This window comes from Xiphias gladius, chromosome 6 (genome assembly GCF_016859285.1).
Source record: "Xiphias gladius isolate SHS-SW01 ecotype Sanya breed wild chromosome 6, ASM1685928v1, whole genome shotgun sequence".
In the NCBI taxonomy this organism is placed as follows: domain Eukaryota; kingdom Metazoa; phylum Chordata; class Actinopteri; order Istiophoriformes; family Xiphiidae; genus Xiphias; species Xiphias gladius.
The window spans coordinates 29,810,396-29,882,484 of NC_053405.1; the positions used below are offsets into that span (position 1 = coordinate 29,810,396).

Genomic DNA, 72,089 nt, shown 5'->3' on the forward strand with positions numbered 1-72,089 from the left:
TTGTTTTTTCAGTCTACTGTTTCTAAGGTCGAGAGTGAACTGACTTCTCAATCCATTTTTATGTTTCTGATGAGAAACAATGCAAAGCTGGTTAATTAATGAAAGATTCTACATCTCTATAACTGAGATGTAGCATAACATCATTGTTATGATAAATACAATATGTAAAATTTTATGTAACTCATTATCATTTTATTTTCATTTCGATCCATAAAGTAAAGGAAAAACAATCTTACCTCTCTCTGGTGAGGTCTGAGCACCTTTCCTAAAACTGGATCCACAACAACATGGACTGGTAGTTTTTCTCTGGACAGGAAAAAGAAAGGTCTTGTCAAACATTTCTTTTTATCACAATAACTCCCAGCACTGATATAGCAATGCCAGTAGAGGCTACATTTGGGCACTCCTGGGCAAATGACATATTTTTTTCAATTTTGAATGAAAATGAAGTAAATACAACCCCTGCAGCAAACAGACATTAATGTTAATGCACTTTTTATTTAGTTGACTTAAAAATAGAAAAAGGAATATATAGCAGCAAGCAGCAATTTGCAGGTTGTAACCCTAAAGTCACTTTAGCAAGTTTAATTCTGTTTAAAGAAGCAGTGGGAGCAATCACACACTAGTTTCATCATTATAGTGTGTGCAGCATTTCAATAACTGCACACTCAAAAACCATTAGTCCCCCCTTCATAGGATGTGAAGAAAACTCAGTGTGCATGTTCAGGAGATAGCGCAGGTTGTCTCCAGTAAGCTTAATCGGGATTGCTCAAAGGCATCTTGAGTTATATGATAGGCCATGCCCTCTTGCACCAATCAATATGTCACTTCAGATTCTGGTTTATATTTGCCCCCAGAGCGTGCACACCAATTTTGGTGAAATTCTCTCCTCAGGGGTTTCAGATGCATGTTTGTGAGATGATTTAATGGAAGGAGGAACCCATGTGTTTTGAACCTACTTGTCGGCTTTAATCAGGTCATGAGCGCTCAGAGTCGGGGGCTCATAAAGAACCAAAGCATCTTCTGCAAAGGGATCATGAAGTGCTTTCCTTATTCCTGCACGCTTTAGACCAAGTGCCCTGATTCCCAGCAAGCCTGTGGGGAATCAGCAAGAGAACAGTTGAAGTAATCCTTTGTAATGTGATGTACTAGACATGAAAGAAAAGCCTAAGTGATGAGAAAATTGATACCTGTGTAATTTGGAATAGGAATTTTAAATGGCTTGGAGAGGATGCTTCGAATAAATGCCTCCTGTAGAAAAGAAGCGAGCCCAGTCATGGCATCTAATTGCAACCACTGTTGTATTCACATATATAGTTAGGTCCATAAGTATTTGGACAGTGTAATTTTGCCTCTGTACACCACCATAATGGATTTGAAATGAAGCCATCAAGATGTGATTGAAGTGTAGACTTTTAGCTTTAATTCAAAGGGTTTAACAAAAATATTGCATTAACTGTTTAGGAATTACAGCCATTTTAATACATAGCCCCTCATTTTCAGAATCTCAAAAGTAATTGGACGCTTAACTGACAGTCAGTTCCATGGCCAGGTGTGGCCTGTTCCCTTGTTTTTCCATGCCAAATTAAGCAGATAAATGAAGGGGGCCATTATAGGCTGAAAAAACAAAACTAACCTATCAGATAGATGGCAGAAACTTTAGGAGTGGCCACATCAACAATTGGGTACATTCTTAAAAAGAAGGAATGTACTGGTGAGCTCAGCGACACCAAAAGGCCTGGAAAACCACGGAAGACAACTAAAGTGGATGATTGCAGAATTCTTTCCTTGGTGAAGAAAAACCCCTACACAACATCTATCCAGGAGCTTAGGAACACTCTCTAGGAGGTAGGCATATCACTGTCAAAGTCTACAATCAAGAGAGGCCTTCATGCATGTAACCTCTGGAACAAGATTCTTTGGACAGATGAAACCAAGGTTAACTTGTACCAGAATGATGGGAAGAAAAGAGTATGGAGAAGGAAAGGAACGGCTCATGATCCAAAGCATACCACATCTGTCAAACATGGTGAAGGCAGTGTTATGGCACGGACATGTATGTCTCTCAAAGGAACTGGGTCACTGTTGTTTATTGATGATGTGCCTGCTGATAGAAGTAGCAGGATGAATTCCAAAGTGTATAGTTCTCTACTATCTGCTCAGATTCAGCTAAATGCTGCAACACGGATAGGATGGTGCTTCACAGTACAGATGGATAATGACCCAAATGACCGATATTCTTCAATGGCCAAGTCAGTCACCTGATGTCAACCAAACTGAGCCTGCTTTTCACTTGCTGAAGACAAAACTGAGGGAAGAAAGGCCCACAAACAAGCAGCAACTGAAGGCGGCTGCAGTAAAGGCTTGGCAAAGCATCTCAAGGGAGGAAACTCAGCATTTGGTGATGTCCATGGCTTCCAGACTTCTGGTAGTCATCGACTTCAAAGGATTTTAATCCAAGTATCAAAAATAATCGTTATATTTATAATTATTTTGGTTTGTCCAATTACTTTTGAGCCTCTGAAAATGAGGGACTATGTAAAAATGTCTGTAATTCTTAAACAGTTAATATGATATTTTTGTTAAACCCCTTGAATTAAAGCTGAAAGTCTACACTTCAATCACATCTTGATGGCTTCATTTCAAATCCACTGTGGTGGTGGACAGAGGACAAAATTACAAAAACTGTGTCACTGTCAATATACTTATGGATCTAATTGTAAAAAAGTATGCAAAGATTAAAGTTGATAGTACTCAACAATGCTTACATGTTTGTCACCATCCATACATGCAGGCCTGTTGTTGAACTGTGTCAGAGGCTTTCTGAAGGGAGAAATATGGTTCTCTCTTATCTCATTATCACTTTTTCTTCTTTTCTCCTGTGAAAAGGCATTACACACTTTTCAATTCTGACCACATCCATGCTCACAAACACTGATTCTCATTCATCATCGTTTTGTACTCACTAAATTGGACCATTTTCCTTATTTTCCAAAAAAGACACATGCTATACATGGTAGACCATTATGTAAGCTCTTTTACCTAATTGTATAAACTAATGGCATATATGTTTAGAATGATTCCACAATAATGTCCTTAAAATCTTCACTTTTATAAGAGGCTGTGGGGATTATAAATGCACCAGTTGTAAAAGGAACTCTATGCTAAAAAATAAACATTGCTTAGTGACTCAGATGATGCTGAATCGAAGAGTGGTTGTTGTAGACAGAGACTGTTTACAGACATGTTATACAAGGTCTGTGCATATGCCAACCGACAAGAAAATTTCTAACTGCAGTTATTATTATTATTATTAACAGAGTTTGACCTTCCGGTCTTTACCATCTCCACACAGCAGCGAAAACAATGAGGTCGTTTTGCAGTCAACTCTGACTGCGACAGCTTTGAATGTGTATCAGTCATGCTAACTGACTTACAGTTCTACGTGTCCAGTCTTCATCCTCGCAGGAGTTACCTGCTTGCTTCCGTTTAGCGACCTGACTGGGGGCAAGACTCCTTCTCTGGAATTATGATTTTACACGAAGAGCATTTAGCACTAGTTACTAGCTGCCACGCCAGTCTGTGGCATCATTGAAACAAATAAAAAGGATTTAGCTTGTTCACCATTTTCCTTGATTCCTCGAGGTGGCTGTTGAGACTGGTCACCTCCCAGTGTTGCTAGCTAGCGCTTACCCCTGGCTACCCAGAAACAGCCAGAGGCTCCGTGTGCTTCAGGTCTACAGCATAGGCGCTCATGTCTATGCTGCTGTGTAGCTGTGGCTTGATTAAAACACGAACTGTAGGCCACTGTCTTAGCAGCTAGGTGTTTCCAGCAAGAGTTACTAAAACCGACTAAGCTGATGCCAGTCCCTTGGAAGAGTTATTATGGCATTTATTTGTCACGCAACTGCGGTCTCCCCTCGGTTCATATTTATTCCGGTTGGTATAAAATTCGCGCTAAATGTTGCACAACACTACGGCAAGCCCGAAAAGTCAAACAGACTGCTGTGTGACTGCTGTGTGACTGCTGTAGGGTGCCGCCCTCTGGGATAGATGAGACATATCAAAGTGTGTCCATCGTATCCATTACTAGTATCGAGGTACAGTTTTTCATTTGTCCAGGTCAGGAGATTCACACTGGACGCGCAGAAAAATGATTTAAATGTATGTTATTCTGTGGCTTTGATATATGCTGTAGCTGTGCTGTGGAGTATTTCCATTTCATGTTCCTTCATACCTCTACTCCACCACATTTCAGATGGAATATTTACTTCACCACATAATCTGAGAGCTACTTTGAAGATGAACATTTACGTATGCCACAGTACATCATCTGTAAGATTACCCGAATTGCATATAAAATAGTTTAAACCAGCTTCACTTCGACTAACTACAGTATTGAAATGCTGCATATGTTTTGATGCAGGAGAAATATAATATACACTCTATAATATTTTTTTTTTTTGGAGAAGCCAAGTGAATTTAGAAGACCTATGCATTTGTTAGTTTGAACATAACAATCAAAGTCCGGTTAGAATGCTATAGTATATGAAATTGAATTTTGGTTTTTCCAGGATTATTTATTGTGTGAGAAACTTTTTCTACCAACAGGTGGCAGCTTCACCTTTCTTTACATCCAGGTGTCTTTGGATTCTGAGCTCAGACCGTTTGTATACTTTTTTGGTAGGGGAGAGTTTACACCCTCCTCCTGTATGTGGTTGGCATTAAGAAAAATCCACTGTGCTAAAGCTGCTGGTAGTTGTGTGATCCTTTGATGCCGGTGATGCTGGTGGTAGGGTTAATAGCCCTGCTGCTTCATGTGAAACTTCTGTGGGAACTCCTTTAACAGTGTCTGCAGCAGTGGCAGTCAGGAAACTGTAGTCTGAACCATTATAGATTGAAGATTGAATATTATCTTGTTAAAATAATCAGGGATATAATCTGCTGGGCTATTCATTCAGAAAGTTGAGTGAAAAGATATTTTGTTTTCAGTCTCAGAGAGAGTAGCTGTGAGAAAAAAATAGTTTTAAATATTGATCACTGTTCAGTGGAATGTGGATAGCCAGAATTAAAATGAATGTTCTTCCCAGAATAGTGTTTTACTGTCTCCTCCACCCAAGTACTGAATATATCTACACAAAATAATCAAAAATTTCAAAGAAACATTTGCAGAGAGGGAAGGATTATGGATGACAAAAGACCTTTCTTCATCTTTTTTCTTTCTTCTCTTCTAAGCTAGCTGCTGAAATTCCGTGTGACACTCAACTGTGCATCCTTTGACATGTTTGTCTAATAAATTGCAACAAAAACTGTTCACAACAACATATTTAGCTGTACATGCAGGTGATAAAGATCTTGCTCAATTATCCAAGTATACAATTTGGCAAAGAATATAGAAATACCACAATGTCAATGCACGATATGAATAATAAACTGTTTAAGTTTTTGCATTAACTTTACTGAAGCCCAAGAAAAAGGTTCTTGAGGTGTGGAAGAAGCTTGTATAAAAACCTCTATTTTGTATTCATATTTTAAACAGACCACAGTTTGTAAAGTTACTGCTTAGACTATGAGAGATTTTAAATGCCCAAATAAAAAGAAATCAAACACAGAAATAAAGTGAAATACAGTACACATTGCCATATGCATTTCCTTTTATGTAAGCAATGTATTGTATGTATGCAAAGTCATGTCAGCAATGACAAGGTCCACCCATGGCTCTGTCCCTAAGCTGTGATTGACAGTTGATATTTTTCATTTTGGCATGGATGATGAGTTTCCATTAAAAAAAAAAAAAAAGTTAGAACCTCGTAATGAAAACTAATGACAGTGCTTTGCATTCAGAATTGGCATGTCTGCACTGATCTCTACTGGAAATGCATACATGAAAAGGAAATGGACTGTATTTGCCTTTATTTCTTTGTTTGATTAGTTTTGATTTGGGCATTTTGAATCTTCCTCTTTGACAAGGATTTTTCTTTTATATTTTTTGGGAGCAGGCAAAATAATTCTAGTTATAAATGGCGAAATCTCTGTATGTCTTCTTTCTTTCTTTTCTCGACAACCACTCATCCAATCGTCTTCAAACTTCACGTGTGTATCGTTGAGGGCCCAAGGAAGTGCAGTGTCAACTGTGAAGGTTTTTGGATGAGTGGTTCTTGAGAAACATAAAAAGAAAATATTAGCTGTCCTTCATCAACATCATCAATTGCACAACGGCGCATCGCACAGATGGCTGCGCCCAGTCAAAGCATGAATTCCCCGGAAAACAAGCTGCAGCTACAAGACCTGCACAGGATCATCTAAAACATGGGACTATTTTTGACAGAGACCCAAGCTCTGCAGATTGGAAATGGTTTATCACAGCAGTGCTGCATAACTACTATACTCGGTCAGTTGAAGCCAAAGTGTCCCGGAGCGCTTTGATTAAGACACAGCCACAGCAAGAAAGCACCATTCTGTTTACTTTTTATCCCCACCCAAGCATGATGATATATTAGGATTATTTAACAGGAGGAACAAGTCATTTATGCACCGCTGCTGTTATGGTAACATTACGTTGCACCATGTGTCATCTAACGTTGTTATTCGGCCGTTGTATATTTTCTGTTTCCTTTAACGGCCTTGTATGCGTGGAAAAATCGCTGTGGGAGTTGTGTTGTAAGAATTGGAAGGAAAATGTGTGAGGTCCGGAGCAGTAGCTTCCATCTCCTGTATGTGCATTTAATTTGTCTGATTTGTCTGACACTGAACCTCTTTGAGCACAGAAAGTCATTTTTCTTGCTGCTTCAATAAAACTCATAAGGTCAAACACTGGCTGTATTACAGTACATTTTGATACTATCTGTAAATTCAACATAAAGTACTGTGCAACGGTTTAGGCACAAAAAATGCTGTAAAGTGAGAGGGCTTTCAAAAAATAAAAAAACTTATTTCAAAGAGCAACACAGAGAAAGAAACTAAACTAGATCAGTATTTGCTGTGACCCCCCCTTTGCCTTTAAAACAGTACCAGTTCTCCTCTGTACACTTGTGCACAGTGTCTCAAGGTACTTGGCAGGTAGGTTTTTCCAAGCATCTTGGAGAACTTGCCACCATTCATCTCTGGATTTAGGCTGTCTCAGTGTCCTCTGCCTCTTCATGTGACCCCAGTCTGACCCCATGATGTTGAGATCAGGGCTCTTTGGTGTGCCAGAACATCTGCTGCAGGACTCCTTGTTCTTCTTGTTGCTAACGATTGTTTGCTGTATGTTTAGGGTTGCTGTCATGCTGCAGAATGAATTTGGGACTTATCAGATCCCGGATTGTATTGTGTGATGGATAAAAATCTGCCTGTACTTCTCAGTATTGAGCTTGATGTGTCCATCTGCTGCACTCAGTTTCCTTATCCAACCACAATGTTTCTGGTCCTGAACACTGCCCTTTCTTTTTGCTTCCGTAGAGGAGCTTGGACAGCACATGTTGAAACAGCTGTCTGCTGTGAAATTTCTGCCTGAGAGAGCCCATGACAAGACCTTGTCTTGTCACTATGCTCACTTTCGCAATGGTGTGGGATTTTTAGATGAGACTGTCACTTCTTCAGGATCCCCTTCATTTTTAGTATGCCTTGGAGGGTTGGTGGGGTTTAATATTAACTGTAAGTGATATGGGAAGACTCCAGAATGGAAAATGGATAAATGCATATTTACAAAACCCAGACAAAAGACTTTTTAGAATGTTTTATTACCAATAATGTAGAAAACAGTGGTCAGAAGGCATTTTAGAATACATTATCAAAAATTATGATTATATTTAAGATAATACAGTACCATGACATATATGGAGACTTCGAACATTTCTTACATGAGGTTTATTAGAATTTCTAAAGTCATCAGCTGCAGACTGTTGGGTGGCTCACAGTAGAATGCTGTCTTATATACTGGGCTATGACATACAGTAGACATTAGAGTGCTAGTGTAAGCGCATTATAGTAGCCCTGATTCCAGAGTGCACCCCCACCCCGACCCCCATATTTCTTTGGGGGTTCTGAACATTGGCTTTTAGCAGCAGGGGCAGTAGACACAGGCTCTCGTCACTTTCCAGTGTTCCCTGGCAAAACAATGAGCGGGACAGGTCGGGTCATAGTTTAATCTAGTATTTCATACTCATCCAGATCCGGTTGTGGTCATGCCATATAGGTGAACCCCTTCTCAGTTTCACTTTAGTCAAAGTCTTGCTCATTAAGGGTTATAAGGCATTATAAGCATGTTTTGGGCATATACTAAATTGTGGTTATTGATGGAGTGGTAAATTTAAAAAAACCCTGTCTCCTAAACATTAAACTGAGACACTGGTAACCACAATGCAAACAAATGCATTAAAGGTTGGGCAGAAGACAAGGTCATTACTTGACAATGAGCAAACAAAAACCAGGAACACTAACACTAAGTAGAGAGCTGGAACGCTTGTCACAAGGAATTAAGACAAACTGGCACAGAGGGAAGGGAGAACAGAGACTAAATACACCAGGAGAAGTGAGACAATCGTACACAGGTGCAACACATTAGGCAGACAATCACAAAGGTGGGAAACACACAAGGGCAGGAGAGCAAACAAGAGCAAGAATTAGTGACACCAAAAGAAAACAGGAAATACTACAACAAATGACAAAGCTAAGAAAGGCATGACCTAAGGAGCAGAGCAGGACATGACATAAACTTCAACATCAAATATGTTTGTAGCAACTGTAATGCTGAATGGATTAAATTTTCGACTACCATAATGGGGATATGTTGTTAATTTACATATAGGTGCAAATACATTGTCATTGAACATAACAGTAAAATGTTCACAGACAACACGTTTGTTTTCCACGAAAATATCTGATCTTGCAGCTCAACATCCGCTCGTAGTGACTCCATTATTAAACTGGTTTATGGTTCTGTTTAGACTCTCACAGCACTTGGTTCGGGTTGGGGAAAGATTCTGGTCTGGTTTAATACAGAAAAAGTTCACAGTGACTTCAGACACAACATGTTTCTTTTCATTGAACCAGAACCACCATCTTTCCCGAATCTTTGTAAGAGGCGGGACTCTGGATATGAGCCCCGGTCTCCAGTGTGGCAGTCATGTGCTTCTTACACCTGATATCCACCCCAACAACCTCCTGGCGACTCTGCTGCGCTTACTAAACGTAGGAATTTATTCATTCAAAAAACACGTTGCCTCTCAACATTATCCAGCCAGATATTATGTTTCTTACAAATCGTATTTGCTGTTGCAGTTTAGTCAGATAGAAACGTAATTTCTAGGAGACAGGGCTGAAATCTCTGTCCTTAACAGTGTAAACTGTACTGTTTTACACAAAGATGTAACTAATGGGCTATGTTTCTCTTTTTTACTGTTACTGAAGTTTTTTGTGTATGTGTGCTTTGTAGAACGTTTTTTGAAAATCAGTACTTGTCCGTAAATCAGTAAACTGGATAATACTCTTTTCACCCCTGGCTTCCCTTCTGTGGAATTTAATGGTAATTTAATCAATTCTGTAGTCAGTGTTCTTTTATGGATTCATTCTCTAACTTCCTAAGATAAATAAACAATGTAAAAAATCAATTACATTGTCTATAAAAATGCATTGTCACAAAGCCAAAAACAGGGCTGCTTTTCTTGGCTTATGAAAAGTTGGTGTTTTGAAAATACTTGGTTTTCACAGGAAATTGACATTTTGCATTTTAAAGATGAATTGTAAACTCCATTCATAATTAATTAATTATTCATTTCTTTTACTTATTCTCTCTTAAAATGACAAGTTAGTAATTAAGTTTGAAAATATTTTTTACATTATATCATGTGCGTACATGCGTGTGTATATATTTATGTATAATACAATAATACATGGCTACTTCATCTATAATAAACATCCTCAGAGCAAATAATGCAAATAAAGAATAAATAAAATAATTTAAACAATAAATACCCTTTTGTACAGTAAGGCAACATGATGCATAGCATCTGACAGAAAAGTTAAGTTTTGACTTGTTCAGTGACAGAAGGCCTCAGAAACTACTCTATTTACACAAGGTCAAAGCACAGTAACATAATACTTCAAAGCTGTTTTATAATTGTAGCAACATGAGTATACTTCTTTAGTATAATATATCTATAATGAAGGGAATCTCTCATATATCACCTTTCTTTTTGGATTACATTTACTTCAGCCCTTAATGGAGCGTTCCCTTTTGAGAAATATGCTTGTGCATTTTCTTATCCACAGTCTGATGAGGATTTTGATAGTGCTTCTCATTTGCCCTAATTCATGTCTCCTCATTTCTTGCTCTAAAAAAAACACTTTTCTTGATTTTTCTCCTCTCACATCTTTTCCTTTTGTCTTTAATAACTCAATTAATTTTTTTTTGTGAATTTTCTATGGCACACTAAAATCAAATCACAATGCGATCACTGTATTGCATCTCAGTGTTGTCCAGCAGAGAGCAGCATAGACCTGCCAAAACTGAATGCAAGGCACTGTCATTAGTTTTCATGAGGACGTGCTAGGGACCCTCTTCTTTTTTTGGCTGGACTGCAACAACGGGGCCCAACCCTATAAACACGAATAACGACTGACCGACTAACTGACTGACTGAACTTATGTGTCTGGTGCTTCTGTCAGACGACGTCGTGGTTATAAAATCAGGTTTTCAGCAGAGCAGAGCAGCAGCTTGGAAATGGCTTGGAAGTTACCGCTGGTTAACATGTCGTCTTAATGGGCCGAGTTTCAGTCTCTATTTCACACTTGTTCCGTTGTCTGACAACAGAAATGAAAAAACATGTAAATGAGAACAGCTTTGTTAGGAATTAAACTGTATTAAATTACTGTATATGTGAGCACAGACAGTAGGACTGAAGCAAACAGGTAAAGGGCGAGTCCAGCCATGGACTAGGTTTAGATTTAATCTTGTTTAAATAGATACGCATCATCCATGCCTTTCCAATAACAGCTCAGGGACAAAGTCATCTGTGGGAATTCTCATTGGTGACGCAAGCTGAGTACAGTACAAATCTACGACACAATGCATTCGTAAAAAGGAAATGTATACAGCAATAGTATTTGTATTTCATGCTATTTCTTTGTTTGAATAGTTTTAATTTAGACATTTTAAATCTTCCATAGCATTAACAATAACTTTCCAAACTGTGGTTTGAAGGATCTGTTCACAATATAAATACAGAATACAGGTTTTTAATGAATGCACAGATGCTTGAGATGACATTCAGAGACACAGCAGTAACTGTACGACCTTATTATTACTTGGACAACACATCAACACTTTGTCTTTGCAAATACAGACTCCAAGACATAGGGAGCTGTTAACACCTGCAGACTGACAGGTGATCCAGCTGTGCCACTGTCATCAGAAACTGTCGTTGCTTCACATGACAGCTTAGAGGTCTGGACATCTCATTTCTCTAAAAAACATGTTTTCTTGATTCCTCTCCTCTCACAACTTGTCCCTCCATCTCTTCCTCACATCTTACGTGGAAGGGACTAAGAAAAATGAGAAGCACGCATTCTTTGCATTTGTCCAATCAAAACTGTTAGACTAGCTCTGTCAAAGGTGAAACTATACAGCTTCCAGTATGTCCAAAGCTGATATGTGGTTGGTTTAAATTTTGCAGAGTGTTACCAAAACTATATAACAAAAATTCAGATATGAATTTACTTTTCTTCTCGGCTTGATCAAAGCCAACCAGTAGTTATTTTGTTTAATTTGACAGAATGATCATACTCTTTACTCTGATGCAATGTGCTGGTCCACTGGGATTGTGTTTGGAACTTTAGTTGTGATCATTTTGTTGGAAAATTTTTTTGACTGTTTCTGTTTCTAAATGGTACCACCTTTATTTTCTGCCACAAAAACATGAGGTGTTGTGATTGAAAGGAGATGTGAGATTAAGTGTGAGCTTGGCTGTAAGCATTCCTCGGATGATCTTCAATAACATGAAACAACAACAACAACAAAAAAAGTTGGAAATCTTTCACTGAGCTGAATAGTGTGAGGCAGAACCAATTGTAGTAATAAAAATGTGTGGAGGTGTTTTGTTGTACCAGTGTTATCTGTGGAAACTTTCCAGAGATACACACAGCCAAGACACAAAGTACAAAACTGGCCAATGCTTCACTTGGATATTGTGAGACTAGTTTTCAGTGCAGCTGGACACAAAAAGCTTGAATGAACGCTGTCTTAGAGCACTTGCATGTACACAATAAATATTAAAGCATATGAGATTTAACATTCCATTGTAAACTTTCCCAATGTTAGGGTTCAAATCTTTTTTATTGGTCAGATGTGGAAGGGCTGGAAGCTGAAACTGCTTTTTGTGCTGAGCTATATGTGGTCCACTAACATTTCTCTAACTCTCATCCAGAGCAAACATTTAGCACCAATGCAAGAAGTAGTTTGCCATGAAACTGATAATTTAATAAAAAATAATAATAACGCACACAATGTAATAACTGCAGATACTGTGCTAAAAGATGTAATAATCTGCATATAACGTAATAAAAATGTTGAGCACATAATTTTTTTGCATTTAATTTAAGTTAATGCATTTTGTGATCGTTATTTCATTGTAATTTCAGAGGCAATTTAATTTATGTAAAATGTAACAACACATAATAATACATTTTTGGTAAGCATTTTATCTGTGTGTACAAAGCCACCACCCACAAACATAGGTTTGTACGTCTCCCTACCAATCGCCATACCGTGGTTACACTGCTCAGATATTGTACTGAAAAAATAAAAATGGTGGCATTGGACGTTACAATATGTTATACCTAAAGGTTATCTGGGGATTAGCTGGGTTATCCAGTATTTTCTGTCTGGCAATAACTGACTAGCAGTCTACTACTTCCAAGTTAGAATTTGTGGTGTATTATCTTACTTTCAGCCATTATCAATTTATGTTGCATTTCACATTGTGTGATGTTATGTTACTAGTGATACACCTCACAGTCCAATGGCTTCTTTGCAAACCTGTTTAGGAAACTCATCTGCAGTTGTCAGATCACGTGTGACCATATTACACGTGATTTGCTCTAGAACAGAACTACAGATTGGGTGAGTGGTATCATGTTGCACCCTATCGAAAATAGACCACGTGGTGAAAAGCTGTCACTGGGTGATGTTTGGCTCATGAATACATTTGTGATGGCATCCTACTATAGACTGTTGACAGAGATGTAAACAAGCTGTGCTGAAACAAGTACTCCAGAGCTAATGTGGCATTTACAATTAGCGTAGGTTGGCTAGAGGACAGTATGTTATGATCTGATCTGCTTTGCTGAATTTAGAAGCTCCTGGGGTCATGTAAAGCATTATATGTCAGCCAATAAAATACTTTTGTATTTCTAAACTAAAATCATGTGTGAGTGTGTGAGGGTCCAAGTATGTGTGTGTGTGTGTGTGTGTGTGTGTGTGTGTGTGTGTGTGTGTGTGTGTGTGTGTGTGTGTGTGTGTGTGTGTGTGTGTGTGTGAGTGAGTGTGTGTGTGTGTGTGCGCGCGCGCATGTGTTTGAGACGGTTTAGGACACTGGAAGACTGATACTGACTTTTCCTCGACCAGCTAGTATGTGACTGAATTGAGCTGCCCTGGAAGGAAAGGTAGAGTTGTATCACATGGTGAAAGCTAATTTTTGTCTTATAAAGACCATTGTATTTACAAAAAAAAACAAAGCAAAACATCTACCAAACTGTCTACCATATTCCTATAAACGTCTAAGTTCTTATTAGCGTGTACTCACATCATAGTATTTGGTCTTTAAACTGGTTAAACTGAGTTTTTGGTTGATTTGAGTCTGCTGATTTCATGCTATTTTAATTATGTTTTAATAGAGGCTTTGCAGTTGATTCAGAAATATCCAGAAATCACACTTGGCTCCATCATAGAGGTTCATTGGAGAACTGGCGTTTGGCAAATAATGGATAAGGATTATATCCTATAAAACAACCAAGCAGGAAAAAGAGAAATATTTGAACAATGCTGTGGTCTGGTTGTAAGTCAGTAATGTTCAAACTAAAAGTGAATAGTCTGATTAGATACAGTGAATAATGTATCTAAACTTTTGGCTTTGTTGGCTAGCTAAGGGGTCAGTAGGCTAACTGCACAAAATGTCAATGTTAAAATGTCTTACCATGTTTACGTACAGACTTTTGGTCCCTTGAATGCTAAAGCTGCTAAATTGATGCTGATGGTATTTCAGCACTCCATGTTCACTGTAATGAACAGTAAAAGTTGCTTGGTCATAAACAATCTGAAAGGGCTTACTGTCTTTAATACAGGTTTATTTCGATTTTGGACCAAGATAAATGGATAGCCTTTGGATTTTGGCTTTAAACTTAAGTTTGTCTTATCTTTGATAGCCCTTAAATTTCACAAGATGAAAAATAATAATGTTTCCATTCTGTTAATAAATTGACTCAAATTAATAATTTGTGAACACTAATTAAGTAAAATGTTACCCTTCATACCTGCTGGATATTTCATACACAAATTTCTGCATGCAGTTAGCCTTATCTAATGCTAGTTTCCACTTAAGGACTAGCTGATGTATCAGCTAAATAGCTGGTCCGAAAACTGTTGACAGCTTCTATTCAGCTCCCGGTCCAAAATTACATAGAAGTTATCAATTGACCATTCTGAACTCTGGTGAGATAGCCAAGCTGCATGCTAAGAAATGTAATCAGTTTCTCCGAGTGGCTGCCAAAGAGCTTAAGATCTCAAACCTGGCTGCCAGAGGGATGTTGCAGGACCTGAAAGTCTTCAATAGGCTAAATGAAGAACACAAAATATAACACATTATGAATTGTAACAGTACTGATAGCTTCCTACTCTGTGCTTATTGCTGGTGGAATTTAAACAAACCTTCCACTGCCCCAGGCTGAATCTCCCTCAACAACAGCCAAGCTATTAGTGGAGGGAAAGCCCTGGCCACAGCACTGTGGATCCCATTTCAGGCCCACACCTCAGACCACATCAACCAGGGTTAAGTCCCCCAAAGAAGACAGAAGGCCTCACAATATCCTGCTCTTCGACACAAGAGCTTTTCTGTGTTTGTGTATTGCAGATACTCTTTTCAATTAACCCATACAGCTGCAGTTGGCTGCCGAGAGCCACTTAATTGTCTGCCAAGTAGTCTGGGTATCCATGAAGGACACAGTCTCATAGCGAGTAGGCCGACAGCAGGGGTGATTGCTCACCTTTTTGCCGGAGATGCTCCCATTGTCCATAAGACTCTTGAGGGCCAAGTCATAGTTCTTGCGGGAGCTGTGGCATGTGCCAACACAGTACTTAAAGAGGATTATCTCATCTGAATCATACCCGAGGCCAAGATCCCGCACCCGCATCTCCTTCCTCTCCAAATGGCAGTCGTGGCTGCTCTTGGTCTTTTTGCGGTTCCTCCTTGACGATCGGGGCGAGTTTGGGTCACGAGGGGAGCGCCGCCATCTGCCCTGCTGGATTTCCTCTTCCCGCATCAGTGACCACTCTTCTACAAGGAAAAGGAATCACACATTGGACATCCGGGATAGTAAATTATTTGATTCATGCAAATTTTATTTGGACATTTTTGACTTTTGTGGCTGTATCTAAAAGGACACTGAGTCAGACAGAGACCAAATTTATACTCAAATTTTTCAAGTGAATTTAGGATCACTATCATTACCTTGTTAAAGCGATGCATTTTCTGTTGAAACAGGTTAATAAACAGTGAGGTGTGCAGCAAATATGGAGTGATAGGCAGTTTGATTTGACAGATCAGGCAGAAAGGTGGGTTGTCCAAAAATTTGTGATGACTTTATTTGTGGCTTTTTTTGTTACAATTTCTAGTGAGCATGTGGTCACTGCAAAGGTTATACAGTTTTCCAGGAAGGTCATTTGCTCATTTCATGGTATCTTTGAGGGTACTTTATACTAAGACACGGCACTGCTTGGAAGCAGTAACATTCAATGGCGCTGGCCCAGGCTAAAGTCTGGCCATCCCACTTGCCAGCCCAGAGTCGCTCATTCTTTTCTTGTGTGGAACCATTTCTCCCCACTGCCTTAGCTCCACTGGGGGTGCGTTTTAACAGCGCGCTCATCTGGTTGCACTGCCCCTCCCCCACCCACTTTGTGTTCAGCTCACTTGCTACCGTAGTCTGAGGGGGAGATGAAACACATGGTTGCTGAGCTTTGCTGATGTGGGATAAAACTGAAGTCACTCCTGGCAGTATAATTACCAGAAAGATGTTTAATCGACAACTAGTACATGAATGGATCTGTTTTAGTGATGGACAGATCCGAGCATGCAAGGTATAAAATAGCTACTGACTTTTCATATGACTGCGATACCTGCGCTGAGTGAAATCTGATCTCCTGCTGCTGCACGCACAGTGCAATTTCTTTTCCATCACACCGAAAAGTAGTCTCACTGTATCTGTTTCTTCCGCTAACATTCCTCCTTGTCATCATTAAAACAGATACACCTACCAAAAGCGCCCAAAAAGTATTTTCTTTGCCCAATTGCCCCCCAATAGCGGGCTAAAGTTGGTGAGAGATAGCTTGCATTTCCCATGGATGCTTCACAATAACAGCCACTGGTTGATTTGACAGGATGCTTTCAATGTGAAGGAGCAGCAACTGGAAATGTTGGGTTAGCATTAGCGATTCACGCTCCGGCATTAACAGCTCCACTAGAACAGTGACTAGAACAGTCAGACTTGTCGTTACACAAAAGTGGCAGGAGTTTTAACTCCAGGCTGAAGCTTTTCACTGTATCTATATTGATAAGTCACAGGGACTAACTGAAACTGGAAGAGCAGCATGTTTGCGCCCTCTAGTGAGCTGCCATTGTCGGATGCTGAATTGGGTCTGTGTTTTGAGTGCTAAGCGGGGAGGTTAAACTGGGCCAGACCACGAGCAAGCAGGGCTCCAGGTGTTTTTCCACAAAACACAGTATCAGAATGAATCAGCTGATTTATAAGGTAGTTTTAGCTGTGTACACCAACTTATTTTTCTAATCCAGTGAGTTTTAAAATGCTGGAAAGTTATACTGTGAAGACAAAAGTAAGAAAAGGAACATAGAAACCAATCTCCAAAGAGCAGAAATTCAGGTACAAGTTACAAAGCTACTGAAAATGAATAAAAATATTGTTGATCAAAAAACAAAAAGACAAACTAATAATAGTAAATAAATAATATGGGACTGTTTTCACTTACTGCCTGCAGATACACGCATTTTGGCCATAAGTAAAAATCTGTACAGCGCCATACCATGCACAAAAACTGAACAAGATACTAATTTCTGTGCCACCACAAAGTGATAACTGACCTCGGCCTGGTGACCCCTATGATAATTTTCTGGCTCCTCCACTGGTAATATTTTTTGGCCACTTAGGGGCAGCAGGACAAGCTGTCAACACATATTATCACCTTATGAAGTTGATATGCCAAATGTGTTGGCGAAAAGTTGTCGTTTTACACATCCAGCAGACACAGAGCAACATTAGTTTTCTTGAGGAGTCGGGTTGTGTCCACAAGATAGATGTAAGTCCAATATACACTCTCCTTTAGCTCTAGTCTGGTTTCCATCCACTCTTATGGAAAAGTAAATACTCCGCTATGTTCAGCAGCTGTAACTTTGTCTGTTGTTTGCTGCTGAACGAGTAGTGTAAAGTGGGTTTTTAGAGCTTTTTTGAGCCAAAGCAGTAAATGTATGGGCCATAAAACCAAAACAATTAGCTGAAAGACACTACAATGCTTTGTAGATCTGAAAGGAACTGAAGGGTCAGGTGATACTTTTTTGTGGGTTTGTCACTACGAGTAATACCTTTCATATGAGACATTGTCTTTTGATTCATTTTTTAACAAAAAAAATATTGATTAGTGCAGCTTCAAGTGCATTTAGACTTCTATTGAGGCCACCATTTCTGTCTTACAGATGAATGTTGGTGAAAATATTCCACAAGGATTATACGCAAGAAAGTCATTAGTAATAATAGATAGCAGATGGAAGGTAGAAGCATTTATTGTTTATTTCTCTCAGCTATAGCTAGAAAACCTTTCAACTGTACTCTAAGACCAGGAAAGGGCATATAAGTTGCAGTATATCACAATATTATGTTAATAATGTAAAATCCCAGAAAAAACAAATCTCATCACAAAACTGACATTAGAACTTCACTGTGTAACGTGCATCTTAAAATTTTAACTAGCATATTATTGCACAGACGTACTCTACTAATTGGTTTATTCATGGTAAGGGAGGGACTCAGGCACAGGGTATCAAAAGTTCACAAAGACATCTTGTATCGCTTCTAAACACACAGCCATATGTTGACATCTACTCAACTCGACACACAAATTCCTGGTGTATGTAAACATATTTGGCAGGCCAACTGTTCTCTGGTTAGTTAATCTCCCTCACCTGACAGCATCCTGGTCCAAATCCATAATGACAAGCTGGAGGACGAAGCTGTGTTAATATTTTTTATTTCTGTATGAGAGCAAAAACCACAGACAATGGTTGGAGCAGTGATTATATTAATAAAGCAAACATAAAGCAAAAATCATGTACTGACTCCACATATATCCCAGGGACTTTATTCACAAAACATTGTACATCTAAAAGTAGCCTCTAACTGGCTGAATAAGGAGAAACTCCTAAAAATGATGGTCTATCATACCTAAATTTAGGACTCCTAAGTTTTTGATGTAAGATTAATTCACAAAGCATTTTAGTGCTAAAAGTAACTCCTATGTCTGAGAGAAAGTTAGAGACAGTCAAGGCAGGCAAGGGTGCCGATTTGGGTGTGCCGTTCCCTGGAATCATAGACTAGTTCTGGGGATGTGAGATGTCACCTCTCTGGCGAGGAGGGGGCTGGAGTTGGTGCGGGAGGTGGAGCTCTACCCAAGAGCTGGTCCTGACCTCCCTCGGCCCTAAGCAGAATTCTGCTAAGGGGCCCTCCTACCTGACCCATGAGCCACGTAAACCCTTTTCAAATATAAAATACTATTCATACAATGGTTTGGCTGAATACTTGATATTATTGTTAACTGAGAGATCGGCATCTACGTTGCCTTGTATGCCCAGCTAATCAACATTTTAAATTCAATATTTAATCAATAGTCAATGTCAATCCATTGCTTTCCATCTTGCATTAGTCCAGAGCTGTAACTCAACGTTGACTGAGAGACTAGATAATCATAGTCTTGTTTTAAAATTATGTACACCTATGAGGAGGGCCATCACGCCCATATATTGTCTGGACTGGTCCCCACAGAGGTTGCTTCTGGAAAGCATGAGTTTCGTTTTGTGCATGCGCATATGAACACATGTTCACGTGTGACTTGCTTATTTTTTCTGATTTGCAGTTGCAGTTTATCAAATGCAATAAATAGTTGTATTTCACTCTCACTTTTGTCAGGCACAAAGTCACAGAACACAGTCCTGGAAGTGGCAGGTAGACAAAGCACAGACAAACCAAGAGATGAGACAGACAGACTAGAGAGAGATGCACTGCAAGCTAGAAGCTAAATGTTACTCTTATTTTCTGACATCAAACCTGAAGAGGAGAGAACACAAGTTGACCTGACTGCTGTTCCTGCAATTCACTGTCATGGTGTTTTTTTTCTCGTTTTTTTTCCATGACCAGAGGGATAGTTCTGCTTCATCCTCTCATCGAAGTTGTAAACATTGACACAAACCAAAAATGCTCAGTTACACATTTGTTTGATATCAAGTGTACTGTTAATAATCACCAACTATCATAGCCATTGATGGATTACCTGTGGAATATGTTCTCAATGTAGAATTACTACGTCAATAGATAAAGATTAGTCCAGTCAAAAAACAAGATAATATTTGTTTACAACTAAACAGTTACTAACAAAATCTACCTGTGTATGTATGTCTACAGTATGTAATTAAATTTATCTAATTAAAATGTTTTATTGTATTTAAATTTTAAATGTATTTAATTTTAATTTCTTTTTCACTTTATATTGAATTTAATTTAACTTTGAAGTGAATTTCTAAATGTAAGTAATAGATTTAATTTAATAAAAAAAGTAAATGAAAATAAAATTCCAATTTAATTTCAAAGTTTAATTTAATTTACTTCAATTTCCATTTAAAAAAAATTTAATCTATTCTGATCTAATCTAATCTAATCTAGTTCTGTTTCACACTCCTATGTATTGGTGAATATTGTATTTCATATTTACCGGCAAAGACCAGTCACCTAACAATCACAGTAGACAGAGTGAGTAAATTAAAAAAAAGTAAAAGGTGCCTTCAGGAGCTTTGTGAATATCTTTGAAAAGGAAAATCTACTGCTATTTAGGAGGAGTCCTAATGGTAGGATAAGACACTTTGTCAATACGGGCCCAGATGTCTACGCCTTTAGAGACTGGAGGGTAAAAAACTTCTCGAACTTCAGTTTATGTTCTGGATTACAATGGAGTTTCATCAACTACCGGGGGGGACCATGTGTGATTAAATTGAAAGCAGACATGGAGGTTGAAACTGGGAGTCAAATTCCTCTGGTTATCAGCTGAGTGGTGCAAAATGTACTGCCACAGTGCGGCATCATTATCAGTAGGGGAGGAGAGCTGCTGGCTCAACTCCAGCAGGCGCTGAAGTTGCTTTCTTAGTTGCCAGGAACATATCAAACAGGAGTTGCCCGCTCCGCCGTGCAGACCTGGTCCAGGTCCTTGAATCATTTTTACGTCCTGACCTGGGGATTCCTTAGGCTTTCTCTAAATGCCTCCACGCAGTCATTCCTTATGGAATGGTAATCACCACTGTAGAATGCTCATATACAGCCGAATAAGTGCATGTCAGTTCATGCCTTGATGTTTGTGAAAAGAAAAAACTTGTAATCATGAGGAAAAAAAAGATGATTAAAAGATGCATAGTAATACCCCCCCCCCCAGGCAAAAATTGCAGGATCCTTTTAGTCAGACTCCGCTAAGGTAAATATTCAGCCATGTTAAAACATGCCATATGGGTTTGCATTATTTCATGTAATTATAGAACTGTTCCATGTTACAGCTGAATTGGGCAATGTTTAGGCAGTCATGTCTAACTATACTAAACATTGTTTTTGTTCAGAGAGGAGTCGCAAGAAACTCTCAGCCGGATACGTTAGTGTTTCAGTATGATATTTCTGATCACAAAAACAGGAGAAACAGAACTTAAGTTTGCCCAACAGCACCACCAAAAGTCTGTAACACCAGTGATTGACACGATATGCAGTAGCTGTACAGTCACTGATTTTTGTGCCTGTGTTCTTTGAGTTCATATAGGCCTGGGGAAGAAGGCATCAGATACTGGAGTAAATCAAAGCAATCTTTCACAATAATGACTCACAGATCGCAGTCTACTTTCAAAGAATGTTAGGTAAATATATTTTGAATGTCTCTCAAGGGAGTAAAAAGCCTTTGTTATATCTTTGCTGTCAGCATTTTGTCACAATTTGCTGAACAGCAGCACACGCAGAACGCAGACACACAAAGGCAGGCTGATGCAGGGGAGATACTCAAATTGAAGATAAACAGGCTTACAGGCAGAGAGGCTGGACAATCAGCCAGACGAGTAGAAAGGCAAGCTGGCAAGAACAGTCAACACGATACAAAACGTAGGTAGCTGCTTCACAAGGAAACACTAAGAGGAAGAAGCAGATGTACTAGGAATACACTCAGGGACAAAGGACTAGCGACAAAAGGCAGGTATATATAGTGCTATGCTGACTGGGGAATGAGGAGCAGGTGGGGAGAGACCAGTTGACTGCAGGGCAGATGAGAAGTGAGAACAGATGTGTGAATGGGCAGGGCGGACAGGTGAACGGGAACCAGGAGGAAAGTCGGAGGACATCTGGGGGGTGAATAGAGGAAGGTAGTTCTGAGGAAATGAGGGGAGACAGGGGGCCGGCAGGACAGTAGCAGATCGTGACACATTAGGATTATTTCTGGCCCACTGCTACTTCCTTTTGCCATTCAAATGGAAGTAGCCAGTTTTTGGGCAAGTGTATAATTATTTTCTATTCTCCCTATTTACTACTTTCTGTGTAGTAGCTTCTGTTATAATTGTTTCTTTCTTGGGTAATTTGTGTGATACAGATGTTGTATGACAGGGAATTTTAATGATGTAGTAGATTCAACATGTTCTTGTATAATATTTTTCTATATTATCTGTATTTTCTATTTTTGTTGTAAGTATTGGCAAACTCTGTCCCTTTAGACACAATCATACAGTGTTATCCAGCACTGCTCTGATTGGTCCAGTCTGAGAGTAGCTTCTGATGGGTGAGTTTTATATCTGTAAAGGAATATACAGGAAAATATGAGTATAAGTATGTATGTTTACATGCATAAAGTATGGAAACCTTGCTCATGGCTCAATAATGCATAAACAGGTGTTTTATATTAATACTTTTTTTTTAAATCTTTGTATGTACTAAGTCTGCAGTTTTATGTACTGCTTTCAGTAAATACAGCTCCCCCCAATTTAAATCTGGAAAAACTCTCAGTTTCCCCTGTCTACTCAGTACTTACTACATGAGTGATTAGCCCCAAAGGGACTCTAGATGGTGTAAGTTTCTGACAAGCGGCTGTAGACTCCCTATATCCATAATACCTAAATGATCCTAATTATGAGCAGCTTCCAGTGGTGGCCCAAAATTTCACCCTTCCTTGTCTGCATCATATACCACCATTAAAATTAATTCTCAGATGTTCTGTGCTGAGACTGTTCACTGCAACTGAGCACGTACACTGGATACGTAGGGGATAGGGGCAGCTGGGGCTCAGGAGGTAGAGCGGGTCGTCCACTAACCAGAAGGATGGTGGTTCGATGTCGATGTATCCTTGGGCAAGATACTGAACCCCAGTTTTGGGATGCCATCAGTATGTGTATGTGTATGAATGTGCGTGTGAATGGGTGAATGTGACAGTAGTGTAAAGCGCTTTGAGTGGTTGATAAGACTAGAAAAGTGCCATATAAGTGTGATCCATTTTAGTTTATTCACCCTGTATGCTGGTTACACTGGATATATCAGATACAGCTTATTTACTTTAATTTAAATTCTGTTTGTAGGGCAGGGCTAGCCCTACAAACAGAAAATGTCTGTGACTGACTGACAGTTTCTATTGCATCTTGAAGGCAGGCAGTGCTGCACCTTTGTCACTAGATTTACCGACTTTCACACCCCTTTATTGACTTTTCTTCATACAAGCCCCTCGCGAAGGATCTAGCCACTTTTCGGACAAACTTTAGCTACTTTGTGTAGAAATATCCACCAGTATTGCTCTGCAAGCATGAGGTCAGGCTTTACCTCTGCAAACACACCTCTCTATGCGTCTCATTCAAATGACCGTACGGCAGCTGACACAGACGTGAATGAGCTTCTAACTTTCTCTCTGACTGATCATTTTACAGGTAAATGCAGCTGAAATCACAGCACAGCCGTTGTCTTTAACCTAGGTGTTTGGTGATTTTGTCAGATGACGTCGTGGTTATAAAATCAATATTTTAGCAGCAGAGCAGCAGCTTGGAAATGGCTTGGAAGTGACTGCTGGTTAAAGTTTCAGTCACTATTTCAAACTTGTTCCGTTGTCAGAAACAGAAAACCATGTAAATGAGAACAGCTTTATTGGGAATTTAGCTGTATTAAAATACTGTATATGTGAGCACAGAGAGTTAAAGGGTGGTCCAGCCACATACTAGGTTTTTGACCTAGTCTAACGTATTAACAAGAAAATGATTATTAAAGATTGAAACTGCTAGATCATACTCTTGCTTAACATACTGATTCAGTAATAATTTAGTCAATGGTGGAGTGTGGGCTGGCTTCCCTCAAATCTTCTTTTACTTTTTTATTTATTTTTTTTACGTGTAGTTTTATTAGAAAATATTATTTATCATAAAAGATTCTGAAGTCTGGTTTGGCTACATAGCAAACTAACTGGTAGAATAAACAGACATATAATCCAAAGCCATTCATCTTATTTCCCTGGTAGCTGTGATGAACGGGACTACGATGCATGACAGAAACCTGCACACTGGATTGATTATTTTTACCCTGTTGTACAAAGGGGGCCTTGCTCTATTGACCAAGGTCATACTCAGTGTTGAAAACTACCAGGCAAATTTCCAGAGGCTATATTAGTCATCCAGGGGTGACATGCTGCTATTTTATGGCCTCCAACTCAGATTTATGAAGCTTTGTTTTCAGCATCTTACCTGCACAGAAACTGTCTGAGTAATGTTACAATGAAAGATGAAAATAAAGAGTGCCCTTCCCAAGTTTATAAAAGCCTAGCAGTGTATGCCTGGAGGCAGCCTATGTAACATGACCCAAACCAACCTTATGCAGAAGTGAATGAAAATATTTTATTTGTTCACACTGGGTATGCTTTATAAAGTTTCCCAACATACTAAATAATACTGAATTTCTACATTTCCTTTACTATTTTTTAAAGGGTTGTTCGTATATCTCAAGTTCTAATCAAATACAATCCCATTTTGAAGCAGTAACAGACAAAGTTTCTATCATCTCTGCCCATGAACATCATGAGCCCTATTTTTGTGGTGCTAGGAAAAGCGTGGCAGAGTTTGGCGACATGAATCTTGTAATGCGCAGCAATCTTGGTGCCAAGAATAAGCATGCTTTGTGAGGTCCGCCACTCACCTGCTCAGAGCAGGATTCATTAAAATCACACCCATATAAACCTCCCTTAAATCGCACAAACCCCTTTATTCATGTTTTGCTCATCTTTCCACTTTTATTTTCCTTTTATCAGCCAGCTGACATATGATCATGCAGACAGGCTTTATGCCAGCCAGACAGACTACAGAATAATGAATGATTCTTACCAGCTCAGTCATCCACAACAGTTAGTAGGTAGTCTGTACTCAAGGCCTTTCCCTTAATCTGTTGAGGCTCTTAACAGCCGTTTGAAGGCAGAAGTATCTGTTCCATCTGCAGGCACTAACAGGAGTGATGTGTTGTCAAGCCACAACTACGTACGGCAGATCTGCTGGTTAAATTTTGTGCAAACAGCACCAGACTGTTGCATAATAACTACAGAAACCTCAGTGCTCATGTGTACGTTAAACTTGTCGTTTTAATTCATTACTCTACAGTTTCTACAGCAAATCAACAGGTGTACTGGACACATGGAAGTTGAAAGTTGAAGTTCAGAGGCTCATGAAAAATCCTAGATCAATTAAAACTTCTCACTCAGCTAGTAAATCTGTTCCTTCCCCCTCCCGCAGTGTCTTCACTCAGAACACCTGGTAACTGTGGAATCAGTGCATGTCTCACCTTCTTTTTAACAGGTCTGGCCAAAGTCATACATACAACATACATTTATTTGTGGATCATACCAGGATTACCTTTGTGTCGCAATATGAAGATAAGGCAGGCAACTATTTATTTACCAGGTTGTCAGGAATCATTTTTCTATGAAAAACAATAAAATCTAGACTGAATTAAACTTCAAACATTATTTCAGAAATACAGAAATAAAACATTAAAGGAAGAGTAAGTGATTCTGGAGAAAGACTGTTGATATTTGAACTCAACAGCAAAACAAATACACCCCTCCCTTCAGAAGCTCCGCCCCCCACGTTCATGGACACGCATTGCCAAGGCAACGACACAATGGCGGAATCCAGAGCATCTTATACAGTGTGGAAGTGGATGCTCTTTCTCATAGCTGCAGTCAATAAAAACCTTTATAATATAAAACGAAATTAAACAAATTACATGCACACAAACACAGCATCCAAAACACAATGGAGTAAAAACCAGCGGGAGTTAGTTGTTTAGGTTTTTCTTACAGAACAGAAGGGAAGACCCTAGATTTGTAGCTAAGCTAACAAGGAAGGTAACATTACCTGGCATAGCATTTCGAATGAGGCATCAATCCAAATAATCCCACTGTACTAGCAAACTTCTGTTGTTAGGGCTACATGGCTATAAAACCCTTTGCACATTGTACGGACAAACACTATGATATAGAGCAAACAATGAACTGGCCATCGGGACTAATGGGACATATCCCAGTGGGATGTCAAGTGGGCCGCCGCATTACTGGGCTGATGGACCGTAAAAAATCCATAAAGTTTTTCAAGTTTTTACCTGCCCCGTCAGTCTCTTTACCGGCCCTCTCTGTGTGCCCGTCATTCGGGTGCGGGCTGGTCCCAGTGGATAAGTCCAGGGCTGAATTTCTTTGCCAGTCCAACCATGCAGTCTCCACTGTTGGAAAGCCTCACCGATGTTAACGTGGGTCTTCCCCCTCGCCTGATCACAGCCCTTCTTTTTAAACTTTGTCCCTCAGACCTTCTACTCTCAGACTGTTTTTCGGCCATCTCTGGTTCTCTGTTGTGTAGCATGTTAGCATGCAACAGAATTACCATCTCTCTTGCTCCAGATTCTACTTTCAGTGTAGATATGACACTATGGTGGTATTTTATGGCAGATGGTTATGGATTATTGTATGACATAAAATATTGAACCATTACACACAGAAAGCATTATGATTGTAAGATCTTCACGATGTCCAAAATGTATTCAAAAGTGAATTCAATTGAGAAGACTCGTCATCTTTTCTTGGCAGTGTATTTAAGCTGTTGTGTTCATATTTTGACATTCTGTATGTCATATACAATAAAGACATTCCTCTGAGGAAAAACACACAGGATTCCCAAACTGTTTGTGAGTCATGACAGGGAGAGGCTTGTTTTTAAAAGGGGATGAAAGCAGTGTCCCAACCTCTGACATGCCCACCTATAATGTATGATGCATTCTTTCTGATCCCACACTGTTTCCAAGTGTGCTGCACGTGCGCCAGGTGTGCCTGGCCACAAAATGCGCTCGGCACGCACCCGCTGCACTGCGTAGGGCGCAGTGCGCTCTGCCGTCAGGTTCATGAAAACAGAACCCCACACCTCTGCAAGCTGAGATCATTCTGACTGTTCTTGTCATATGTGTCTTTAATTTACATTAACTTACATATGTTCCTTGAAGACCCAACTTAACCTTGACCAACAGTTTTATCTCTAAAATTCTATTGTTACCCTGTGCAGACCAGCTTTCTCTATCCAAATGGGAGGTGTTCTTTAGGTAATTTATTAGGATATTTAAAATAAATGGTTTATGGCTTTATTTGATATATAGTTTTCCTTTATTCAATGTACTGACATCAGCTAGGCCACTAACCTTAAGATACAGATCTGTCAACCAAGAGAAAATGACACACCGATGGAAGTGGAAAAGGCACAGTTTTTGTGACTACTTTTAAGAGTGACCAAATGCTTAGAAGGGGAAGATAGCTCATTTCAGAATGAAAAGCCTAGCTAGAGTTTGGAGTTAGAGTTTCTTTTTATGTCTAATAAATGACCAATTTCCTAAAATAAATTTGTACCATTTCCTTTTTCATTGCATTTTACCGTTGCACTACCACCACCAGCCTGGACTGTTGCCACAGGTCAGGTTGGGTCCATGGATTTATGCTGTTCACACAATTTTGAGTAAACTCTAGGGAAGGCTGTGTTTAGAAATCCAAGGAGACCAGCAGTTTCAGAAATACTCAAACCAGCCTGTCTGGCACCAACAAATTATGCAATCATGCAAAGTCACTGACTGTTGGCCAGAAAGAGATCACATTTTCCCCAATCTGGTGTTCGATGTGAACAGTAACTGAAGCTCATGACCTGTATCTACAGGATTTTATACACTTCACAGCTGCCAAGGTGTACAGGTGTTCCTAATAAAGTGCTCGATGAGTGTATGTGCAGAACTGACCAGTCCAGACAGAACTACGAGAATTTGTAATTGATCACAGCAAATTATGCTTAACCATAAATTAAATGAAACAAGCAAACAAACAGACCTTGATTCTGGATACCTTGCTGATTAAATAAGAAAGTTGATTACTTACTAAAAGCATCAGGCCAGGGTCTGTAGACACTGCTGTCCTGTTCCAGATCCTCTGCAGGAGACCAGGAGGGCTCCCTGAGGACACGCTGGATTTCTGACTGAGCCTCTTTATTGTCTTCCTCAGAAAACACATCTTCCACCACTGTCAGCAATGTTGCCACCACCCACAACATCACCTGACAATATAAAGGAACACACAGTTACTTTGGTCAACAGGCTTGCTGGGTGGTAATGGAAGCTGAAGAATTAACAGACTCACTTGCGCTTCATTGTAAAAATCATCAAGCAGGAGAGTGTGCAATCACAAAGACACATGTGAGGGTTATACATTTATGTTTTTCACCGGAGCACCCAAGTTGTGGAGGGGCAAAACGGTAATCCATCACTGTAGAAACCTTGATTAAGTGGTACTTTTGGCCAGAGGTATGTCTGCCAGGCACGGTGCACTCCTCTGCTGTTTAACAAGCCACAAAAAACAAGTTCAGGGGCCTCACTTATAAAACTGTGTGAAGGAAAAGTCAGAAAAGGTGTATACCAAAAAATATTGAGATTTATAAAACTTTGTGCACACCTATAAGCAAATTTCTCTTTATAAATCACAATCAACTTGAATATGTGTGCACTCTGTTGAGACTTATACTCCGCCCAAAACGAACCAGCAATTAACCATAAATGGTCAATGCAAATCCCTTATGTTCCTGTGGAGAATGGAGGCAGTGTTACACACAAAACAGAGTTTTTGAGACTGAGGGCTGGAGCAGCTGTGAATACAACAAACAAGACTGAGATTAAACAAGGAGGTCAGACATGGAGTTGGGTGCCTTAAATACTTTGCTGCACACCACCAGAGTATGGAATGATAGACACACAGGGACACTGAAACTCAGCTCTTGCTATTTGTTAAGCATCTGTAGGCTATAGACACCTACACGGCTGATGAAATCACATACTCAATATCTAAAAAGAACAATAAACATTGTATTTATCTCCCCAAATCCAGCATATAGGTGTTCCTCTCATTGTCACATTTGCCAATGACTGCAGGTGGTGTCGGGTTAGGTGCCTGGAGAACGCAGAGTGTGTCTGGCAACCTCTCAGCGTCTCCAGTGCATTCTGTGCTCCTGGTGCCCCTTACAGCACAGGCACGTATTCACTGAAGCAATTTTGTACAAAAAACAATCTGAAAACTAATTCAAATCGTAGTTGGCAATTTGATGGTATGCTCCACAACTGACCGGGATCAAGTGTGAGCCCAACCACCTCCTCTGAGCTCTAAGGGTTTGGGAAGTGGATATGAACCATTTTTGTTTTTTATAAATCCCAACTCTTCCCTGCAAAGTGATGTACGCACGGTTCAAACCCTGTCTTGTGCTTAGGCAATGGTTATAAATAAGACCCCCGCTCTTTCACTTCAGTAAAAATTGCAGAAGTAGCAATAGTTGTATTAGAAACCTTCTGTAACGAGTAAAAGTAATGCATTCAAAATTTTACTTGAGTAACAGTATACATAAGTACAAAAAGTAAAAGTACTTACGCGTTTATTTGTGCACCTATGTGTAATTACTGTATGGCAATTCTTAATGACAGGCTATTGGAGCGCACATCCTCCCAGTGCATTCAGTTCAGTGGCCTCACTCAACATTTCATCATCGTTTTCGTATAATTTGGACACTGGATTATAATTAGGGATGTATTAATGTACATATCAATTATCTGAACTACTTTATATGCTTCTGGGTAGTTCAATCTAATACTGCATCATAAGATATTTATGATTATATGTTGTATTAATAATCCAAATATGCAAAGTAATTTAACAAAAGCTTTAAAATAAATGTAGCTGAATAAAACATACAATCTTTGGAGTAAAGCATATAATGAAATTAACCAAGTAGTGTACAAGCCCCTATTAATGTATTTACTGTGAGTAATGTACTCGAGTAAATGTACTTAGTTATTTTCCAACACTGCAAAAAAACATGCTGATGATTTTGCTACTTTTAATATTATTAATATTAATATGTTCATACATCCAGACTCAAACACTGGAGAAATGAGAGAATGCCATTCATTGTGCAGTAAACCTTAAAAAATGTGCTTGCACTGCCCAATGGAACTCAAAGACTCAAAAGTTGTCCAGTTGTACAATGTGGGAATATTGCAAGAGGTTCAAATTTATGTAACAGTCCTCTTGCACATAGAAGTGAAAAACTATTAGCAACTTATAGCGATTTTTTTTAATCCTTTGTGAAACAGAAACACATTATTGTTTTCTACTCTACGCAACAACATTAATGAACTTCAAACAAAATGGAAGAAAAGCTGATAGCCCAACTCGGTCTCCTAAAAATTGCATTTATATACAACTAATCTGCAGCAGTGTTTGAAGGAAACATTTTGAAGGATTACATTTTTTTTCAATCAACATAATAAGGAAAGATTGTTATTTAATGCATCTGGTAGTCACAAAAATGTTGATACTTAACGTATCGGTAAAATGTTCACGGACAGCATATTTCATTTGTTTCCTGCCAAAATATTTGATCTTACAATATGAAAGACTACAGCTTTATTAAACTTTTCATTGCTATGTTGAGGAACTCACGGCACCTGGTTTGGGTTAGGGAAACCAACCCAGGGATCATGGTCTGGTAAAAAGTCCACAGTTACTTGAATCACAAAAAACAACCTGATTATCAACATGTAACAACAACCACAATATTTCTCTAACCTTAACCAAAGTCCTTTAGTTGCTAAACGTAATGACACACAGGAGTCTGGATGGGAAACCTGTTGACAAGGTCCTGTGCTTTGTACGCCTGCCATGAGACTGTGGTGCGGTACATGTAGCGCTTCACGCATTGCCTGTGAACATGATCCTGGCAGGGATTACATTTGTCACAACAACACAGACGGGAAGAAAATTTAGAAATACATAAAGGCAATTTCAAGGAGACAAGTTTGGATTGTCACAGTCAACATGACAATGTGAGAAAATAACTAATCAGTCAAAGGTACAGTAGATTACAAATTCAGCACAAACATGCCTGCAAGTTCCAGTCTCACCACAACGCTTAACAGCCTTATCTGTAGAGGGACCAAAAAATTAAATAAATAAAAAAAAATTGTCAGATGGTGTAAAGGTTTATGTTAGAAAATGGACATGGGGTCAATCAATTTAGAAGGGCTAATCTTCTTGGCGTGTATGTGTTCAGCAAATTACAGTCTGTTATGAGATTAGAAGAATTTTTGTGTGCAGTGTTGACATTGTGCCCCACTCCTCATTATGTTTCACTCTGAACCAAAAATGTGACAGTGCAGGGTGCAGAGTGGAGTGACAGCAGAAAGCTACCCGAGCTCCTCTGGATTTCCAGTAAGGTCTGCATCCTTTCTTGTGTGAACAACCAAGGCATTCAGGTTTGTTGTGGCCTGTTAGTAGCTGGTACAGACATAAGTCTCAGGGATAATTACATCCCCTAGACCTAAAAGAAATCATTTTAGCAGCACTACCTGTTCTGTGATAGTGTCACTGAGCCCTAAGAATGATGTTGAATGCATTCCCTTCCTAATAAAATATTTTCAGTCATTTATTGTAAAAAATGTGAAACCTACATTATTTATGTCCATATTTCAACATGTCCTCCAACATAAATGACCATATAGGTCGTTTGTCCCTACCCATTGGTATAAACCTCTGTTGTTATGAATCAATAATATGACCCAGAGGAGCCTACCAGTGGCAGGTGTACCGCACCTTTCCTTGTCAGAGTAAAGATAATAAATGTGGTTAAGGTTGTGGGACAGTCATGGTTTGGTTAGGTTGAGGCACGAAACCTACTTTGTAAGGTTTAGGGAAAAATTGTGGTTTGGGTTAAAATAGATACTTGCTTAAGGTTAGAGGACCTTCATCGTCATGGTTACAATAATAAAGACCTGGTTAAGTTGTGGAACGATCATGGATCAAACAAACAATGCTGATGCAAAGCTGGGTCGTAATAAGCTGTTTGCACTGATGACCTATGGGCTCAATTTTGAGAGGAGCACAGTCGCTCATATTTGCTTGCTAGCACTTTTTTTCCTCCATGCTTTTGTTGGCACATGGCTGCATTTCTTGCCACCTTATCACCACCAACTCTTCACCATTGTTCAGTGAAATAATGTGAAACCCCCTGTGCGCGTGCATGAGATATTGACAAAACAAAGACTCACTCTTACAACACTCCTGCATATTGCTACTAGTGTACAAATCTCCACTGGGAAACATGAATTTGGTGCCAATCCATTTAGTATATTCCAATATATTTCACTGGATAGCAGAAAACTTAGACCTGCTAGCACCAGTTACATGAAAACTCAGATGATTATCAAATTGATTAGGATTCATGCCCTGGAGAATGTTACTGTCTAAACCAAATTTCATGGCAGTTCATCCAATAGTTGATAAGGTATTTCAGTCTGGACCAAAGTGGTGACCTACCTATTGCAGACAGACTTTGCCCTCCCTAGAGTCAAGCCACTAGGACTTTATTTTTTGGATTTGAATCTAATGTAGTGATATACAGTGTTAAATTGTGTAAACTGAAAGCTTCCTTGGGTAAGCTGATCCATCCTGTTCCGTCAGCTCTTTGACATGGAAATTGTGTCTGGGTTCCCTGTGTCTGGCTTTGAGTCTGTAGAGGCCTCCTTTCTATGGTCTTTTGGGATACCTGCAGCCAACATCTGCACCTCTTTAATTACTTATTTGACACATGACACCTTCCCGCTTTGCAGGTGAGGTTAATATTTTAACATCTCTTATGAAATGAGCTTCTCTGCAGTGTCTGGCAGGAACCTAAGGCCCAGATCAAATGGGCAATGTAGTGGAAACTGGCTGAGGGTGAAGTATATATGTCAACAGTCTGCCAGCAAATAATCCTACTGGCCTACTTTTCCTTCTGATTCTCAGATATTCTTTCATTGATGAGCACAAGGGTAAAAGCTCAGTATGCTTCAAGTGAGGAGCTTTTTGGTTCGTTTACAGAGGAGGCATAGCATGAGCAGCACATTAACAGAGCAGCAGAAGCAACTCCAGTGCTCTGTCCGTGTCTACACAAGATGTAAATGGTAAATGGAATGGACTGCACTCATATCGCGCTTTTGTAGTCTTATCAACCATTCAAAGCGCTTTACACTTTGGCACTTCACCCATTCACACACACATTCATACAGCACTCTATTCTATACATTCTGCGCTTTCTACACACACACACACACACACACACACACACACACACACACACACACACACACACACACAAACACACACACACACACCAATGATACATCAGAGGCAATTTGGGGATCAGTATCATGCCCAAGGACACTTCAACATGTGGACTGGAGGAGCTGGGGATCGAACCACCTTCCGATTATTGCACAACCCTCTCTAACTCCTGAGCCATAGCCGCCCAATGTGTTAAGTCATGTGCATTTGGCAGCGCTTAGAGCTTAATACACAATCACTGTAATTACATGTGTACAATGGAAGAAAACAGACTTCATGCGTAATGATATGCTTTGTGCCATGTTTATGTCTGTATAGCTTGAGTAAAATGCAAGAGGTTACCTGGCATATGTAAGCAGCTGGATTGATTAAAATAGAAGTGAACCTGTTCTGTCACATTTGTGAGACACAGATGACTGAAAAATGTGGCGGAAATGCTTTCTCCGATAGATACAACATCTGAAACCCGCTTTCTGATAACTTAATCATAAAGTGGCTGCCAAGGGCAGAGTAGTGAGGGGAATAATGGAAATGTACTCTGGACCCCAACATGGGTAGAGGGCCCTCAGAAAGCCTGAAATTAAAAATTTTGTTTTTATCTGTAATTTTGAAATTTTGGAGGTTGGGGTGATGGGGTGAACTCGGGTCTCCTGCCTGATAGTCTGACATGGTCTTATCTACAGTCCTGGTTGAAATGATTGGCATCCCTGAATGTTAAAATACAGAATTCAGAATATCTTCATAAAGAAATGCTAATGCTAAATTCTGATAATAATAATAATAAAATAATGCTAATATACTAATATATTTAATAACTTCACTGACCACTACTTCCTTGTACAGCTGGCAAAAAAACATACTGCTTTGCTGTGAAATACACCCTGAACCTATGTGAACATGCTCACCTTCCAATTCTTCAGGTGGTGCTGGGTAGTTGACGCCTCCTGCCTCAACCAGGTTTTTCCATCTGAAAAAACAAAAATATTAATAACAATAACAAAGAAAAGCACTCTTCATTCAGGAGTCTAATTAGGAGTTCTCTTAAATGCCTTATGAAATGTTTCCACAAGCAAGAGGAATTTCGGTTTTCTTTCACTTTACTAATGATGTACATTAGCCTTTGTTAAAGCTTTATCAATCAGTAGTTTCACTGATGATTCATGCTCTGTTTACCACAGTGCCATGGAAATTGAGAGCAAATTCAGTTCACTCAGACAGGATAACACACTTCACTCCAACAGAATTTCAGAGAAACATTTTGAATAAATGCTGCCTGGTCTCTCTAGAGAAATGTATCTAAGTTTAGAGGGAATGTTTTATCATGACCCATCTGAATAATAAAGGGAAGTAAATGTTATTATCAACTTTCTCGTCACACCTTAGCTGTGAAAACTCCCACCATATTTTCTAAAATAAACAAATGGATGACACAAAGTAAACAATTCACCCCTTTTCACAGTCAGATCAGTAAATTCACAGTTGGAGCCAGGTCAGTTATGCTCAGGTCTGGTTTTGGTCTTGAATCTAACCTTTTTTCTGTTTTGTCAAACTTGTATAGGTCTCATGGGTGTTTTGACTCTGACTTGTCTTGGTCTCAATGGCCAGCCTCTCGTATTACTGTTTTTGGTCTCTCCTGTGTCACTGGTTGTTCTCATAGCAGACCGGAGAGGTTTCTCTGCTGTCAGTCAGCTATAATTTAAAAGCACAGGTAATGGTAATGTGTAACACTGTGCAATAGTTTGTTTGTGATTTAATGGCCTCGTCATGACTTTGTCTCAAGTCTGTTTTGGCTTAGTTTTCAATCAATCTCAAATGTTTAACTTGTTTTGGACTCAACTTAAGTATTCATGTCTCCAGTTCTGCATGAAGCTGCCAAATACAACCACAGTCTTCTACCACTAGCAACTTAACAGCTCCACTACAGAGGCTGTGGGGCCATGGCTTGAATTTGTGAACTACAGGTATTCATGACCTGATTTGTAACATGACCTGTGGAAAAAAAAAAAAAGACTCAATCCAAAAGGGATCCGGGGACAGTCAACCTGATCAAAGTAGATCTGAGGATAATTAGATATATCCATATTTTGGTGGACCTTATAAGGCCACTTGCCTCTGTCTGCCCGTTGTGGTTCTAGGTGGGGGGTTATGGGGGGACCCTGTGGCAAGAAGCCTGGACCCCCTATTTGTCAAATAGACACTACAGCATACTGTATGTTCTGTATGCTAAGAAAATACAAAGGAAACACATGAATGTCATGTATCTATGATAGATGCATTCTTTCTTTTTGATATGAATATACACTCACTGAGCACTCATTGTACACCATACTAATACTGGGAAATTCCTCCCCTTGCTCTCAAACAGCCTCAGTTCTTCATGGCATGAATTCAACAAGATGTTGGAAACATTTCTTTAAGAATGTGGTCCATATTGACATGATTGCATCACATAATTTCTGCAGATTTGTCAGCTGCACATTCATGCTGCCAATCTCCTGTTCTACTACATCCCAGAGATGTTCTATTGGATTCAGATCTGGTGACTGGGGAGTCCACTGAAGTTCACTGAACTAATCGTCATGTTCATGAAACCAGTCTGAGACGACTTTTGCTTTATGCATTATCATGCTTGAAGTAGCTATTAGAAGGTGGTAAATAGTGGCCATAAAGGGATGCACGATTGGTATTAAGGGGCCCACAGTGTGCCATGGATTCATGCTGTTGATGCCAAATTCTGACCCCAGCATCTGCTGCTTCAGCAGAAATCTGATTTATCAGACCAGGCTACGTTTTTCCAGTCTTCAACTTTCCAGTGTTGGTGAGCCTGTACCCACTGCAGCTTCAGATTTGTGTTCTTGGCTGACAGGAGAGGAACCCAACGTGGTCTTCTGCTGTTGTAGCCCATCCACCTCAAGGTTGGACATGTTGTTCACTCTGAGATGCTTTTCTTTTCTGCTCACCACAGTTGTAAAGAGTGGTTATCTGAGTTACTGTAGCCTTTCTGTCTGCTCCAACCAGTCTGGCCAGTCTCCTCTGACCTTTCTCATCAACAAGGTGTTTCTGTCCACAGAACTGCTCCTTCCTGGAAGTGTATTGTCACCATTAAAAACTCTAGATATTTGATGTGAACATCAACCGAAGCTCCTGACCTGTATCTGCATAATTATATGGATTTTACTGCTGCCACCTGATTGGCTGATTGGGTAATTGCATTAATAAACAGGTGTACAGGTGTTCCTAATAAAGTGCTCAGTGAGGTTAAATCTGTTGTCTAAAAATTTACTCATTGAATACAGGTACATAATTATTTGGACAGTTACACAATTTTTGTAATTTTGCCTCTGTACACCACCACAACGGATTTGAAACGACACCATTAAGATTTGATTGAAGTGTAGACTTTCAGCTTTAATTGGGGGGGGTACCAAAACATCACATTAACCGTTTAGCAATAAAAGCCATTTTGATACATCCCTCATTTTCAGAGAGTAATTGAACTATTGACTCCGAAGATGCAATAGTTTTGTTAAGTGCCTTCAATTAAAGCTGAAAGTCTATACTTTTACAAAGTCACTTTTACAAAGTTACAAAGCTGAAAGTCTACACATTTACATGGGTTAGAACTGCCGCTTCCCTTGTGATGATTACAGAGAGTCTGTACAGATCTAGTCATATATTAGACTGACACACAGACACGAGACTGGCAACATTTACACAGGGCACCTACCAGACCAGATGTCTGTCAATCCTCTGTTTTCATTAAAATGATACACTGGGCAAAGAGACAGAGACGCTGAACATTTTATAAAATATGCTTTACACTAGTGGTCACGAACCCATTGATTGCGATCGACCAGTCAGTCTTTGTGGAGTTCCAAGTTGCTCATGAAACATTTTAGTTAAAAGGTGATTAGTCAATTTTCAACACCAATGAAAATACTCTCCACCAGCAGGTATAGACTTGAAAACTGGTCTTTGCTTGGAAAAGGTTAGGAACAACTGCTTTACACATATTTTGGTTTTACTGGGTGAATTTATTCAGATTCATGTTAAAATGTCAGAATGTGGATTAATGACGCGTTTTACATTCACAGAGCAATCACTTGACTACTCTGAATATACAGAGTTGGACACTATGCTATCTTAAATAAAAATTAAAAACAAAGGTAATAAAGGTCATGAAATAAATGTTTGTTTTCCTAACTTTTACCACTAATTGACAAGACTGACACAAAAGTGATTGAACTAACAAGTCCTCCAACCTTCCAAGTTTTTCCCTATTCTCTAATACGATCCATTGGAGCCCCCCCTGAATGAACTCCTCTACAGCGGCAGGAGTTATGCCACAGATAAACTGTTAAAATTCGCTGCTGAGAAACACTTGTATGATGTGACAATGTTATACTAAAGGTTCGGTTAGCTTTAGGCACTTGGTTAGGTTTAGGGAAAGGCTGAGGTTTAGATCAAAATTAGTACTTTGTTAAGGTTACAGGACTTTTGTCGTCATGGTTACAATAATAAACACATGGTTAGGTTTATAACGTTATAAACATCATTGTGAGGCATTTGCTGAAAAGACTAATGCTGTTTGACATGACAGCATTAGATTTTGTTTAACAATAAAACGTAACTATGAGTCATAATAACCTGCCTGCAAAAATGAACTAAGGGGTTGTTTTTTATGCCAGGACAGCCTCAATCAAACATATAATCTATGTCCCATTTCAGCTAAATTGTTAAATGATGCATTTAGTGTTGCCAACTTGAAAAGATGGGAAATATCATTTGAACAGGTGACAACTGATCATAAAGAAAACAGAAGTTATATGGTTATACGAGTTCCCATTTACCTTTTACACATTTACCATTTTCCATCTTGTGCTGAAGTGAGACCGCTTGCCTGAAGGTGCCACTGCTATTGACCACTATCTGCTGTTTGAGTGCAGATCCCTGGTCGTTAAATTGGAAATTTCTGACTTCATGAGAGGTTGAGCCCTACTCTAAAAAAAGCACTAGTTTGGTGACTGTGATCATCCTATAAAGACTTTCACTGGTTGAGCCTTGAAGGTTCAACCTTCAAGGCTTCAGTCCCTCACTTAGGTTAAGGTGGCCACTGAGATGTGAAACAGCATAACTTAGTTCATAGTAGTCAGTTCATCAAAGTGCTTACATTTGCTATGTTTAGTACACTTGGCGGTCAGTTGGTCTTTCCTTGGAGAAATCCTCTACCACAAAGAAAGTGATAAGTTTTATATTTCAATTTGTCTTGTCTTAATCGAAGAAGAAGCTCAGCATGAGCAGCAAACACAATATGACAAATTCAACTCATTCAAAATCCACAGAAGAACTGGTGACACACAGGTAATATTATGGAAGATATCAAAGACCTTACATTTCTCTGCTTTAATATAATGCGGAATGGAACCCCAAAATGCATTTCTAGCCCACAGACTCTAGACCAGCTTAATGAGCCATCAATGAACCTAAAACAGGACTAATAAAAATGAGCAAGGCATGCAACATCCTTGAAAGGATCTGGGATCCAATCCAAAATAGTTAATGTAGTTTATAGTACATTTTATAGCATGATAAAATAACACAGAGGCTGCTTTCAAGTTCACTCAGTGCCTCATAATAAAAAGAAATTACAACCAAGAGATCTTAGAGTTAAGAAAGAAATGTAAAGTTTCCGTGCTGTAAGTGGAACCTTCTAAAATTATAGACGCAAAAATGATGTCTATAAATCACCTAAAGGTCCACCAGGGTGTAAAAATAGCAAAACAAGACAGCAAAAGTAAAAGGTTATGTTGTGCTTTTAATAGTTTTTTTTCTTTCTTCGTGCTTCTTAAAATAGCTCAGCCTCTATCTGCTTCCTTCAGTAAAGCAGGCATGGATGGAGAGTAGGGTACAAGGGGGAGATCTGGATCGGTTTACACAACACTGACAGTGTGTATAAATGATAGCCTGCAATGACACACTAATAGCATGCGTGGCTGTACCAACTACAGTTTAGAATAAACCAGACTAAGTATATGCATGAAAGAGAGGAGGTTAAGCTTAAACTAACATTTTTTCATGTACTATAGATAATCTCTTGTAATGACAGCAATTGTAAAAAAAAAATGCATTCCCACTAGTGGCCCCTTGAGACTGAAATGTTCATCAGACCCCACAATATGGAAGCGCAAAAAAGTGTGCATGTGCTTTAAACCCATCGTCCACTTATTAGATTTCTTCTGGGGCTTTTTGCCACTTCTTTTTTTTTTGTGCGAATGTGCCAACTGTGTATGCAGCCTGTTGCTATTGCTCCTATTCGTTTTCTTATTTTTCAAAATTTTTATCTCTATTTTTTTGTCATACTTGTGTAAATTTTTACTGGTAACTTATTTAAGCTGTGCCCTCTCTAACAATGCTAGTAGAGAGAGTATTGGTATATTTTTTTCAGAGTGGAATTACTTTTTTTCATTTAGATACCTTTTTGAATGCTATCATTCAGCTACACCTATGTTGTGGAGCAACTCTACAATCGCATTACACCAGGGACCAACTTAATCGCGCTGAAGCCAACTGGCATGGTGACCAAAACAGCAGACATCCCCACAGAAATCAGGAGGAGGACACACTGAGGATGCAGAAGAGGAATGAGGAAATGAGGGAAGAGAACTGGGTCCAGACAACAGAGACTGATGGAGAAAAGGGGATATGAGCTGTATCACCCTTCTATCATCACGGGCAATGTGAGATCACTGGACAATAAGATGGATGAGCTAGTGGCTCTAGTGAGGAATCGGACGGACTTCCGTGAGTTTAGTGTTATGTGTTTCGTGTTTCTCCAGATCCCATCTCTGTCATCAACGGCTCACAGACAGTTCGGGCGACAGGAATAAATCTGAGAGCAGAACGAGAAGAGGTGGTGTGCTTTCCGCTTTTATTAAAGGAAAGTCTCTGCAGCCCAGACATTAGCTATTAGCTAACTATTAGGTGTGGGGCCATGTCCATACTACATACCCAGAGAGTTCTCACATGGTTGTTGTTTACATCACCCCCTTGCGAGACTCCAGATCCTCTGCACGCTAGTGCTTCTTCATGATCTCCAGGGACTTCAAATGGACAGGACTCTCCCCACTTTTACTCAGTTTGTGAAATGCACTACTAGAGGAGACAGGACCCTGGACCTGCTCTACGGTAACATTAAAGAGGCCTACGGCGCCATTGCCCTCCCCCCACTTGGAAGATCAGACCAGAACCTGGTCCACCTACAGCCCAAGTACAGACCACTAGACATGCTTAAACCTGCCCCCAGTAAGACTGTGAGGTGGTGGTCTAAGGAGACAGGCACCACTCTGCAAGACTGCTTTCAGTGCACTGAATGGGACGTTTTTTTCTCATGCAAAATGATGAAGACATAGATGGACTAACAGACTGTTTGACTGACTACATCAACTTCTGTGTGGATACCTCTGTCCTGGACAAAACAGTCTACTGTTTTCCCAGCAAGAAACCCTGGGTTACCATGGACATCAAAGCACTCCTGAGCGAGAAGAAGAGGGCATTCAGGTCAGCTGACAGGAGGGCAGTAAAGAGGGTCCGGAAACAGCTATCAGTGAACATCAGAGAGGGAAAGGATGCCTTTAGGAGGAAAGTGGAGCACAGGCTGCAGCAGAAGGATGCCAGGGAGGTCTGAAAAGGTATAAGGACAATCACTGGTTACAAGGCCATCATTCAGACTGTAGATGGGAACAACCACAGAGCCAATGTGCTGAACCCCTTCCTCAGTAGATTCAACATGTGGCCTTACATTGAACACTTTGATCATAAACCACCCAGCAACAACGACACTCCAATCTGCTGGCCATTTCTGCTGACCAGCTGAGGAGGGGGCTGAGTAGACTCCGTCCAGCAAAGGCTGCTGGTCCCAACAGCTTCAGCCCAAGGGTGCTCAAGGTCATACTCCAGTGCCTCTTTAACCTCAGTTTATGTCTAGAAAAGGTCACTGTGTTGTGGAAGACATCCTGCCTGGCTCCTGTGCTGAAGACCCATCCCAGTGCATCCAGCGAGTACAGGCCAGTAGTGTTAACTTAACACATCATGAGGGTTTTTGAAAGACTGGTCCTGGATTCCCTCCGGACATTGGTCAAGCCTTCATTGGACCTACTCCAGTTCGCCTACCAACTGGACGTTGGAGTGGACGATACCATCATCTAACTCTACCTCCATACCTACACTCACCTGGACAGGCCAGGGGGCACAACCAGAATCATGTTATTTGAACTCTCCGGTGGTGTGAATGGTGTTCTTTAACACCATTTAGCCTGTGCTGCCAGGGAAGAAGAGGACTGCCATGCAGGCTGATGCTCCTCTGGTGTCCTGGGTCATCGACTACCTTACCGGACGTCCTCAGCTTGTGCGCCTTGAAAACTGTGTGTCAGACACAGTGTTGAGCAGTACTTCAGTACTCCACAGGGGACCATCTGGCCCCCTTTCTCTTTACCCCTGTACACCTAGGACTTCAGGTATGACACGGAGACCTGCTACCTACAGAAGCTTTCTGAAGACTCTGCAGTTTTTTGATGCAGCGTGAGCTGATACCACCTGCAGCTCAACATCAGCAAAAAAAAGGAGCTGGTGGTAGATTTCAGGATATCCAGGATGCCTGCCAATCCTCTTTCCATTAAGGGAGAGATGGTGGAGATGGTACAGGAGTACAAATACCTGAGTGTCCACTTGGACAGCAAATTAGTCTGGAACACGAAATTAATTTACTGTTGACCTACTTTACACTTTTCATTCAGTTATGTCATCACATTATGTTAATTCACTGTTAAATTTCTATTAATCTACTTGGCATGTTTCCATTTTTGCACTTTTGTCCATATTGTAATTCTACCTCACATATTACTTTTTGCTTTTTGCACATTTGCAGTTGCACATTTTTCTATTCACTTACTTGAAATTTATTATTATCACAATTTTATAGTAGTTTTTACTTTTTTACTTATTTACTTCGTTTTTACTGAGTGGTGAGCAATTGTAACAAAGCAAAGATTCTGATTTGATTGCGACTTTCACATGAAGAAGAAAAAGCTCATGGAGAGTTCAAAATGGAAAGGGTTTTATCATCTGGCAATCATGAATATGCTCAGCAAATTTCATGGCAGTCTAACTCATTTTACTGTACATCAAAATCCTGTCATAGTTCCTTCCTGGGTAATTGTAAAGTCAAGCTGTATCAACAAGGCTGAATTACCAACTAGGCAATGTGGGCAACAGCGTCAGGTCCCCTCTTAATAATAGTTAAAAGGGGCCCAGCGACTAATTTTTGCCCTTCTCCTATCTGCTTTGTATATACAACTGCATGCATTCGAATGGCCCACTAAGCACAGTGTGGCCCAAACCTACCTCCTGAGTTGAAAGGATTTCAGTTGATAGCCTTAGGAACTCTTTGACCCTCAGCTGAGACGCCACGGTAAAAACTTACTGGGTATAAACCCTATCTCCTTTGCTTGGATTGGCAGTGTGCAACGCCATGGCCATAACTATCACTGAGGTCACAGACCTAGCATTTAACAACGAAGGCATTCTGAAACAACATTCAGAACTTTCTATTGAGAAAATAGACCATAATTGAAAATTTAACTGAATTAATCCAATTACAAATTTATTTTTAAAAAAGAGAGAAAAAAATCCCCTTCATGATCAATCTTGAACAGTTGGTGGTGATAACATGACAAGAAATGTAGCAAAGTACCAACAAAGAAGACTGCTAGCAAGCAAATACTAGAGACTGTAAGAAGCAAGCCCATAGGTCATATGTGCAAGGTCCACATTAGGGTGAGGTTGGCCTGGTGGGTTTACTCAGAGAAGGATGTTATGGGTATATGTAGGTTGGGAGCTGATTTTTTAATGAATTGCAAAGTTTCTATAGAAATTTTGATTGTTAATTCATCATTCTGCTGTTAAAACTTGTCACCTTTGGAATCAAATGTAACTGAAGGGTGAAGCTACCAACTATTGATAGCCCCCTTTCAACCCCACAGCAATACCAAAAAGATAGATGGGATAATTCTAAAGATAATATCTGTTAAAAAACAGCAAATCAGTAAACCATTGTGGCCAAAGTGTAATTGTGACCCACAAAGCCTCCAAAGTTAGTTTCATTCTCCTAAGATTGTGCGTAAACACTGGCTTCCACTCACAAATGTACTTTGGAACAAAATGCATATTATCCATGTTTATGTGTCTACAGAGACAGTCGACTGTTTGGATTTCCCAGTGTGTGAGCATGACTGGTGTGGAGCAGATGTCCAAGCAGACAGTTTTCACTGACAGGCATGTGGAAGGAGCTTATGCTTTTCTTCTTGTTCAGTCAAAAGCTACCAAGTCAGTGTACAGGTTGGAAACTCGTAAATGTGAAGAGCAGTGGTTGGTACTATACTGTCTTCACACTGTAAGCTTGAGTCTGATCCTGGCTAAAGGAGGTACTGATTAGGATATCAGTATCACAGACGGTCTGGGAGAGGTTAGCTCTGTTTACAAAAATGCCATTAGCCATCATTCCCACAACTTTGTTAATAAAAATAACGACAGAGCCACAGACATCACTACCTGCTTTCAGGTTCTATTGGAGTTCAAATAGCACACACAAGCTGATATAATGCAGCTCCAATACAGAGTGTCAGAAGCCCCTATCCTGGTTCAAGGTGTAATCTTCTCTGGGTAAGCTGCAAATAGGTATCTTCATAACCAACTCAGAAATCTCCTATTTATGTTTGTATCATTTTTTATTTTCAGAATTACCAAAAACACAATTTTACAGCAAGCCAACAGTTAACAGAAGAAGGTGCATGCTCTTCCCACTGAATTACAGCATATTAATATATATATTATATTATATTATATTATAATATATATAAGATATTTCATTCAGGTCTATCTGGGTTATGAAATATGATGTTTATTTACATGCAATTAAGCAAAAACAACTACTTGAGTACAGAGAATGAGCATGATCTTTTAGACTACTCGAGAAATGAGACAAGTACAACTGAACCATAAAGAAGTCACACAGACTGGAAAGGTTAAGGCGAGCCCGACGTCGAGATCTCTCAGAGACAGAGCTTCAGTTTGCATCCAAAACATGGCCTCAGGACAGAAAGTGAAAAGGAGAGCCTGTAGTACTGGCATAGGTTTAAATCAGAATACTTTTCCACAGCGAGGCCATGTAAGCTTACCAGTACCAATACCTGAAATTCTCAAAAGTCTCAAAGCCATAAATAATATTTATCTCACAGCTTGTCTTTGCAGGAGCTGATTTAGCCTCATTTTTCAGTCGTCCCTCGCACGTGTGTTGGATGTAACAGATACACTCCTGCCTGAATCATTACAGTTGTCCACACAGGCTGTGTACTGTCTTGCATTTAACTTGTGCTATATGCATGTATCCGTGACCCAAAACATTTTTTTATGCTCCAAGTGTCATGTTTTGCACTTTTGTGCGTGTAGAGTGATTATATATTGGGATCTGTGTGCTGCCAAAACACAGGTGACCTATACAATATTGTGGCTGAGTTGCTCACCAAGCTCGTATGCCAAAGAAGTTGTCTCTCGTCCTGCCAGCATATCCCTTAGACTTTACATTAAGGTGACGTTCTGCATATAAAAATAGCTTTTCTAGGTTCTGGATCAGATTTCCAAATGTTAAACCTTTATGATTTAAAGATTTATAATACAAAGAGTAATAATAAATATTTTGACATGTGATAGCAGTAAAAGCACAGGTGTAATTTATAACACTAGTAATGACTGCATTCCATTTGGGTTAGGTCTTGTGCATGCTTACTCACTGTCATGCCTTAATGGGTCACTTCAGCAGAACAGAGTCATTGTTAATGTTAATAGTTCCACCTGTGCTTTTCCTGCTGTGACAAGTCAAAATGTCTGCTGTGAAAAAGGTCTGTTGACCTTGTTTGTAGTAAGAGGTGTCTTGTAAACAGTTATACAGATGTCTCTTTTTTAATGGCGGTCAATGAGGAAAACGCTTTTTGGCCAACACAGAATAGAGAGACAAATTGAAACAAGAGCTTCAGAATTCTGTTCTAGAAGTAAGCAAACCTTTCAAAATTGCACAACATTTGTAATAACACAAATAACTAAAAATCCGGCCTTAGAATATGACCTTATTTAACACTATAGGTGCATTCCACCACAGGAACTTTCCTTGAGGAATAGGAACCTTTTGAGGAACTTGGTTCCTTTCCCTGCGTTTCCACTGGAGGAACCAGGGTCTAAATTTAGTTCTGGGGAGTTCAGGTTCAGGGACTTTGGTTGCAGGGCTTACTATCATTGACTGGTCAAGCACAGACACCACGGCTGCAGATGATTTAATGTGGAGACAGGCGATCTGGGGATTCAGTTTCCTTTTCTTCCCCTGCATTTCTCCTTTTTCATTCATTCATTAGATCTGACTCAAACATTGGAGTCATAAGCAGGATATACAAAGAACAGGACGACTGTTTTATTTTTACTCATGTGTTAACACTGCATTTGAAACAACCATTCTTCGTGGGAATAATTTACATGATCTACCTGGTTCTGAAGATGTGGCGGTAATGCGGTATTGCATTCATCTGGTTCCAAAGCACCAGGAATTTTGAGTGGAAACGTACCTTATATATATATATATATATACACACACAGACACACATATATAACATATATATTCCTTTTGGGTTTGTAGCAGCCTTTAAAGAACACTATTTCCTATGATCCCTAAACCAATGCTGAGTTGATGGACAACAGAATAGGGAAGTTCATTGGTGTGTCAAGTTGTAGTTTTTTTGTATGCTAACAAATGAATCCTAACAAAGTTAAACATCTTTGTTAAAACGAGGAGGGTTTCAACCTCTAAGAGCAAGTTATGTAGAAGATGCAGTGGAAGCTTTCTTCCACAGCAGTCTGACAATGCACAGCATGAAGCTCCGACAGTCCTCCACGCTGTACATTATATCATTAAACTTTTTTAAACTGTAAAGAATGCGCAGGGTTATCAAGAGCAGCAGATGTCAATCTAGACTCTTAGACCCATTCCCACATCTGGTTGGCGGATCTTCTTTGGTGCTGAAATGCACAAAGTCAATAAGCATTTGATAATGTGGTATATGTGAAATGTTTTGTATCAGCTTGTTTTGGATGTTTTTGCCATCTTGTGGCCAAATTAAACATATTGGTTACTTTGAACAATTTGGGTCACTGATCTGACTTCTCAGACACCACTCAGACTGTTTTGGGATTAACTACCCCGAGACATGGTCACACCACAAATTAGTGAGAACAAACAGATTTCATCTACTGTAGTTAATCCTGTGTAACATGACTGCAGAGCATGTTGCAGTTCTTTTGCAATGCAATTTTTAGTCCATCAGACAAAATTAAATTGAATGACCTTGACTTAACCTTATCCATTGTTGATCTTGCCACGCCGTCTCCGCAGACTGACTGATGCTAAGGTGGACTGTTTTAGATTAAAGACTGCAGCAACTACACAACAGTTATTATGAGCTGTGTTGACTAGTAGCCTACCAGACACAACTAGCTTCTACTAGAGTCCCTTACAGAAACAAAGCTAGATTGCATTAAATGATCACTTGCTGGGTGATGTAAGATCTCATCAAAAACGACCCGACATGGTTGCATTATTCCATGTAACAAGAAACAACTTACACAACTTTGTAAGAGACTATATGAAAATTATTAGGGGGCAGGACGGGTCAGAAAAGTGGGCAGAGTGCACATAAAGTTGGATTCCTCAATCCAGTTCATCCAGAGTTAGCTAAACTGTAACAACGACACTTACAGCTGCCTTCACACATGCCAACATGTGTATAAAACTAAATCAGCTGAGATTAAAAATCAGAGCTTGCCTGTATGTAATGTAAGAACAAGCATTGCACTCAGCTCACTCATGCACAAGGAATTGGTTTGAACCTTGTTTTTTTATCAGTAAGTGTGCATTTAAGGCTATTTGGAAAATGTTTAAAATGAATGTTTAAATACGGGGAAAACAATCATATATTCCTTATGGTTTGCCTCTTTTAACTATTAATGGTGAAACAAGGTATATTAATACCATTTTAATATTTTGAGACTATGGCGGACCTCTTTTGAGGGCCCAGAAAAATATTAATTATGATTAGGAGGTTCATTCCCCCTCCCCTCTCCAATAAATTTTGCAGCCCCTAACCAGATGTTATAACTTTATAAGTAGTATAACATATTCCTCTGATGATGTATAAAATAAGATAGAGTGACTCAAGTTATAATTTTGTACTTACCATGTTGTCATGTTATTACATTTTCTGAGAGTTGACTTCATTAACAGAATTTTTTCAACCCAAACACTGACATTTTTTATTACACTAAATTACTGCATCACTGAAGGTTTTTCCATTTAACATTTCAGTTGCTCCAAAGAGAACAGACCATGGACTCTAATGACATTGTCAGAGACAAAGGAATCACTCCTTTGGAATACTGAAGTTTAACATGTCTGAAAGAAGTGTAGGCAGCAAACACAGTTTGTTTCTGTGGATTTCATTGGGCAGAATGCGGCTTTAACACCCTAGGAAGAAAATGTGTGGCACATACCAAAAACATAATCACACATTAGTTTAAAAAGCACTCGGGATACAAACATCAACCTAACGGTATTTTAATTCACTTGCCTATTACCCCTGCTTTTTAATTTTGCAATTGCCTGTATCAGTCCATCTATATGGGAGATTTAAAAAGCCTAAATGAAAACAAAGAAATAAAGTGAAATACATTGTAGTATATATTTTCTTTTTAACCCCGCCTCTCACCCAATGTCAGCTGGGATTGGCTTCAGCCTCCCCGTGACCCTCAAAGGATAAGCTTTATAGCAAATGGATGGATGGATGGATTGATTTCCTTTTTATGTATGCATTTATTGTGTCATAACTAAATGAAAAACATATGTTTAACAGGACGGTTCATTCAGTTATTAAAGACAAGAAGCTAACTAATTTTCCATTAACACGTTTTTCATTTAATTAAAATGTTCCCCTCCAGGTCGTAGTATTTTACTATCATTGTCTTCACTTATGTTTTACTAAGCTCACTGAAAAGGACAAAGGTTTAATGATTTACCTTTGCCCCTGGTGACCTCTGCTAGTGCTGACCTCTCGTGTTGTTCTAGGTCTCACTCTAAGAGCAGCCAGATGCATAAATGATCAATGTCTGATAAATGTGAGATGCTATATTAATGTGTCTTAATGAGACCTTCCTGTGCACCACAGCAGCTCTGACTCAGACAAGGGGTGGAAGTGTTTCTGTGCCTGCCCAACTTTGCTGCTCATGATCATATTTTGCGATAAAGCAGCCCACTGCTATTCTGCCAGCAGCTGCTCACAGCCCGCAAATCTTCCCAGTGCCACCCTGCAGTGGCTGCTCTGTGTTTTTGAGGTTGGCTTTTGGAAACACCAGAGTTTCTCCTATATTTTCACACAGGGGTAATAACTTGTATTGAAATTGTATTATTGCTGCAGCTACTTTAAAGCCCACAGCTGTTGATAGCATTAACTTCCTGTATCAGTTAAAAAGGCCAAAGACACACAACACTACATGAGCCAGAGATACTGCTCTGGATAACTTTATCAGGAGAGACTAAATATTGTGACTTTCCTGTAGTGTTTCACCACAAATCACCCAGTGACCCAAAACAGGCTGTATTTTCTCTTTATACTATAGTATGGGTTCACAGCAACATCTTCTCTCAGTTTTACTTTGACAATAAGACACCATAGGTGTTAAACGTACAGTACGGTATTTTCAAACACAGATTATTTAGAAAACGTATTATAGTAAACAATTCAGACTGTGATCAAAATGACTGGCGGCTGTCTCACCGCAGTAATAGGCTATGGTTAGTTTTGGCGTTTTCCAAATTAAGACCACATTCTCCATGTGGTGGAAATCAACGCTGCTGATCTGACCCCTGCCTCTACCCCACATCTTGGAAGTAATTTTCCCATCTGCCTTTGACTCTGTAAATTATCTGCCACATATTTTAGCTCTGGCTGCTTCAGAGGAACAGTGCACTTTTCTGGTTTCACTGAAAAGCAATTTAGCTTTCTTCCCTACAAATATGCCTTGGACAGCTGTCTGATTTCGCAAAAAGCAACCTATGGGCCCTATTATTGTGGCAGCACTATAGCCAGTGCTATGACCAGCCAGTCTCCTAGAAATTACATTTCTATAAAACTAAACAGAGACAGCAAATACTGCATGTTTATAGGAAACATAATTGCGACCGGATTACGTTTTCTACGACCATAATGGGGATATGTTGTTAATTAACACATTTGAAGGGTCTCAAATACACTGATACTGAACATATCAGTAAAATGTTCACAGACATAGTGTTTGTTCTCCACGAAAATATCTGATCTTGCAGCACAATATCTGCTTGTAGTGACTCCAGCATTATTAAACTGTTTAATGGTTCTGTATAGACTCACACAGCAATTGGTTCAGGTTGGGGAAAGATCCTGGTCTGGTTTAATACAGAGAAAGTTCACAGTGACTTCAGACACAAGCTGTTTATTTACATTTACTCAGATCCACCATCTTTCCCAAACCTTAACCAAAGCGCTGTTGTTGCCTAAACCACAGATGGGAATGTGGATGTGAATCCCGGTCTCTGGTGTGACAGCCCTGTGCTTTGTACACCTGCCATCCACCCCAGTGACCTCCTGGCGACTCCCCTGCTGTTAATAAATGTAGCGCTTCATTCATTCAGAAAATGTGTTGGCTCTGAACATTACCCAGCCCCTGATTACGTTTCCTAAAAAAATATTTGGAGCTTAGTTGTATAGAAGTGTCATTTCTAGGAGACAAGTTTTGGACCAGTGGGAGCAGCGCTCCAACAATTTGGTATTTTCCTGGCCTTGAAATTCGTTTTTTTTTTTTTTTCAATAGCCCAGCGCAGAGCACATGGTGCACAGGTGGATGTTAAGGCACAAACAGTAGCGAGGTTCATTTAAATGAAGCATTGCAAAGAGTTGTTTTAGTATATTGGTGGAAACTGTGTCTTAGTGCTGAGACTGGACATCTTAGAACCACGTCTGTTTCTCTTGCATGTTCACTCTGCTGGTAATTTAGTTATTCTGTTAACAGTGGTAGGGTATGTATATGCACAGAACATACACACATCCATCTGCCTCTGGCTGCAGATTTGTGGTGCTGTTTGTTCACATCGTAAAACTGTTCTCCATCCGCGTAAAAATATGATTTTCCTGCAGAGGCCTTCCCATTTCTTGAGTTATTGTTGTCATGCTCCACCGTGATTGGCTCAGCTGTGTCAAACCTATGAGACCGATGCGTTTGGAGATACCTACACAGTCCATGCACCCACAACCGACCACTTTTGTGCTGGTTGTTGGGCTTGTTTCATTACAATAATGTGTTAGTTTGAAACTGCATTCAAAACTACAATCCAAAATGAGAGAGGCAAAGCCAGCACATACAGTATCCCTGAGTAGCCCTATCCCTAAGTTTATGGCTAATGAGTTATCAAGTAATGCGTTCATCTGGCCATCTGACAATTGGAACATTCACTGGCTTTTTAAATCTGAGTTGGTCTCCACCGACTCCTGTGCTCCACCATGTGTGCCAGCTAATCTGTCAGCCGTTTGGCGCTGGACAGGTAGCGTACAGTTTATCACAAGGTGTTTGCTAAAGGCAGCTGCTGGCTGGAAAGGGGCTTGATCAGACTAAACCACGACATACGTATGTAGTCTATGAAACCAAAACAATCAACTAAAAGAGATGAGAACAGCTCCTACTGTAGAGTGGCAGAATTGGGTGCTAATTCCCTACACGCCTTCTCACATTACACAGTCATTAGAATCAATACTTTAAAAACTAGCAATTAATACAGCTTTAATGACATATTGATATTAAAGTAAAGTATATTAGATGAATCACTTCTAACACTGGTCTGCCAGTCCACTTGTCCCTTTTGCAACCTATGTGCTCCTGTCCAGATAAAAACTTATCCAGTGAAAGCATCTGAAGTCCTTTCCTCCCACATGTAATATTTTTGGCATAAAGATTCTGGTTCTGCAGAAAATACAGAGAGAGGTTTTAAATATTGCCTTATCACATTACAGTGATGTACCTAAAATAGACACTTGGACTGGGAAGCAAGTCACTGCTGAGCTGAGGCTCAGTCCGACAAATTGTCGTCTGTCATGCAGTCCCGAACTAACTGTCAACTTCCAGTGAATCAGAATCCGCTCTCTCTTAACACAGGAGTTGTTATATCCATTCTCTTACAAACAGGAGCAGGATGTAAGTGGTAAGAAACAGACAAAGATGCCATTCTACATGCTGGAAGGAGCAGAGGCTAGGATTGCAGAAAGAGGTTAAAACAGGCCGCTAGAGATGTGCACGTGAGTTCAATTTTGTGATTTCACCAAAGAAAGAAACTTCATTTCTTATCAGAAATTCTTTCCACACTGTAATGAATACTTTAAATACTTATGATCATCATATTCAAATCTAACATGAATTTTTTATCAGTTTGTTGTGATAAAGGATACTACTTACAAACCCATTTTTATCTCCAAAGCTAAAGTTGAGTTGTAGTTCCTCAGGACAATAATAGTAAGGCTGAAGTGATATCACGACATTCTTAGGCAATAAGTCTCTCACTAAAAAGTAATGACATATAGCAATTAATATTTAATACATGGGATAGATACTCTAGTTGCATTCTTTGCACATTGGATATGCGTCCTTATTGTTCTGGGAACTAAAGCTACACCTTCGTTCCGACAGAATGTGACCTTCCAAAATAAAACTAAATGCAAGGATTTAACCTGAATGTCCAAAACATTTGTCGAATGAAGTGCGATGATAAGCCTCCGCCCTTTACTGATTGGTCTCTTTCATTCCATAGCAATCAGTGGTTCGGAGATGTATTTAGAGGGATTCCGACAGCTCGCAACATCTGAGTTCTGAACTGTGAAGCTGCAAGTCAGCATCAGTAAAATGTATTCAAGTTCTCTCCGTATATAGATGTAAAGACGTGGATTTTAGGCAAAGACAACTGGACATTTTATCATGCCCTCCATTATAATGTCAATACATGACATGCAACATCTCATAGAATTATCCATATATTTTGGTATACCTGTTCTAAAGGAGCAGAAGTTGAAGTTGATCGGCTTCAGAAACTTTGGGACGAACTAAGGTGTGGGCTCTGACGCTGTTGGAACATGTCCCCGTTTGTCATCAGTAGTCTTACCTTTGCCAAGTTTGCTCGCCCGCCCGATCATGGACGTGAGTGTGAGAAGCAAACCGCCGCGTTCCTGCGCTGTGACAATCCGCCGACGCTTGGATATCCTCCGCGGAGCTCTGCGTTGCTTCCCCGCTTATGTCCTGTTGCATAGTGGCGCAGTCCTGATGTCGGCGCTCCTCATGGCTGGAGACGCTGTCAAGACAGCGACAGCGATGACCGCAGAGCTGATCCCGCGGGACTGAGCCGACTGCTGTCAGGTACGCTGCTGACGAGCCCGGAGAGCTGCCGTGTGGTGCAGGTGTGGGCCGACCAGAGCCTCATTTCCAGATCTGTGTGTGTGTGTGTGTGTGTGTGTGTGTCCCTCCTCCATCACATGATGTCTTACCTGGCATTAAAATCAACTCAACACATATTTAGGCTGCATAACTTCACAACAGGGGAAGTACTCCAGGGCTCTGAGGGAAGTCAGCACACAGGTGATGATACATGCCAAAGAAGGAACCTCGTGAACGCTCCCGTAACGTTCTGGATGACCACATGCTAGTGGTGTACCCTGTAGGGCAAGGGGAGCATTCTCCATACTACTCTCTGAACAGGCGCTGGTTTTAGTACATATATCCATGTATTTATTCATGCATGCATTTATGTACTTACTGGGTGAGGCATTTCACCTTTTACTGGGCAGAGAGGAGTGTATAACATATAACAAAGGTCCCCAGGGATGTTGGGGCTATGATTGCATCTCAACCGTTAGACCAGAACATCCCTTCAAAGCAGATTTCCACACAGGGTCCTCTACAAGACATGGCCACAGACTTACCTAGTAATGGTCTAATAATGCAGGACCTACCTTACCTAGTGCTGTATTTTAGCATAGCAGATTCCCTAACAAATTAGCAACTAATCTTATTACCATAACCAATTCCCCATTGACATGCAGTGAACCTGAGGTCTGTCCTCTCAAGAGAAGCACCAGCATTAGTTGTTTCCATTCAAGTGACAAATTAGCCATAGTGATTGTGACTGTTTCTGAAACGAGGGAATCTGGAGGAAGACGGAATAATGCAAGATAATGTCACAGACAGTTCACCTCGGTTTGTTTTAACCATGACCGCAAACGATCCCTAAACCTAACCACATGGTTTGTTATTGTAAACACTGCAATGAAGGTCCCCTAACCTGAAGAAAGTAGTCATTTTCATCCAAACCCTGATCTTACCCTGAACCTAACCAAGTTGTTTTTGTGCCGAAAACGAACTAAAACTTAACCAGAGCATGGTCAGATGATAAAACGGACGTATTTGTCCGATGGTGGTGTGTAACTGTGTAAGACACTGACAGATGAGGTGTTCCTGCTGACATGATAGGGGTGTCAGATCAGAAAACACTTCTAAGTGTTGTTCTAAAGGGCAGTTATAAAAAACATATTTTGTTGTTTAATTTGGGGGACTTGTTGTTATACATACATTTACTGACTCAATTATATAATTACGTAGTAGCTTATACCTCTTCATTGTCTAATTGTTATGTGTGTATGTTTATTTTGGAGTCAAATCCTAAAAGTTTAAATGTACAACACAAATGCACGCACATACATATACACGTATTTTTTTTAAATTTCTCTATTCTTATATATGCAGCATGTACTTTTTCTCTTTTTTTCCTTGGCTGCTGCACAAACAAAACAATAGTTTAATAAAAAAATTTACTTTCAGTACCAGTGATCGCTCTTGGTTGATTGTGTGGTGATCTAAAAGCTTCCATTATATTGTCTATCAAACTGATCAGCCAGTGCTCCACCTTGTGGGGATATCTAAGAGAGAGCTCAGGTGGCAAATAGTAGTTGGTTGAGACATTAGAAAATAATTAGGGCTAATTCAGTGTGAAAACAACACTGGGCAAATGTTTTTCCAGTCCACACCATGAGTTCATTTAACAGTTTAGCACTCTAAGTCAAGCCAAGTCAGCTCTGTGAGTGGGTGAACAGCTGTCATCAGTGCTTGTAAAAATAAAAAAAGAAAGAAAAAAAGACTTACACAATTTTGCATTAATGAGATAATGTGCGTGAGATAATAACTGACCTCAGTACCATTACCTCTGAAGTCGCTCAAAACACTGAAATGTTCTTTTGAATGATAAACAATTTCTGCCACAGAAAACTGTTTGCCCAGAGAGCACAGTAAAAGAGCATACAGGTCTCAGGAACACATTTCCCGCAAGAAAGCGCTGGTGTGCAACCCTCAATCCTGTGTGACTTATCAAGATTGGCTGGGACTCAAACATAACTCAACTCCAGCCTTATAAACCCCTCTCCTGATTGTTGCTCTCCGGTCAGGAACAACCCCTCCAACCCTCCTCCACACAGCATCTCCAGCGGCCCCGAGCCAAAAACACAAGATTAAAACCCTCTGAAGGCTGCAGCTCCTTCTATGGGCAGCGACGGTCGGCTGATCACTGCTGGAGCCTAACCCTGCCACCCTCCACCGATGAGGATCCCCTCTCAGCTTGAAAGGCTGTCTGATGGGTGGGAGTGAGGGGATGGTGGCGGAGGCCTGACAGGGGCAGTGGGGCAGGAGACAACTGCTCAGACGGGCACTGAGGAGTGAACTGAGATGCACCTCCTAGCCAAACATTTTTTTAAGACAAACCTGCTCAGAGAAGCAGGTCTGCTCCACAGGAAGAACCACTTGTCAGAATATTAAGAATATGATCTTTACATGAAAGAAAGAGTGAACTAATTTTTCCACTCCCTGTAGGGTGTACCAGATATTATCTAGGTTTCTGTTTGTCTTTAACTCCTAAACATCTCAGCCAGTCACTGTCCCTGTCTGTCATACCCCACAGCCCTATCAAATGAGCTTGAATACCCCTTTATGGACACCAGCCGTCATGTTCCAAAAGTGTGTATTGGAATGGGATTTAACTGGATGGTACTGTATTAAAAGTGGATACTGTTACAATAAATTTTTCATACAAGACATAGTCATTCCAGGATTGTTGTTGTTTACGCTTGGTCTCTTTTTGTTTAATTCAGTAGAAGTAGTAGTATTTGGTCAAGTTTGCATTCATAGTGCTACCACTTGGATTGGTAGAAGATAGACATTTCAACCATTTGTCCAGTACTTTTAGCATCTTTAAAAAAATTCTCAACTAACTAATTTTCAAGGTGTTACACCTGAGTCAGTTTGGTGGGGGGCATGTCCTGTGCAATCAGTTCTCGTAGCTGGGAGTTCAGTGTTTATATATATATATAAATATACTAAAGATCAGCCTCACACCAATTTGTAATCCTATTTGAAGGTTTTTCCGGCTGATCATTTTCTAATCAAATCATAATTTTAGTTTATTTTAAATTAACGAACTACTCCAGCCCCTAGGATTTGCTGCAAATACCATTGGTTGGGAGTCACTGGGCTAAGTTATCTCAGCAGGTAACGCTAGAATTATACTTTCTGCATCTGTGAGTATGCCAGAGTCTGCTAGGGTCCAAGTGATGTAAATTTCATCATCAGGTGGTGTACGCGAAGCTCTGTCACGACATTCGTGTACCATGGTCAGCACCAAGCAGACTCCAAGCAGAGTAGAAAATAGGATATTAAGAACAACTAAGTGTCTGTGGTGTCAACAGCTGTCTGTGTGCGCGTCCGCAAGGGAGTATTTACCACTCTGCTGGACTGAACTTTTTTAGCTTCATTTCAGTGTGTATATCATCATTTTATAGATCAAATACTATGTAACTCAAGTCGAGGAAACACCTACACACAATCACAGCAGACAAAAACAGGATCAGGCCTGATCCAGGTTTATAAAATCAGGATATGATGTTTATATGTTTAAATCATATACATCATATAGAAAAGCAAGATTGTGCCGGTGTGTGGCTGGTCATCTGCTACTAAGCTGTCTGCTAGCTACTAATAACTGATGTCTATTCCAGCTTTGAACTTCAACTATTTCAGATGGGCCTGGCTAGTCCTGGACTGTGTGCTGGTATTGAACAACCACCTAAATTTAATAAGGATTTTGTTCATGTGTAGTGAGGACACCCCTCCCCTCCATCTATTGAATTCCACTTGGAGATAAGGAACTACCTTTTTCCAACCTGGAGACACCAAAGTTTTCATCTGATGATGAAATTAACGGCAGGATGCGAACTCTTTTTATGACCTTTCGGGGTTAGCCTGGCTGCGAATTTCATGAGGAGAACAAGAGCATATCTGAGACAAACAATTTAACAGATCTCTGCCATAAATCGTAGGACATTCCTGAAGTGACATTACACTGATTTTCTTCTTGGTTCAAGTACATGTCTGAATTAGTATGAATACAGCTGTCTAACTATTCAGTTACCCAGTTAATATTTTATCAGTTTTCATTAAATTTAGTCCAAATTTGTGCAATGTGGTCTGTGTGGTTTCAAATTTAATGCAATGATGGTGTGACACCCAGTGACCATGGATAGGTATGCCTCTGTGGCCCTTGTGTAATCTTCTATGTACTGTACAGTATGTACACTGTATGCATCTCAGACTTTTGGACCTCACTGTATGACTTTGTTATTTTGGTAATTTGGAATGAATAGTTATTAGACTAGACTGTAGGACTGTACTTTATTATATTGTTAATCAAATTAATTTTGTTTAACTCCTGTTTATTTCTTAACAGTATTGAACATCATCTAGTTAACTCCTGTACAGCATTCTGAATGATTCCTGGATGTACTTTACTGACTGTTGTTCAAACCATATGCTTTCCTTAATATCTTATGTAATATTATTGTAATGTAATCCATGTAATACTCTGTTACATACAATTAATATATAGAATCATTATTGATTGACCATAGCGATAAGCAAAGTGTGGGATTTTTGTGCGTTAAAGGAGTGGACAGTCAGTGGAGGAAAATAACAATTTGGGTGCAGTTGATAAAAAGAGCCCTGCTTGTCGTTTGCTCTGTTACTTGTTTTCTTTTGTTCGTTCTCTTCTCTTTGTGCACTCTTTGGCACTTTCTGCTGTTAATGCTAACGCTGGTTATGTAGTGATAGCAAATACTTACATATAGCACCTTTAACCTGCGTGTGCATTTTGATCTTTATCTGAAACAAGCCTAAGTTTGTAGCGTAACACAGATGCAGATGCAAAAAAATAAACGTATTAAAACATTTTAAATAATTATCCTGTAAATAAGTCTCCACGTTGCTGAGACTGATGGAGTTTAGCGTTTTGGTTTCCTGAAAGCAGTGGAAAAAAAGCTTATCAATGCAGACAGTTTTAGGGCAGACCATCCATTCATGGGAGATGGCTTTGGAAACTGGCGTAAAGACAACTCAAAATTAAAGGAACATGGTAATGTGCCTATGAATGCCCTTCTGTCTGATGGTCTTGCAGCAGGGAACCACACGAAATGTTTTGGAACTACTGTTTAGATCCATCAGATTCCAGGTCAGCAAGGGACACCCGTCAGGGGTGACATAACACATGATGAAATACTTTATGAACTGATGCTGGTGCCCGACAAGGTGGCGTGCCCACGCCACAGCCATCAAATGTATCTGTTTCTCTTACAACACTCTTCTCACGCATTGAATTTGCTGAAAGATGTCAAGAAGATTCTAAGAGCAGACAGCAGAGTAAAGAATGAGGGATCATCGATCGAGCCCAAAAAGGGAGAATGGTTTGTGGTCTTCTCTGTTTCCAAGCACTGTCCGAACCCTCCAAAGCAAGTGCCCTTGGTGCAATTGAATGCGCGGATGTGCTAAAAGATTGCACAGCGGCACATCAAGATGATAAGATTGGGGAGGAAATGGTCCACAAGGTTGAAGAATGTGCCTCGGAAATGGAACTGAAAATGCTACACACCATTGCAAGAGTGAGCAGAACCCCAGGTCACTTTTGCCAAACCAGGGAACGAGAGGCAATGGCACGCAATGAAGGAACAGTGATATGGCAATGTGAGTTACCAGGCTGTTGACTTGGTTTCACTGGAGCTGAAGAGAAGGTTCGATCAAGGGAGTAAAACACTAGCAGTGAACTAAGAGAGGTCAATTATTGTAGCAGCAGAAGGAGTAACAGTTCATTTGGAGCCCCGTATGCTTGTCAAGGAGCTGGACAAAGGCTGCCTTGATCTCCAGCTCAAAATGCTTGGTGAAGTCACCAGAGAGTCTCGATGTAGCACAGTGAAAGATGTAGCCTTTTAACAGCCTTTTAACTATTTTAAAAGGCAGATCCTTTTGGATCTGTTTAGCATGTCTTGGCTATTGGCGATTTGTATGTTCGTGTCTGCTGTGTGCAATGGGGTCTGGTAGTTGTAAGACTGGCATATCTTTGATTCATAATATATTTTCATTCATAATATATTAGAAAGTTATGTTATGCATAGAATTTTTACAAAAAAGCTTTCATTTAAACTTGTTAAATTAAAAAAAAAAAGAATTTATGTGAAATAGCCTGTGGTCTATTCATAGCGAATGCTAATCTAATGCAAATGCTAAAGTCTTTTTCAGCACTATAAATACTGTTATTAATCCCACTGGTACTACTTGCCTTGATGTGTTCGCAGTAACTTGTGAGCATAGAGTTTTTCTCTAAAAAAAATTGGCTGATATCAGATCTCACATCACACAGCCTGCTCCTGACACCCATCTGTCCCTCCTACATGCTCTGCTGACCTGAATCAGTTTGAGCTTGTGTCTCTCTCTCCTGGGAGAAATAGTTAGTCATTTGATGCCCACAACTTGCCTTTTAGACATTGCTTACTCCTTCCCTCTTAAAGAGGTCTTTCTTATCATTGGGCCTAATATACTGGCTATAATTAATCATGTCTCGAAACAGGGTCTGTCCTGGTTGATTTTAAAGACGCTGTGGTGAAGCCTCTTACAAAAAAGCCAAACCTGGACCCCACAGTTCTTTCAAATTTTGGACTAAATCGAAATTGCTTTCCTTTCCGAAGTTCTGGAGAAAGTTGCTCTCCTTCAGCTGAAGACTTTCCTGGGTGAGAATGCCATTTTTTTTAAGTATTTCAGTCTGGTTTTAAAGCACTATAAAAATAGTTTAAAATTTTGAAACAGTTGACTCTGGAATATAACTATTCTGGTGCTATTAGATCTTAGTGCAGCATTTGATTCTGTGGACCATGACTTTATAATTTCGTGTCTGGAAAAATGCTGTGGCATTCAAGGTCCTGCTCTTAAATGGTGTCAATCATATTTGACTAACAGGAGCTTTTTAGTCAGCCTTGGTAATTTTTCATCCTCCTCAGCTTCTATCACCTGTGGGGCAACCCAAGAATCCATCCTATATCCCATTCTTTAACTTTGTACATGCTTCCCTTAGGGTTTATTTTTAACAAATATGGCAGCTCCTTCCAATGTGTCACTGATGACACACAAATCTTGCCATTGAGGTGAAATAGAGTTAAGATCTCCATACATAAAATCTTTATGGAACTGTCTGGAGGACATTAAAGCCTGGATGTCACTGAATTTTCTTAATTTAAATTAAAGGAAAACTGGACCTGTTGACTCTTTTGGTTTTCTTGACGATCACCTCACCCTTTTAGCGTCCTACAGTAAACTTTTTGCAAGAGAACCTGGATGTGTGCTCTAGATAGGATTGATATTAGGTTGTTATTGTTTGTCTTTAAGTCAATAAATGTGTTAGTGCCGTCCTACCTCTCAGAGCTTTTACATCTCCACACCCCTTCCAGGGTGCTTAGGTCCTCTGACCAGATGCTTTTGGTTGTTCTGAGGTCTAGATTGAAGCTCAGAGAGGACTGTGCCTTTGTGCTAAAAACCTCAAAACTGTGGAACAGTTGGAGTTGTTGGGGACCCATTTTTACTCCTTGTTTTCTCCCTTTTTCTCTATGTTATTTGTGTTTTAAGATTTTCTCCTTAATGTTTTTGCGCGTTGTTTCTTCATCTATTCAACTAAATCTTTTATTTTTGTACAGCATATATTGGTCAACTTTGGTTGCTTTAATTATGGTTATAGATAGTTGACTTGACTTGACATGCAAAAACACATAACAGGCATACTTTGAAAACCTGATCACAACAAGGGTATCAACCAGGATAACCACTCCTCGAATGTGAGGAGCCTGTCATTGTTGTATAGAACAGTAATCTTTGTAACTCTTCTTTAAGCCCACTTTTTAAATCCATGGTTGAAAGTGCCAGGTTCAAAGTAGTCATTTCCCCATATTGAAGAGAACAGGGACAGTTGTGATGTTACTCCTACTATGCAAACTTTCCCACTGTAAACCAAACATTAGCTGTGTTCATTACAAAGGGATTTTGTGTATCTTTTTTATATTTGACTAGGTGTTTGAAGTATTAAGTGCATATGTAAAGGCTGAGTGGATGTTGGATTCTGTTCAATTATTACTCTGTGGATTTGTGAAGTTCTGAAGAGTCTGAGAACCAAAACATTTCTCTTAATTGTGGGGCACAATAGTACCAACAGAAATTGAGAAACAAGCCACTTCCATCATATGAAATTCTAATTCAGCGGATTCAGTCCTAATCTTGTTTTTTTTATTGTTCCGTATGAATTTTATAAAACATTTATGTCAAATTATCCCAAAAATTATGTTTTTGGTTTAAATGGAATAGACTGGAACATATATATAAATTTTGGCTAAATATTCTTTTTAATTAAAAAATACACATAAAATATTATTTTTAAAAGAGTTATTGTCATTTCTTCTTGACATACGAACACCACACAGTCTCAAGGTTAAGAGTGGCACTCTTACATTAGCAGCGACGACCTGGCTGTAAACAAGGTCCTCCTTGTTTACAGGAGGACCTCTTTTAGCAAACTTGACTTGTTGGTGGAATTCCAGCAAAGCAGTCTCTAAATTTGCATGATTGACATCCCAGCTATGATGAAAAATCCGCCGTCGTTCACTGATGCCTCTTTGCAGCTCTCGCAGGTAGACTGCTAAAATGTCAAATGTCCCTCGGCAGATAGTATTGCCAGTAGGTACCAGATCTGCTCAGCCTGCCAGATCTGCTCGGGCCCCTGTGCTTACAGATGACTGGCTGTAAGTGATTGTATGGATGCTGTGCGTTCATACTGTAGACTACCATTTAAATTAGCAAATTTTGAAGAGAAAAGAGATTTCCATCATATGAAATGTAAATGTCAAATGCCAAAATTTCATATCTGTTTGTGTAGAGAGCCTTGTTGGTCTATTGAACCCAGAGATGGTAAATATAATTCTAATCGTCAAAAAAGAGGTTTTTCAAATACTGTATATATATATATATATATATATTTGTAAGTATATATGTGTAAGTAATGCAATACAAGTAACACATACGGGGTAAGAAGTGTATGAAAGAGCAAATGTAACACGCAATACAGACCAAAACAATTTAAAATAAAAAGCAGGTTTCTTTCCTACGCTTTGTATCCAACTGATAAACCATTAAGTGACCATAACAGTTTTTAGCATGGTTTAGTACATTCAATAAAGTCATACTCGATATGTTTTATATTTCTGCTGACTGACATTTTGATTTTTGAATGTTTTGCCATCTTCCAGGCAGCCGCTCATTCCATTAATTTCCCTACAGTAGAGAAATCTTAGATTTGCTGAGACTTGAAATTTGCGTGAAACATCATTTCTACTTGTTTTACACATACTGTAGATACAGCATTTTTATTTGATAATGCAGTTGTAAGTGCTGATTTATTGCATTTCCACAAAACAGTATTGTAGTTTGTGATGGCATACCTAATTCATGCAAATTTTGACTTCCTGTAAACTGACCATAAACTCTCATTTTATTTAAATGAATGGAAACCAATTGTGTACAGAACAAAGGAAAAAAGACATTCCACCGCCTATTACACTATGGTGGACCTGTACCTGGTGAAAATTGTAAGTAGTAATGATTAGAACACATGCAAATCACTGTTATGGTCGTTACATGGCCATAACTTTGACTATAGGTCACATATATTTTTAGCTGACCATTCTTATGCAATAGTAACATTACAGACATTGGTTTCCATTCATACAACCATGGAGACTTGCATGGAGAACTGCAGGTTTCATACAGAGATACTGTAACTTTGGTAAAACAGACATGATATTCATTGCGATGGATTACCTAACTGAAATACTCCATGTAAAAGTTCTGCATGAAAAATTTTACTACACCTAATTAAAAGTACATAAGTAATACCAGTAAAATCTATTTAAAGTACCAAAAGTAAAAGTAGGGGTATTGATATATATTATTACAAATAACATTGTTCAATTAGTAATACTGATTGATCCATGTGTAAGTAGCATTTTACCGTTACAGCTGCTCAAGGTGGAGCTAGTTTTAACAATTGTATATGCATTAGGCATTTTAGTTCGGTGGGCCTCGGGTTGGGTTGGGCCGGGTCAGAAGATACATCTGAGGGGTCGTGAGATAATTAATTGGAGAAGAAAGAAGAAAAACAAAATAAACAAATTTTTGCTGCACAAAGCTGTTTTCTTTCTTTTTTTGAAACTATTTTCTTTTAATTTTTGCTTTTTTGCGAAATATTGGATAATTTGATATCTTTCTATTGAAATGAAACTGTGAGAAATTTTCTATTTGGTTTAACTGCAAACTACGCATATACATCTAAAATGTGGCAATGAGCCCAACCAGACACTGTTCTTTAGGGGCCACAGGCCAGGAAGGTTGTGAATAACAGTGTGTTGCATTTTATAAGCTTATATGTCATATATTGAAGTAGTTAGTAGTAACCGTTAACACCAGCTCTCAGATACAGTAAATGCAGTTGAGCAAAAGGGACAATATTTCCCTCTGGAATGTAGTGAAGTTGAAGTATAAAGTAGCAAAAAAAAGGAAATACCTCAAAATTCTGCTGAAGTACAGTACTTGAGTAAATGTATCTAGTTACATGCCACCACAGGTTAATTGGCATACTACAGTCAAATAAATGGAAACCAATGACTTTTTGGAAGGAAGTATCAGCATATTCCACCGCTTGGAACCTGAAAATATACTATAGTTAGTAGTATACTACAAACTGAAGTGGCCTCCAGTAGTAGACAGAGGCAGTCAGCCATAGTCCTGGCTGATCAGGCCTAGCTGCTGATGCTCTGCACATTAGGCTATAGTCTCTATTCAGCTTCTGCTCTGCAAGAAACCATTCCTGAGCTGCACCAGCAGAGGTACCCCAGTCCTCCACATCTCCAGACCACGGCCCCCGGCAGGGAGTCTCATTCTCAGCCTGCCCCGCCACTGAAAAAACACCAGCCACTTGCTCAGATTTCCAACATGCTACCAAAAATAATGTAGTCCAGTAGAAGTGCTGCTGTACTGTATAACTTCAAATGCTGTTTGATTTTTTTCAAAAGAGTGTACATGTCGTTTCTGAAAAAGAGTTCAAGGTCTACCAGGTAACTTTGCAGCCCTAAATGAAAATGTGGTAGCCTCAAATAGAAGCTAGAGGGAACTGAATTTTTTTTTCCCAATACCTAGGTACAGTATGATCAGTAATTGTTCAGTTACAGGATGCAACTGTTTGCTATTTAAAGGCTTAAAGAATACATATACCTGTCTTATATCTATTTCGACGAATATCAACTTTCACCGAAAACTAAAACATTTTAAATGAGAGCATTGGTTTGACGTCACTTTCACAGAGATTTAATGTCAACATGCATGCAAATGTTGTGTTTTTCCTGCTGCAAGAACCTACGGATCAAAACAGTTGTGAGATCCTCTTGCAGTTCAAAATGCTTCTGGCAATGGAAAGCAAGATTCCCTCAAAGTAAGTAAAAAAACAATGGTGCATTAATCTGCTCAATGTTTTCCAATTTTTCTAATGCCACTTCACAGTTTTTACAATTGTTAACTCACACTTCTCGCACTGAGTTGACTTTTTCAAAATTCTTCACATAATATGAACAACAGAAGTCAGTGTGGACTAAACTGTGGTTCACTTTTCATTGCTTTGCTACAAAATACATATAATGACCACATCTCTCAGAATTCATCAACTGTTTTCTCACTCAAAGAAAACCACCACCAAAACTCTGTGCATTTACGTTCAATTTTGTACATTTATACTACTGTAAAGTCTACATTTAAAACCTACTGCAACATAATACAAAATTACTGCAAAATAGACTAAAATACTCTGCCACATATACATCTAAAAAGGTATTCAAAAAATAAAACTTGATGAGCTTAGTGAAAGGTGGCAGGTGAGGCTGAATCAGGAACAGTTGGTAATTGTATGGGACAATGTGATGTTTCATGTTCTCTCCCAGTCACAGACTGGTTTACAGCCTAATTTAAGGTAGTGTCACTTTTCCTTCCAGCTTACTCTCTACTCAGCTCCAACGAGGAATTCTTTTTCATCATGGAGGTGGAAAGTTTATGATCAGATGTCTCTCACAGACACAGTGAATGCTGGATGTCTGGACAAAGTATCTGCAGATGATTGTCAAGATGGATCAGACATGCAACAACATTCTTTCCCAGGTGGACTGGAGACAGGACATAGGCTGTGATGTGGATGAGAACTTGTGGCTGTGGAAGATATTATGTCCAGCTCTACATCCTAGGTCATGCTTTCCTTGTTCCGTTCAGTTTAGAAGTTTTTCCTGTTTCATTTTGGCATGACTTCATTTCTAGTTTTTTTTAAAAATCTTGCTTAGTCTAGCCCTTTTGGATTTGTCTGCCTACTCTTGATAGCCTGCCTGTGCACCAAACTATTTTTCAGTAAAGACCTTGAATCCTTGGAACCCTTTTTTTTTGTCTCTGAGTCATGCATTCGAATCCTTGCCTTGCAGGTACCAGTTGTTTCGGAAGACACGTTTCACTAGTGGTGTTGTATTTCTAGACCTTTAGCTACCCTATATGTGTACTACACTCTGTTTAATGAACATGTATAGTGTTATATTGTATTACTGGAATTACTTTAGTTTCACTTTATACACTTGGAATTAGCAAAAAACACCTGAGGCATATTTGTAGCAGTTCTGATTAATTTCTTTGACCCATACTGTAAGTTAGCACAAAATGGAATGGAGTCTTGGTTAATGCAAAAATAAATAAATAAATAAATAAATACAAGCCACAAAAAAGCTGAAAAATGTACCAGTGTTCTTGTACAAGGGCTGATCCTGAGATGTTTGTGTTTGCATTTGTGGATTCTGGAAGTGAGATGAACTGCTGTGCTGAGCTGCATGCTGCGTAAGGAGTTTTGAAAAAGTGAACTCAGTATAAAAAAATGTGGCTTACTGATTGTAAAAAACTGTGAGACTATGCGATGCCCAGTTGGTTGACAGCTTTAGAAAAAGCTAGACAACATTGAGTTCTCATGAAGATTTTGATAAAATGAGGTAATGTGTTTTAAATTTGTAGTCACACTTCAACTATATCATCTTTGGACAAAAATTATTTGCCTTGATGCAGGACTGCCTTTTTCTCTTCACGAGCATTTACTGTATGTCAAAGTGTATCCAGTTTGTGTTATCTAGAGTCCACAGTCTGACTTGTTTAGACTCTAAATTTAAAACCACTTGAACACGGGAACAAACACTAATATTTACCGGCTAAACCCCGATGCCTCCTACTGACTGATGAGTGTGACAAGACATCTCAAGCAATGTTGGTGAGTCCGACTCTCCGTTTAATGCTGCTTTGGGGACTGCTTTTGATCTTAAGTTTAGATTTTGTGCAAAATTTGATTTATCTGATTGACGGGGCATTCTGTAGGGTGAAGAAGATCCATAGTGATAGCTGAGATCTGGGAAGATGGTGACATATCTGCAACAGAGTCGAATGGGTCAAAGAACACAAGCAGTCAGACCATCAGACTGGTTGGAAAAAACAACAACATAATCCCTCATTGTACAGGAAAACTGCAAAACTACAATAAGTACAATAGGTCAAGGCTGAAGCAGGAAGTCAGTCTGTAGACTGTGATGAATGTTTACAACAGGCCATAATTGGGTCATAATTTTACTATAATCTTTCAAATAAATTTGACTAATCTTGTTTACAGCATGTCTCTGGCGACTCCGACAACCTATGAAATAATGGTTAATTCAGTGCGCAGAAAAAAGAAAAGTTTGAACATCATTTCCATGATAACTGAGAAATCATATTTGCATATGAAGACTGCGTGATACACTTGGAGACACTGGAACAAAGTAGTAAGTGGTCCTTGAGTTGAGATTGTTTTGTGAATTTTCACACTCAATCCGAATTATCCTCAGTTTTGATTGATTTTGTTCAAATTGATAAACTGATTTCATTCACTGTAGGTGAGGGTTTCCGAACTGTGATCGTACAGACAGTAGAATGTAACCAAACAAACGGCATGTCAAATGGGGGATGGGCTTCATGATTCCTGCTGACATGATGAGTGGATAATTACATTCAAATCTTGCTTCGGGCAGCTTTAAATTCTTGAGAACACAGTTACTTTCAAACAACACATTTTTTTCCTGCATGTTTCCACATCCACTTTTGATGAGTTATCCCTTATATATCTGGCGCTAACATAAGTCGACTCAGCTCTGCTTCCTTGCCAGGCCTTGCTTCTCATCCTACAATATGTTTGACCGGCTGCACCTGATAATTTTTCCATAAATCTCGACCTAACACAGAACACTACATCATCAGTCCTCTCCTCCACATTTCCCAAAGGATATAATTAAGTTTTCCTTGCCAAAAGAATGATGGCTTAACCCTTCAGAAAGAAATAGATGGCTGAAATAATTTTATTTCAGTACTCATTTAAACCCAATTTAGCCCCTGTCAGTATGATGTATTTTTGGCCGTATGGTTATCAGCTGCACAAACAGTGTGTTAGATCAGGATGAATTATGTGGAGGAAATGGGATCTCAGGCGAGGTTGCACAAACCACAACCTGACCTCCTATCAATCATCATTTTATGTAGTTTTGCTTGTAAGCTGTTACTTACATGTGACTTTAGAACCAAAAGAAAACACATACCGTGTTTTATAGAGCAAAGTGCATGAGTGACAGGGCGATGTGAGCCAACTGCTAAACCTCACATGCATCTTCTGTCATGGCCAATTACAATTGGCACTGGATGTTAGCGAGCGGGCAGGCACAGACAGAAGCATCCTGACAAAATAAAAGTAGAACTGCAATCAGCATACACCCTAAGGTCAGGGCCCGCCACTGCTCATGCCTTACCTCCCAGGATCTCAGTGGGACTCTCTGTCTCACAGAGCACCCTGCTGCTGCTGCTATCAAGGAGTCTCACAATAGCTCTGAAGGATATGATTCCTTAATGCCGCTTTGTTCAAACTGACCTTTTGGCACTGACTCCAATGGCCCCCCGGGTTTGAGCCAGAGTGTAAAGTCTGACATGGGGTCACTGATATCCTGGGTGGTCATGCATGGTTGTTACAGTGTTTTGCTGGTGGCAGAATGCAGGCTGTGGACAAGATGTCTGGCCAGGTTCACTTTCCTGAGCTTAGTGAGGATGTTGGACTCAAGCACTAATCTACAGGACATAGACTGAGAAGACTGTGCTGTGGTACTTGAATCCAGTCTTCAGACAACTTTTATGACATGTTGAAGCCCTTTCAACTGCAGGACCGTCATAAAATGAGTTTCTGGAGCTAATTTTGGGCTCCGCCAAGGTGTTGATAGGATGTCTAGGTGCTACTCTAGGGGTTATCAGCAGTGATGTCCATCCAGATTGGTCAAGAAATGTGACATCACATTACAACAAGGACGACTACAACTGACACAACAACAGTAAACAATCCAGAACAACAGCTTCGTTAGTGTATGTTGAGAGGAGTCCATTCAGAGGGAGCTGGGAGACAGCGGTTAGAAACGAGAAAAGACTTCAAAGCACCTGGCAAAAAAGGGAGATAAAAGACACAGACAAACAGTGCAGGGGCTCAATTTGAAACAGTAACTTATAGAAAAATAAAGGATAACAATACACATAGTTTAGCATACTGGATAAGCACAAAGTGGTTCAACACACTGGATAAACTGCATATAAAAAAATACATAGTTACACAACATGGTGTGGCCCCACTGCTTCCTTTTAAATAGCCTATATCCAAAATGCCCCAGTTTGAAAAACCAGTAGAAACACAAGAAAGAACATCGTACCAAAGCCTCAAAAATGTTGTGAAGGTTCAGGCTTATGGGAAAGGCCCAGGTTACAGCTCGGTATGGGCTATTATACTTGTCTCTATTGCAGGCTTAATTAAACTTATGCTTGGTGGATATTGATTTAAATGGTTTGATGCATACAGAAATAAGGCATTGTTAATTTCACATTTGGAAAGACGCATTCTCCATTTACTTGGACCTTATCCTGCATCCTAACTGCATACTGTATGTTGACTGTGTAAACCTGTCAAGTAAACCTTAGCAGACTAAAATGACTTTTTACTAACATTTTTGTGTGTGGAATGGATAAACTTTTGTCCTTCAGCTGCACTGTGGAAATGAAAGAGCTCCTAAAACTGGAAAAAAGGTGTGGATGGTGATGTGATGTCACCGACAACTGCTCTCAAAGAAGTTTTTAAATATGCTATTTCTTTTCTAATTTGGAACTGAAAAAAGCTCCACTCGCAGCTCAAAGGCTTATTTTCTCGTATATTAAACGTCAAAATTCAGCTTTATTAACATAAGTGGACCGAGGTAGCCTACCTGGTCCAACTTAAAGGATTTTGTACACAAACTCTGGGTCCCAGTGCAGCTTTTTTGGCAGTAAGAAAGAAAATGTAGCCATGAGTCTCTTTCCAGAGCTAGAGCTGCCTGAAATGCTACTAAATGGAGCTGATTGTTGGCCCATGTCTGTCCAAGTTTGCATCCTTGTTTTGACCTGGGGTTGACTTTGTGTTCTTGATGGTCTTCTCCCTGTCAAAAACACACTATTGACATATCTGTCACTAACAAAACGCATTAAGTCACATCAGCTGATGTGCTACATATTCCAATTTTTTATGAAAAGCTGATTTTTTTGGAAAATGGGGCTGTGGTGTTTCATAGATACTGAGAGTAATTTATACTAGCACTGGGAGTTCAAACATATAGAAAACATCTGTTTTCACATCTGCAAACTGCCCCCTCTCAACTGCATCTATGTATGTGTGAGAACTGTGTGTATGAGAGAGAGAGAGAGTGAGAGAGAGAGAGAGACAGAGTCACTTAGCAGTAAATCTCCTTTAATGTGTTTCTTGTCCCTCAAAGTTATAGAAATGTAGAAAACAGATACAGTGCTAGAGGCTATCACTAAATTTCAGACCCCGGAATAGACAAAAAGACATGGTGCTGAAAATGTCATGATCCCCAGGTGTTAGAAAAGTGGGTTTGAGTGGCTGCCAAGACTGTAGAAGAGCTGAGCTCTTTGAAGAAATGCAACGGACCATAAGATAGTGTATGTATATGACTGCCGTATAGATGGGGGCTACGATGCCAAAGCAGACATTTTTCACCCATTTGTGGCCATCAGTGTATCCCCAGGTGGATGATGGGTACTTTTAACAAGACAATTACCCCTGTGAGATTACAATGGTTAGAGGAAAATATCAGGTGAAATGATGTTTGATTGCCACTTCTTAAAAGTTTACCACAGTTCGCTGATCAACGCTTTCGGGATGAACATGAACTTATGTGAAGCACTACCGATACTCTTGTACTTAGTGTTTCTCACCATAACACACTGGGCCGCATGCAAGAACATTTTCATATTTTAATTCCAAACTTGCATTACTTATTTTTGTACTTGCACAAGTGTTTCAAGCCGGACTCAGCAAACCCCAATATTAGCTGCACAGATGTGTTTTGACCTGATGCTGCGCATTCTGAGATTTACTCATTAAGATAATCAGCACATTCAAATTGCTTTATAAAGCTGCTTGACCCACTTCAATATGTGGGCAAGTTTCATTCACAAAAATGTGACCAAGGAGTACATCCTGAAGCTTCAAACCACGCTGTTGGAAATCAGCAAACAAAAACAGTGACGTTGAAATTGGGGAATATTTGGAAAGCTTGCCACATTATATAGTGTCAATGGACATACTTATGAGACACACACTGAAAAATATTGGAATTTTGCTTTTTGCATAGTACTACGGGTTGCTTGTAGAGTTACTGCAATGATATGTCACAGAGACAAATATGGGCCAGTGTTGTACTGAAGAGGGGGCTCTATTTTTTTCCCTTTATCAGTTAAATACATACTGATTGAAATCTAAGACAATGAGCAAACTTACATCAATCCATCAATTTCCTATACCCACCTACCCTGAGCAGGGCCGCAGGAGGGCTGCCGGCCAGTTCACACTGGTCGAGAGGTGGAGTACACCCTGGACAGATCACCAGTCTGGGACAGGGCTGACACCTATAAATCTTAGATACATAACCAAACACAATTACACCTATGGGCAATTAAGAGTTGCCAGTTAACCTAACAGTCATATCTTTGAACTGGGTTGGAAACAGGATCACCTTATTAAACCCACAGAGTGACAGGGAGAACACGAAAAGTCCACACAGAAAGGTCTTTGCCAGTCGGTTGATTCAAACCCAGCAATAGGTGTTGATTGAGGCAATAGTAGGAAACACTGCACCACAAATTCCCTAAACTAAAGAATTACTGTATTACATTCCAGTTATTAGCACCTCAGTGTGACATTAGAAGGTCACAGAAAAAGTTTTACAAGAATCACTCGAAGATGAATTTTATGACAGTTAAGAAAGATCCATGGATTCCATCTGCAGGAAGCCAACACGTACCAATGTTGAGTGTAGGTCTTCACAGGGGGCTGTGCTGTGGTTTTACCCAGTGCAGAGTCACTGTCAGTGGGAATAAAGGACAATGCAACCTGAGCCTGTGCAGCCACACTCTGCAGAACAGGCCTCAGTCTGCCTCCAGCTCCAGGATTAATTAAAACAAAATAATGGTCTCGGACAATTGGCCAGGTCAGGTTCCACAGATGAAAAGTAAGTGAACAAGAAGAAAACCTCATCTGTAACTGGAGCCGAGCTGGCCATGGTTGCTGGTATGTGGATGCTGTCCCTCTGTGTCCTCACCAAGCTCACGTTGCAATTTCGAGGCCACCTACATAGTAGTGAGGAGCGTCTGTTTGTGTGCACTCGCCCAGTGACCCCCCCAACACACAGCGTTAGAACATGTCCAGGTCAAGACTCCTCTTTTAATAGTGGCCACCTGCTTCTTCTGTCCATAGCAAAGCTGTATGTGATGTCATACTTTCTATATATGTTTTCTATTCACTTCACAGTGCACAGCCAGGATGTTAGCATGTTGATGTGACATTTTTAGCATGTTTCAGTTCTTAAAGGATATGTTTATTGTTTGATAGAAATCCCATAAAATGTGTTATCACTCACGGTTTGACATGTATGTTGTTCATGTTACGTTACACATGATGTTTAGCATTTACCTTACATTTGTAATGTGAATAAATTTTCTCATTTGGTAGATACTCTTATCTATAGCGACTTACAGGTGAGGGACAACACTAAAACTTCAGTACAGTAGGAGACCT

The 72,089-nt window shown here is 39.7% G+C and overlaps 2 protein-coding genes across 2 annotated transcripts in view; both read right to left on the reverse strand.

Annotated features, from left to right (window-relative positions):
- rad54l (RAD54 like) overlaps positions 1-4,033 on the reverse strand; it is a 15,119-nt gene extending 11,086 nt beyond the window's left edge. Inside the window, exons 1-6 of the mRNA XM_040129754.1 lie at positions 3,625-4,033; positions 3,438-3,521; positions 2,769-2,879; positions 1,191-1,251; positions 960-1,095; positions 237-306 (exon numbers count right to left, since the gene is read on the reverse strand). Coding sequence (XP_039985688.1) covers positions 237-306; positions 960-1,095; positions 1,191-1,251; positions 2,769-2,879; positions 3,438-3,521; positions 3,625-3,627 — 465 coding nt within the window. The 5' untranslated portion in view covers positions 3,628-4,033. The remainder of the gene's footprint in view (positions 1-236; positions 307-959; positions 1,096-1,190; positions 1,252-2,768; positions 2,880-3,437; positions 3,522-3,624) is intronic.
- Positions 4,034-15,117: 11,084 nt separating this feature from the next.
- Positions 15,118-38,098, reverse strand: LOC120790791 (glial cell line-derived neurotrophic factor). The gene is given in 6 exon segments (XM_040128641.1): positions 15,118-15,527; positions 27,962-28,136; positions 32,540-32,630; positions 34,104-34,125; positions 34,128-34,190; positions 38,074-38,098. Coding segments are annotated over 6 exon segments (786 nt in total).
- Positions 38,099-72,089: the final 33,991 nt, after the last annotated feature.